The sequence below is a fragment of the Ostrinia furnacalis genome, unplaced genomic scaffold (assembly GCF_004193835.3).
Source record: "Ostrinia furnacalis isolate ACB-3 unplaced genomic scaffold, ASM419383v2 OfSCF4245, whole genome shotgun sequence".
Lineage (NCBI taxonomy): Eukaryota > Metazoa > Arthropoda > Insecta > Lepidoptera > Crambidae > Ostrinia > Ostrinia furnacalis.
The window spans coordinates 1,153,981-1,226,069 of NW_021134484.1; the positions used below are offsets into that span (position 1 = coordinate 1,153,981).

The 72,089-nt window shown below is 36.8% G+C and overlaps 2 protein-coding genes across 2 annotated transcripts in view; one reads left to right on the forward strand and one right to left on the reverse strand.

Annotated features, from left to right (window-relative positions):
- The first annotated feature begins 13,193 nt into the window (after positions 1–13,193).
- On the forward strand, positions 13,194–56,292 carry cac (calcium voltage-gated channel subunit cacophony). Its single transcript, XM_028313485.1, has 39 exons — positions 13,194–13,276; positions 19,514–19,648; positions 24,315–24,447; positions 24,924–25,063; positions 26,356–26,453; positions 27,042–27,197; positions 28,752–28,972; positions 29,540–29,643; positions 30,422–30,537; positions 30,624–30,683; positions 30,769–30,870; positions 32,060–32,257; positions 32,512–32,726; positions 33,129–33,341; positions 33,585–33,758; positions 33,967–34,023; positions 34,248–34,337; positions 35,252–35,355; positions 35,472–35,594; positions 35,823–36,002; positions 36,893–37,159; positions 37,436–37,579; positions 37,957–38,158; positions 38,236–38,400; positions 40,801–40,911; positions 41,564–41,647; positions 43,260–43,442; positions 44,463–44,554; positions 44,908–45,070; positions 45,301–45,428; positions 45,570–45,772; positions 45,854–46,065; positions 46,552–46,587; positions 49,501–49,613; positions 49,958–50,112; positions 51,521–51,601; positions 52,349–52,542; positions 53,172–53,281; positions 54,313–56,292. Exons 1-39 carry the CDS (start codon positions 13,269–13,271, stop codon positions 54,527–54,529), a joined length of 5,487 nt encoding a protein of 1,828 aa, XP_028169286.1. The 5' UTR covers positions 13,194–13,268; the 3' UTR covers positions 54,530–56,292.
- Positions 56,293–59,832: 3,540 nt separating this feature from the next.
- Positions 59,833–72,089, reverse strand: part of Hen1 (Hen1 methyltransferase) — a 19,583-nt gene continuing 7,326 nt past the window's right edge. The window contains exons 10-23 of the mRNA XM_028313465.1: positions 70,099–70,162; positions 69,344–69,619; positions 69,193–69,253; positions 69,068–69,116; positions 68,287–68,844; positions 67,859–68,210; positions 66,783–67,786; positions 66,689–66,711; positions 65,009–66,617; positions 64,759–64,896; positions 64,573–64,689; positions 63,433–63,648; positions 60,703–60,835; positions 59,833–60,092 (exon numbers count right to left, since the gene is read on the reverse strand). Of these exons, the coding sequence (XP_028169266.1) occupies positions 59,953–60,092; positions 60,703–60,835; positions 63,433–63,648; positions 64,573–64,689; positions 64,759–64,896; positions 65,009–66,617; positions 66,689–66,711; positions 66,783–67,786; positions 67,859–68,210; positions 68,287–68,844; positions 69,068–69,116; positions 69,193–69,253; positions 69,344–69,619; positions 70,099–70,162 (4,740 nt within the window). The 3' untranslated portion in view covers positions 59,833–59,952. The remainder of the gene's footprint in view (positions 60,093–60,702; positions 60,836–63,432; positions 63,649–64,572; positions 64,690–64,758; positions 64,897–65,008; positions 66,618–66,688; positions 66,712–66,782; positions 67,787–67,858; positions 68,211–68,286; positions 68,845–69,067; positions 69,117–69,192; positions 69,254–69,343; positions 69,620–70,098; positions 70,163–72,089) is intronic.

The window sequence follows — 72,089 nt, forward strand, 5'->3', positions numbered from 1 at the left end:
TAAGTTTATTGTAAACATAAAAAGCTAATTTGCTGTAATACATTGAAACTGTTTTGTTTTCTGAAACGCGGAAATTTTAGCTACACAGATGCTGATATACTAGTTTTGTTAGTAACGGTCGATTTCAAGCGTTGCATTTTAGTAACTCTTTTTAGAGGGACTTACATGTCTCTTTAACCCTCTGTTAAAGGAAATATTTCTATCAAGTATTATTTTGTACTTAAGTATGACATAGAAAGGAGAATAAGTTTAGCACTACTACGTATACCTGTCACTATCCTTCCTCATATCATTTCGTAGCACTATCATAAGTACTACTGGTACTACGAGCCATCTCGTAGTAGCTTTCGTAGCCCTCCGCTCTCGTAGCATAGAACTGTAGACATCATAGTTTGTTTTCTAAATTCTTCTTATATTATTATTTATTTTGTACTTAAGACTGTCAGGGAAAGCAAAAGCACTACTCTACGTATATGTCACTATCCTTCCTCATATCATTTCGTAGCACTATCATAAGTACGAGCCATCCCGTAGCAGCTTTCGTAGCCCTCCGCTCTCGTAGCATAGAACTATAGACATGATAGTTTACACAACGAGAACGAAAAGTTCCAAAATAAGGTACACAAACACACACTGCCATGGCGTGCCTGAGGGCCGTAACTCGTCCGTAACACCATCCATTCAGTGATGGCGACTGCGTAGAAAACGATTGCGTTCTACCACTGAGATATTACAATACTTATTGAAATTAATTTAGGAGATTAGAGTATTGTGTTATTATTGTATTTTTACTATTTTGTGCGTTTGCTATCTTCAGTTAATAATGCCATCTTTATTATTTTGTGGTGGAAGATACTTTTACTTACATACGAAAGTTTCATGGTTCAATTTTAGTTTATGTATTTAAAGTCTTAATTGCACACGAAAATTGTGGTACAAAAAGCAAACTTAATGTCTTGTGGCATTATCCACTAGTAAACCTTTAGGCCTAACAGAAAGTTTGAGTAGGTGGTGCAAAAATAGTTTAAAGGTTTAGTTAGGCTGATACAGCTAGCCGACAGATTAACTTTTTGGCATTTATAATATCCATATCGTAGTTATTAAAGTTAAGTATTATATGGGAATAGGTACAAAAGTTTTAATAACAACATCTGGACAAATATTTACACTCTGAATCACCTAAATGCATTACCTAAATATAAAGGCATCAAATGCCTTATTAGCATCGATGCATATGCAGTGCTCCGAATATGTTCCACGTAATTATTGAATCCTACACACTATTACTTTTACACATTACCCATAGTAGGCCAAATGAAGTATTTGCAACAGGTTGACAATTTTCCACTTAATCTTTTTTCGCTAAGATAATATTATTACACTAGCGGCCGCCCGCGTCTTCGTACGCGTGGACCTCGTTTTACTCCATTAAGGGTGGAGTTTCGTAAAATCCGCTCTTAGCATCTAGGTATAGCGCATACATTTTAAATTTCAACTCTCTTACTTTAAACACATAGGACTTTCATAATATAAAGTTCCAACCCTCCTTTTATCTCCTTAGCCCCCGTAGTTGATTTCTAATGATACATTTTCAGTATATGTACCACCACCACCACCACCATTTCAGCCATAGGACGTCCACTGCTGAACATAGGCCTCCCCCAATGCTTTCCATGTTGATCGATTGGAAGCGGCCTGCGTCCAGCGCTTCCTTGCTACCTTTACGATGTCGTCGGTCCACCTTGTAGGTGGACGTCCCACGCTGCGTTTTCCGGTACGCGATCTCCATTCCAGAACCTTTCTGCCCCATCTTTTTACCCCTGTAGGTGTTTGAAATGAATATTGAAAATAAAAGATGCATTACTATGCATCTATACTTACTATTCATGTTTGAAGACATAATTATAGTCCAGTCAAATTAGACATGAACCCTGCATTAATTCGCATACAGCTGAAAATTGGTACGCATGTTCGGAGCACCATTATGAATTAACTGTGAAAAGTCCCCATCGATCCGACATGTGCTAAAAAAAAAATTCAAGGTCAAACCTAAAAAATACGGGTTTTTGAGATTTTCAGCTAAACGGTAAGTTTTATCACAAAAATATGTATGACAAGGTTTAAGACCATACAATTATCTATCAAAATTGTCTATACACTTTCTCCTAAGAGTCAGCGTTTCTGAGATTCGATGATCCGAAGAGTCAAAAAAGTGTTTTCTTCATAACGGTCTTACACATAAATCCAATGTGATATCGCCTCGTGCCTTGACTCAGCATTGTATCATGATGTGTTGTCGTCTTTAATTATCGAAAAATGGGTGCAACTTTGACAAAGGACTGCACCGTGAGTTTCTAAGATACGAAGTTTTCGTGTCTATTAGGTTTAAGAGCTCTTATATGCACACGTCACTACTCTACTTGTAACTCTATGGTCACTCTTTTAGCCCGACCAAGTTAGACAGTCCAGGTTATAATAATTCGCATAGAGCTGAAAAATTGTGTAAATGTAGAGAACACCATCCTTAATGAAATGTCAAAAGTCCCCGACGATCCGTCATTTAAAAAAAAAGTTTTCGAAGTCCCAAGTTTTTTGCATTTTTTGGCCAAGTAGTAAACTTATCATAAAAATAGATAAAAAATAATAGTAGATCATAAAATTATGTATTAAAATTATCTTTACCCCTTTTTCCTAAGAGTCACCGATTATGAGGTAGAACGAATCAAAAAGTTAGTTAAGATGTTCTCGTTATATGCACATGTTTCCACAACACCTATGATGGTTATTTGGCGCATTTTTTTTACCAGGTTTCCCCAGTAGGCCTTTTTTAAGATGTATTTGTTATCCTGTTCAATTCAAAACTATTTTAATAGAGTTGAAGTTGTGGACTTGTGGAGTAGTTAACAGAATGCGAATTCTTCAACTTTTTGCATCGTTACCACATAAACAGTGACTCTTAGGAAAAAGGGGCAAAGACACTTTTAATAGATAATTTTATGATCTACTACTATTTCTTATCATTTCTTATGATAAGTTTACTGTTTGGTGGAAAAATGCAAAAAACTTGGACTTCGTAATTTTTTTTTTCAAATGACGGATCGTTGCGGACTTTTGACATTTCATTAAGGATGGTGTTCTCAACATTCACACAAATTTTCAGCTCTATGCGAATTATTATAACCTGGATTTTCTGTCTTGACCGGGCTAAAAGAGTGACCATAAAGTTACAAGTAGAGTAGTTACGTGTGCATATAAGAGCTCTTAAACTTAATAGACACGAAAACTTCGTATCTTAGAAACTCACGGTGCAGTCCTTCGTCAAAGTTGCACCCATTTTTCGATAATTAAAGACGACAGACGACATTGAGGTTGATCATTTTATATTCGACGTCGACAACACATCATGATATGCTGAGTCGAGGCACGAGGCGATATCACATTGGATTTATGTGTAAGACTGTTATGAAGAAAACACTTTTTTGACTCTTCGGATCATCGAATCTCAGAAATGCTGACTCTTAGGAGAAAGTGTATAGACAATTTTGATAGATAATTGTATGGTCTTAAACCTTGTCATACATATTTTTGTGATAAAACTTACCGTTTGGCTGAAAATCTCAAAAACCCGTATTTTTTAACTTTGACACAGAATATTTTTTTTAGCACATGTCGGATCGATGGGGACTTTTCACAGTTAATTCATAATGGTGCTCCGAATATTCGTACCAATTTTCAGCTGTATGCGAATTATTGCAGGGTTCATGTCTAATTTGACTGGACTAATTATAGATAGGTACAATTTGTTTGAGTGAAATTAGTATTTTTCCATAAATGGAATAAATCAATATAAACTTTCTCCCATAAGAATCACTGTAATTTCTATGTAGAGTTTGATCAACAGTTTGACTCTTACGGTCTTGAGTCTTATGACTTTTATAGAAATATCTAAAAGAGCAGAAGTTCGAAGTTTAGTATCGCCTTCGTTTTCCCAGTAGTGGGAAAGAAATATGTTTTGAAAGAACTACGGTAGTTTAAACTCTTAAAAGTATTTAACTTTTTTACTTCCAACTTTTAAAAAGTGTGCAAAGTTTTTAGTATTTATGTAAAATAGTTGGTAACTAGGAATGCAATGTAATGCGTTATTAAATTGAGAGTCATTCAGCGAGTGTTGTCATGGAGGACACTCATAACATAGGGGAAATGAGCTTGGCCCATATTGATCATGAACTTTTATGACACGCAGGAATAATTCTAAGTATGAATGACATATGAGTATGAATTGGTGCGATTGGTAGGTCACATTAATTGTCTTTATAATATTACAAAAAAACATCTTCGAAATGCTGAGTCCTCGTTACTTGAATAAATAATTATTAATATTATAATTATTATTTGTATCTCTCCAGAGTATCTCATTGTTAGTAGACGTATTAATATCAAAACTCCGCATAATAACCAATATTTTTTGATGCAAACTTCACATTTATTTTCTCAAAAATCAAGTCAAAAATAAAATTAGGTCTACCTATCCTTCTTTTTTGTCCACGTTTTCTATACTCCTATCTCTCGATGAAGTTTTCCGATGTTCACTCGGTCAAAAGACTATTATCAAACTACGAGTTACAATGTACTACCAAACTGCGAAACTCGTATAAAATATGAAGTTAAAATGGCGACAAATTACTCGCGTTCACACTAACTTTCAAAATGTCGTCCAAAAGCAACGGCGTAAAATTTAAGTCTCCTTTTGTTACCGTGAAATCTGTAACGACGTTTAAATAAAAGGCAAAATGAAATACCGAGTGAACTCGTGTGATAAGTGTTCCATAAAATAGGTCTTCTCAACTTGTTTACAAACAGCTTAACGAAGTTGGTAAACAAGCGTTTATTTTTAAATACAAATAAAAAGCGTTTATTTGATTCAATGAACGCGCATCTGTAATCCTTTACAAAGTGTTCTCGGTGCAAATATTGAGTGGGCTTGGGATTTGTCTTGTGCTATTTTGTCGTTTGATTTTAGCGTTGATATTTTCATGAGTTGTTTTTGGGAGCTGTTGTTCAGTTTGTATTAATGATATTTATTAAATATGATTTCTCTGTAAATAGTTTCTTCCATGACATAATTTAATTTTATAAAAGTTCTCTACTTCAAACTAGATTTCGCAGTGCAATGTACAAGTTATGTTCTCATTTCGCGTTATGCACATTTTATTAGATTATCCGCTGCATTTGCATAGTCTGTGCCACCATTGTCTTCCACCGCAGTCAATAGCACTGCCATAGTCAAACATAAGAATAAGAAGTATCCAATTTCATGCTAGATCCCTTGCACTTGATGCACGCGAGACGTTATGGGACTTCGCGTAATATGTAGTTGCGTTCGTTCGTACTGTTACACCNATAACAGTACGCGTGATTCTTCAGATAGTTTACTATTTCATTTGACTATGGCACCATGATAGTTCGCTGTGACCTCCGACTATGGTGCTTATTTGAGTATGGCGCCGAACCGGCGACTTATTCGTATCTCGAAGGAGCGAAGGACGCAGCGCTGGCGACAATCCAACCAACTCGGCTGCAGATCCCTTACGTAACTCAAGACAGGTTCATTAACAACTTTGTAAGTTCAAATACTTCTCGGTTGATGCATCGGAACAAACAATTTAACTGGTTATAAAAGAATTCACGAAAATACCCGGCAGTTTAGTTAGTCGTAAACTTGCATACGCATCGCCTTTCGCTGAAACAATCAAAAGTTTTGAGGAATGAGTCAAAATATTTTCAGAAAATGATCGTATCGATGTTGTTTACACTTCGTAGTAAAAAGCTAATGAGCAATTTAGTCAGTTGTTGTGGCTACGATCTACGACAAAAGGGTGTATGAACTATTTGAATTTACAAAGATACATAAGCCTCAAATACGTGTATTTACTTTGATATTACCATGATTTCTGTTATATGGTTCAGCTTTTAAGTGGGTAGAGATGTACATAAATATGACCTACGTAAATAAATAAAAAATCTTTAATAGCCCTTCAAGTAAATAGCAGCGAATCGAGACCGCGGTCTCATACGACCATTGGTTCCCCGAGGTAATTTCTGTAGGCCCTTTTCAGGACACTACGGTCCCAGTACACGTCCCAAATATAGCTTGCCGTACCAACCAAAGATAGCCCGTCACTTGATTTCATTCATGAACTGTCGTAACGAACTACGAGTAAAAAAGTTAGGTAGGTATTTTAAGCCAATTGCACGTGCACGAGTGTGCTACCAGGAATCTTCAGCGAGTATGTACAGCCGATTTATATCGTTTCCAGAATCACCCACCTTTATGCGTCACCCCACCAATCCCCAAGAAGCACGTTATATTTTTTCTCTTGAACTGTCACACGATTTCGGCCTTTAAAGGCATTGAAATAACTTTATGAACCTATGCTAATTAGATTTGAACATTATTAACGTTCTAAAATACATTTGCGTGTATTACATGACAATTAATGTAAATCTCTTTTTAACAGGCGCTCGTTTATTTAGTTGACAAGCCCACTGGCTACATTTTGACATTTATGTATTGTGTTTGTAAATATAACTTAACGTTTGATTTACCAGTGGATTTATCACACTGAATGTGTTCTACGGTCAGGTCATATGAACGCAGCCCGCACCTGTCAGTTTACGTTCTTTGCTTGTGCCCGCATTGTCAGATCGCATCAATGCGAAATGTATAGAGACCAACAGTTGTTCTTAAGAAGTCAACATAGCCCGTGGCGACTGACTCCATTAGCCGTGAAGCTCTAAGTTCAAGTTGTTCATACATGATGCGGACTAGGGATGTTATGGATATGTAGTTTCGGTTATGGATACGGTTACGGATATAGGATTAACATTAAACCGGTTTCGGTTTCGGCTACGGATATTTTTTTATTTCGGATATCCGAAAGTTTCGGTTACGGTTACGGATATCTGTGCTTTAGAATGCAATTTGCAATAGTTGTTCGGTTCATTTATGGCCGCACACTTTACATCGAATAAAAAAAGTGAAAATTGATACTAGATGGAATTATAAAAGTAAAGCAGGCTGTTATGCCTTTAAACAATGCTGTACAAAAAACAATTTAAACTGCCGCCTACATCCGAAACTATCTGAAACTTTTGAATCGGTTACGGTTTCGGATATCCGAAGGTTACGGTTACGATTACGGATATCCATAACATCCCTGATGCGGACTGCGTTCACTTTGACCCGACCGCAGACAAGAGAACGCATCCAGTATGGCAATTCTTGAATCGTTTACGGATTTCCAATCAACCTTTGTTTTGTTTTTCGACCTTCGCCCACTCGACGCAGAACGATGACGGTCTTCCCTGCCGCTTTGTCACGCCTCGTTAGTTGTCTACGATGTGGTCACTGCTTTAAATATCGGCGAACTATGGGCATAATCTGAAGTTTATTTATTTATTTAAGGCGCAGTTACAAAGAACAAACAATAACAATACAATTAACACAACAACATAGCACAATATTAAGTCTGAACTCCGATTAGTGCCCTTTCATTCGTTGTAGTGTATCATTTATTGTATTTGTTTATGGAAACACTTGGTAAATTTCAAATTGTTTTTATTGACACATTGGACACACGTTAATTAATTGTAAAACATTTGGGGTGGAGGTTATAGACTCCAACGTGCAATCCGTCCGATTCTCTCCAATAGAATCGAATGAATGTCAAAAAGGAACGAATGAGTAAGTATGCATGAGTGACTGATGTTTGTATTGAACAATATTCATTCCTTTGTTTTATACAAATGACGTCCACTGCTGGAAAAAGACCTTCCCGAAAGCTTTCCAAACATTTATTTTATGTTTAATGTAATTTGGCTTAATGATAAATCGCAAAGTAGAGCCGATATACATAATTTTTCCTTCAATTTTAAATCAAGTACTTATTATTATTTATGTGGTTAATTGCTAAAATCAAGTGGAATTGGGCGGGGCACATAGCTCGTAGACACGATGGCCGTTGGGGTAGGAAAGTTCTCGAGTGGCGACCACGGGCTGGAAGACGTAGCGTGGGCAGGCCTCCTACTAGGTGGACCGACGATCTGGTAAAGGTCGCGGGAAGAGCCTAGATGCGGGAAGAGCCTGGATGCGGGCAGCGCAGGACCGTTCATTGTGGAAAACCTTGGGGGAGGCCTTTGTCTAGCAGTGGACGTCATTTGGCTGAAACGAACGAACGAACGAACGATGTGGTTAAATGAATCGCTTATTCCAACGATGAGAAAATTAATTATTTATCAATCTCTACATATTCACTTTGTGTGTAGGCACTAAAGTCAGCCTGCCTAGTATCCTCCTACGATGCAATATGTTTAACTATCAACCTACACAGCGTGTAGGCTCATCTAAGGCGAAATGCCGCGACCTTTCAATAATGATTCAACTAAGCCTTTCATTCCTTAATATCCATTAATTTATACAACGTTTAAAGACCTAATAATAAGCATTAATGAAGTGTTTTCTGTTTATTGCCCTCGCAGTAGCCCACGCGACGCTCCCCGTCCTACGTCACGGCTCTGATTGTTGAATCGTTCATATTTTCTATCGTCTGTGACTATAGGTAGGTAGTTTTGTTATGTGCATTGTTTGGTTCTATTTCCAGTGATGGTAACGAGACTTTTCTATCTGAGTACTTCAGACAATATTTAGGTCGATTTTCGTCAGTCAAAATACTTATATTATACATGTCTTGCGAGATGATAGCAAATAGAAGCTAAATGACGACGATTGCTGTTTATACAAAACTAGCAACCTCGAATCTCGACTATATCCATGCAAACTGCAATCATGGAACTTTTTTTATAAGTCCATGACTGCTATATTACCCATTTGTTTGTATTTTTTTATAGCTGTAAATTTTCTACGCCTCCAAGGGAGCTTTATCTACTTAGGTAGGTATTTGACTATTATGACAATACTTTTTATATCCATAAGAATCGACGGATGCTTTTGTTATGAGTCCTAAATGTCAAAGTTTCAGGCATTAAATATTCCAAATTCTTAATGCAGAATAGGTACCTACCTATCCTGACCAACAACTCAAGCTCAACTTACTACCTAAGGTTAACACTCCGCTTTTACAAAAAAAACACCTTTAACACTAGCCTTAAGATTACCAAAAAAGAAACAAGTCTTTATTTTGACACATTTTTAATCAAAACATAATTTTTGACAAGAAATATTGTCTCCAACGTTTCTCGCCTAAGCTATATCCGAGCAAGACAAATCCTGTCATATCCAGCATCAAAGTAGTCATCCATCCTCGGCGTTTTTCTCACGCCCTCGTTAATTATACAGTCAAACATCGCCGGTTGCGTAAGGGGCGCCGGCCGAAAGCGGCGACGCTGCAACGCAGTGCGTCGAGTTGGCGCCGCGCCGTCGCGGCCGCCGGCGCCGACGCGTCTCGTAACGGCGAATCAGGATAGGGCTGTCTTCTTTGATTAGAGACGATCCTGTCTTCATTGACTAGATGAAATCCTTTCTCATAATCTCTTATGCGCTGTGAACGTTAGGTGAAGAGAATCCTAACATCAATAGTCATGCAACGCGAAAGTTTATTTAAGTAACTTTAATGAATACTTAAAGAAAATGAACTGTAAGAAATTCGATGGGTATCAAAAATTACAAATGATTACAGAACGAATTCATTTTTCTTACTTAATCTTAGATACTTACCGGTTTCTGGTGAACAAACATCATTCAAATGAGGTTTTTGAACTTATAACCAATATGTCACCAACAACAAAATGTGTATCTTGTTGAAGTTAATTTTAATAGATAGTTCATACTTTTTATGTCGCGAAAAAGTAAGCATTTAATGTTAAAAAGGCTATAGCAGAAATAAATATAATGGCTAATGCTATCACATAGTGTGGTAGGCCGGTTACTTGTGTCAACCCTACCGCAGATAACCAGGCGCCTTGCTGTTGGAACGATCCCAGCCCCATTTTTTGCTATTGATGTAGGCTTCGAGGTCGCCGCCGCTGTTATGGTAATGGGAAAGCCTATGGTGTAGCCAATGCTACAATTTGTCAGAGCTGACTGGCTACGACAATTCATAAGACAGACGCGAGGCTGAGTATTTCTAGATTTATATTTATATTTACACGCACTAACATGTTTGCGATGAGATGTCTGAAGGATAAACGGTGTCATATTGTGTAGGCAATGTAGGCATGCATGTCAATTTGTGAGAGTGCTCCAATCACGTCTTATTAGGACCCTATTGACGTCAGTCAGCATCACAAGATAGTGTGAATAGTGAGTGCGATACTGATGAGTAAATCTAAGCTAATCAATGTACCTACTATAACTTTTTGTTTGGTACATTTTATTTCACAGCTAAGCAGCTGAACCAATTTTTATGTAAAACATTTTTGTGTAAATTAGGCCTTGGAGGAAATAAGCTTTTTCGAAAAATAACAACTTGGTATAAAATCAGGAATTAATGTTTCTGTAAGAATGAATGAAAATTAAATGTTAACTATCAGCCGAAATCCACGTTAAAAAAACCCTTTTGAACCTTATTCTTTTTTAAGCCATCAATATTTAAACGAATGTTTTCAAACTCATTTTGTAGCCGTTGAACAATGTATCAGTTCAGCATGAACAAAGTAAAACTCATGTTGATGTTGTTTATTGGCAACAACAATATCGGTCACATAAGTAAACAGTTCCAAAATTAACAAAAGCATAGACATAAATCTGCTCGTCTAGCCACAAGGCCAATAAAAGTAAGTAACTAAGTAGATACAGCCTTCAAATATTATGTGCTGCTCATACGTAAATAATCCAATTACATAAAGAGGCCGTAACTAGCAAATAGATAGAAATATTGGACAAAATGGAAAGTGGCCAAGTGGATCACTGCGTACATAGATAAATTATATAGTCTACTGGCATACTTTAATGTAGCCAGATCCAAGTGGGTGATAGTCTACCTATAAGTTAGGTATGAGCAACTTTTCTCGACTAGTCTTTGCCGTTGCTTCTGCTCTCATGGGTTTCGAGATTTCAGATTGGAAGAGATTTGTAACTCGCGAAAACCGTTTATGTAGTTGTCTTATGATGACGTAGTCGTTTACAAAAGCAAATTAGTAACTGAACAAACAATCACACAAATTAAATAAATAGTAAGTATTTATCACCTTTGCCTACGAAATAATTTCACTCTCAGTATTGATTGTGTTTTAATTATGTGCTTGCTGTCATATAGGTACGAACTTTGTTTTCGTATTTATCACTGATATCAAATATATTATATTTTAGCAATTAAAGTTAAACGGTTGCGCGTGCATCAATGTTAGCTGTGTTAAACACTTAAATATTATGTTAATTATTTTCGTTTAAAAAAACAATATTTTTAAACTCACCTCGCAAATACTTACAAGCTACTACTGGATGGTTAGCGATAGTTATCACTTCGACAAAATGGAAGACTCGTCAATAAAATTCTTAAAAGCGTTATCTTCATACAAATTCCGCAGAGAATTTAGTCGTATGTTACTTTTACACCTAAGTAGGTTCATTATTGCCATAACAATAGAAGGGCATCTATTTTTTTCTTTTTAATCTGTCAATTTTAAATTCAGAAGTCGGTAGATACAAAAAAGTAAACATCAAAAAGTTTTCGTGCATTACTCATTCAATTTATTAGTTGCCAGTGTCAGCCACACATTGTTTATCGTTCCTCAGTTAAAATAAACAAACGTTTTAATTTAACTTCCTGAATCAGTGAATGCCAGTGATAATAATAGTCCAGTCAATGAATGCTTTAACGACGGTGTAGAGAGAAATCCATTTAACACAATTTCTGACCTCGGGACTTTATTTAAACTAGTTAGGTGGTGAACATAGCAAAAGTCCCCGCCCTTAGCCCTTAAGCCGGCGGGGAGAGGGGGGTTTAAAGGTACCACTTTTCGGTTTTTCGCTTAATCCTCGGAAACTATGCGTCCTAGTGACATGACTACTATGAACCAAAAAAAGCTTATTCAATTTTCTACAGGTGAGATAGTCAAGTTTTTCTATATCTTGTATAGTTTTCGCGGCATCTGCTCTAGAAGGTCTGTAATATTGGAAATTTTATTTTTGTCTTACATGTTCCCATTAGGAGAAAATCGACTAAATCAACATTGAGCTAATATTCTAGACATGCGGGAGCATGTTAAGCCTAGTTCCAGGGAGGGGACTGCACCGTGAGTATATTTAGACGAACCACTTGGAGCCACTTTCGACTCCTCATCACTCAAAAAGTACTGTGCATTAACACTTCAAATTTGGCTCATGTGTTGAGACTTGCAAGATAAACATCAGCTTTAAATTTCATAAATATACCTCAAACGGTTATTTAGGTATTGACGTTCAAAAATCGACATTTAGGGCACTAAAATCTATCTATCACCTGCGAAATATTAAAATTTACTGATTTTTTATTTGTTCCTTTGTATTTACACAACTACCTATCTGGATGTCAAATTTGAACCTTCAAGGTCATCTGGAAGTGGTTAGAATTTGGTCATAATGGCCATGTAGATTTTTGGACGTCAATACCTAAAGAACCATTTGAGGTATGTTTATGAAATTTGAAGCTGATGTTTATCTTGCAAGTCTCAATAGATGAGCCAAATTTGAAGTGTTAATGCATAGTACTTTTTGAGTGATGAGGAGTCAAAAGTGGCTCTAAGTGGTTCGTCTAAATATATGCACGGTGCAGTCCCCTCCCTGGAACTAGGCTTAACATGCTCCCGCATGTCTAGAATATTAGCTCAATGTTGATTTAGTCGATTTTCTCCTAATGGGAACATGTAAGACAAAAATAAAATTTCCAATATTACAGACCTTCTAGAGCAGATGCCGCGAAAACTATACAAGATATAGAAAAACTTGACTATCTCACCTGTAGAAAATTGAATAAGCTTTTTTTGGTTCATAGTAGTCATGTCACTAGGACGCATAGTTTCCGAGGATTAAGCGAAAAACCGAAAAGTGGTACCTTTAAACTCCCCTCTCTCCGGCGGCTCAAGGGCTAAGGGCGGGGACTTTTGCTATGTTCACCTCCTAACTAGTCTAAATAAAGTCCCGAAGTCAAAAATTGTGTTCCACGGTTTTCCATCTATAATGCTTTATTGACTGGACTATAAAGGGTACGACAGATAAACACTTGATGAATTAATTCTGAAGCGGAAAATTAACAAATGAATGCAGATTGTGTATGGCTGTGTGAGTAGCAATATTGTTGAAAATGCTTTTGTTATTTTAACGCGATTTCATTTAACTTTTATAATGGTAGGCCTGTGACAATTTGATATAAAACATATTTGTTTTATCTTGCATGCAATTATAAATTGTTACCAATTGATTGGTTATATCAAATGAAATATACTTTTTCACTAAGATAGATTTTCTATTAGATTGGAAAATTGGTTATGGTTTGAAAGTGCAATCATTGAAACCAGTAATTTTCTAATGAATATCAGATTAGGGGTTGTTAGCAAGTTATGTAGGTAATATACGCTTTGATGTGAGGTTTTTTATGTGAGGAATTAGGCAACATAAATGTGGTTTACAGATCAATCAGTAAATCTCAATAGAAAAGTTACAAAATAAGCCAGATAATTCAGAATGTAAACGAATCACAACAGGTATTTGGACAGTTAAAAATGAAGTCATTATTGAATGAATAAAAGAGAACTCTTTGATCTTAGCCAAAAGAACGTCTTAGTCTAAGTCTAAGTCACCATTTATCAAGAAGGATATTCTTTTATCATTCAAATGCCAATTCGTATACGAAATCGTACAAATCGTAAGTAAGTGTGTGTATTAATCCCATACTTATACTCGTAGTTTGACGCGAGTTAATTAATTTATCTATGGCACATAATATTGTCACATCACGGTCCGAAATAACGAGGATGCATTGTTTATGCCTAAGCCGACTGTGTCAGCCTCCTTGCAGCATGAATAAAAAAACCCAACCAACAAAAAAACACTTGATCACGTTGAAGACTGTCCCCATTAAAGCAGCAACGAAACCAAGTCCATATTTTCGTTTCTACACCGCACGATGATCCACATAGCTATATTTATAAATCTGAGGTAATGAGGCGAGGGGAGGGCAAGATGCGTCGCGGCCTTCGTAAGGCCGATCACTCGACCCTCCCCCCACCCCCCTCCAAGCCATGCCCCGCAAACCTGGTGAAAGATTTTGGGGGTTCGTTTTAAAATAGATTGGGTTGTGCAACGTTAAAGAAAAAGCCGTCTTTTACGAAATATAATTAAGACTGTTAGATCAGTTATAATTTGGGGAAGCTTCTTTAGAACGTTCGCATTTTTTATCTTATTTCGTAGATTTTAAATTAAATTTTCTTTTAGTCTAAGCTATTTGACGATAACTTTTAAGTTGAGAATATTTTTTTAATTTTTAGACCAAAAAGTTCCATTAATATTTGAATTTTAAGTAGTAAACTTATATTGGGTTAATTGAATCAAAAGGCATAATTTTAACATAGACACTTACACATAAAAAAATATTACAATACACTTTTATGTACAAAAAGCCAAAATTCACCGAATTGTCGTAGCAAACTGCTCAAGTGCTACGAATCTACCGTAGCACGTAGCACAGATCATTTACAATGAAACTTAGATACTTGAGCAATTCAATCGTAGATGCTACGAATAGGGACATTACAAATTCATAAGGCTCCCCCAAATAATCTGACAGGTGTACGACATTAAATATTGGGCTTGAAATAGCTATCATCGTTTTATTTCATGTTATGCATTTATCGAAAACTTATTGAAATACTTTATCGCGAAATGCTCTAAAATCTACCTATACAAATAAAGAGGATTTTTTTTGCTGTATTTTCAATAAACGTAGCATATTTTATTATACGAAATGGACACAGTAACATGAGTTAAATTGATGCTGCTGACCATAACTCATCGGTCAGTGACATGTGGATCAGTAACATGACCTCAAATCAAGAAAGTATAAGGATTCGCCACACTGGGAGCTTTCTGCGGTCAGCAGTCAGTTCAAAGTGGCCGGGCACGAGTAAAGAACGCAAACCGCTGACAGATTACCTTGTCACGTTCGCTGACCGACAAGGTTGTTTATACATTATACAGGCTGCCTCATTTTGACCTGACTGCAGATCGCAGAACGCATCCAGTGTGTCAAATCCTAAAACGTTAATGTAGCCTACATAGTAGAAAAATAAAGTTATGCTTTATATTTATACATTAAAAAGATAAACATTCAACTATACATGTATAATTGAAAGCATTAGAGAAATCTCATTTTCCGTAAAGTGAATAACGCTTTTAAAGTTAATAATCATACTGAGCAATCATTATCATACGAACTGCAGAGAGTTCGTATTATAAACTTACTAATAAAACGCCTCATAGTATTAACTAAATGTTATTTCACAGGGGTCACCCAGTCGCACTGTCTAAAGTGCAAAGTTCTTGCTTTGGTAAGAATATGTTTCGCGTAAAATTATCGGTATAATTCCAAAAGTACAGACGTCTAGCCTCAACTGAACTACGTCATAAATCCACTAATTGTTATCAACCGAAGTCGCATTCCCCCAAATAGGTTCTAGTTATTCTCGTCATAGCCGCTCCGTTGACCTAGATCTAAAAGTGTGGGGTCATTTACATCGTTCGATTCGCCTGTAACACGATTGAAACAGGGATGTTAAGGATATGAAGTTTCGGTTACGGATACGGTTACGGATAATAATATTATACCGGTTACGGTTACTATTAATATGAAATCATTTCGGACTATCCGAAAGTCTCGGATAATTTTGGTTACGGATATAATGTAAAATTCTAATAGCAAGATGCTGCGCGACCCACATAGCCACTTTATATACTATGACGACACCTATGCGCTATGATAAAGTTAAAACAGGCGGGGATATTAGATGTTTAGATGGTGCTAGGGAATGCCAGTCAAGTAACATAATACTATAAAATATTAAGATTTAGACTCCGCCTTTATCAGAAACTATCCGAAACTTTCGAATCGGTTTCGGTTAAGGTTACGGATATTTTTTAATACGGATATCTGATAATTTCGGTTACAGTTAATATCCATAACATCCCTAGATCGAAACAGCAAAAGGCTGCTTTCGTAACGGAATTAATAATGACGATTGAATGTTCTTGCTACGAAATGCTGCACGTGCGAGGGAATTGCCGTATCGAGTTGAATACGGTTACTTTGAATTGTAAGACAATGTAGTTGATCAACGAATCAAGTTTATCACAGCACTTGAGGTCTAATAAATTGTAAATATCATAATAGTCTATTAAAACATGATCTTATTGGCAGCTAATGGTGCAACGAAAGAAATTAAAAACTTTGTCTGGAATGTAGAAAGTTTTGGTTAAGATTTCTTTCAATACTTGCCTAACCTAACATACATGAATAGGTAGTTAGATATCGTCAACAATATTGGGGTCGAAATATACGTAGATATACCTAATCTATTATTAACTCGTTCTGTTTTTTAATTTAAGTAAACGTATTGTATTAAGAACCACTAACCAGTAATTACTGAGTTTCAATATGTTTATGTCAAATAATATGTAATGTCATGGTTTTTCCACAAACTCACTCCGGTATGCGTAATAGTATTACTAATTAAAACACAACCGCACTTACATGACACAAGTACTATGAACATTATATCTGGGGGCACGGCAGTGCCCCCGCCAAGTCGAGCGCGAAGCAAACACTGCCGTACCATCCTTTACTCGAACCATTTCGCCGCATTTTCAGGCCCCTATTTGAGAACCTCTGGATAAGACCAGAACGCAGAAATTTTCGTCATCTAGTAAGCTATAATCACATACTTAAAATCCAAAATTTCAAGTCTGTAGGTCATTTAGTTCCGAAGTTATGCAAAAGCAAAGTTTCGCATTTACGACACTCACTCACTNAGTCTCGATGGAGCTGCTTGTTTATCTCTAAAAAGTAATGAAATCTAGACAAAGTCGTGCCAAGTCTATGGTTCCTTACTGCGATTTCTTTATTATTATAGTTAATGTTGTGTGACTTGGCCGTTGAACAATCTTTATTAAGATAATCATACATAAGTATTATTGAAATACGCAGCTTTATTAAACCTACAATTGAATGGTTATTGTTGAATCAACGTTTTCCAAGTGGCAATTTTCCATCGTCAATGGGTAGCGGTTCTGGCGACAGATTGGTGCAATGGTATCATGGAGCACCTGGTTTTGTACCCTTCAACGGCCAAGTCACACAACATTGACTATAATAATAAAGAAATCGCAGTAAGGAACCATAGACTTGGCACGACTTTGTCTAGATTTCATTACTTTTTAGAGATAAACAAGCAGCTCCATCGAGACTTGGCTAGTTTTTTACAGAATGTTTTTAGTGGGATTTCAATATTTCCGGGAGCATTCGCTTTTGAAAGAAAAAAGAATTATTATTGTGTATTCAGTATCATCGGTGTTTGGTTTGTGAGCATTAGTTGAAGGAGCAACCGTCACCAAAACACATTTGTGTTGTTTTTGTCGGTTGTTTTTCGTAATCTATGCAAGAGTACAAACACTAAGCAATATACTGTTGGGTTCAGTGTCTCTAGAAAAAGCTTAGAGGAAGCTTTTTATACGGGCACTTCTTCGCATTAATCATCCCTTACTGTGTCCCTAAATTGAGAACATTTTTCATTAATTTAAATATTGTGCTTTTTATAAAGTTTATTAGAAATGTATCATGAACAAATTACATTTATCCCTTCAGTAAGCTAAATATGTATATTTGTGTTAGTTTACATACTTTATCAATTCCGAATCTACATATAAAAAATGTCATATTGTATTGTCACTATCGTATAATTGTGCATCATACGACGCGTAAAATTAGCGTGTAACAAACGCGCGAAACAAAAGCTCGCGTACCAAATCGAAAAAATGAACCCCCCTTTAATCCATTACGATCATTAACGTAACTTGCGACATGACGTCCTCATTTAACCGCTCGTATTGCGGAAGAGGGAATGTGAAATTAAAATTGGGGCAGTTTATTTCCCAAGTGACATGCTTTCAAGCATATCATAAAGATAGCAAGCCACGGCCTCTGAGCGCTCGGTCTCACGAGACCTGGTATAACGCTGGGTAAACAAACGTACAGTCGGCCTAGAAAGTATCGTGAATCATCTCATGGTGCAAGAAAATATCAGTAACAGCTACTTATTACAAGCTTTTTATTTAATAATGCCCGATTGAACAAGTTGCAAATTCCAATTCCAATTGAGAGTTATTATACTTGTTTACATTTATTTTAAAACTCGAAAGTATACTGCCTTTGAACCAAAATGGATAATGTCCTTTTGAACACGCTTTTATTAGGTCGTTGTGTTTGTAACTATGTAATGGAATGTAAGAATCTGAATTACACGCACTTCTAATTCTTGTACCATCATGAAACTTGGCAATTATATGTAGATTAGATGACTATATTAAGGTACCATCGAGCTGGTCTGGGACTGGAACTCCTGAACGAAACGGCGGAATCGCATCGAATTTGGGTTCATTGAATTTGTCTTATCGAGCTAATTAAAAGCGTGTTTTTAGATTATAAACTACTACTTTAGTTATTCAGTTGCACGTCCTTGTGCGATTTTAGTCAAATTATTTTTACAGAAAAATAGACTATCAATAGCTATAGAATGTAGGTACTAACAACCATAAGGTTCACATCTAGTTCGACTTTACATAGATGTGCTAAATGCAAATGTTATCAGCGAGAACTTTAATTAATATAATGCATCCCGCATGCCCTTCCCGTGTTGTCACACGATGCCGAGGCACTGACCTACATTTGGCGAGTCTATTCAATTTGTTGTTCATATACAGGGTGTTAGGTAAATGGGTATATGAGCCGACACTAGCCTATGTTAACATGGGCATATAAATGAAATGGTGAAGTCAGAAATTTGATATCATCATTTAATTTTTTTTAATTTTCATACAAAATAAATTTTATAAAATCCGATTTGTATGAAATTTAAAATAATTAAAATGAAGATATCAATTTTCTGACTTCACCGTACCATTTATATGCTCATGTTAACATGGGCTAGTGTCGGCTCATGTACCCATTTACCTAACACCCTGTATACGACCACTTATATGCGCATAAGTTGAGGTCACCCTACTGACGACAATATTGGATTTGCCCTTTATTAATTGCGCTGACGTTGTTATGACGTTATTGCAAATTAGCCGCCACTGTTTTATTATTTCCACTTGTAGTATTATACTTGCCTATCTAGGGTAGGTAGGTATTTCTAAATACTGGTCTGGTCCTCAATGGGTTATAAGGAACATTAATTTTCCACACCTGTCGTCCTAATCTGAACCTTATTGTACACAATAATAACGTGTCATTCCCGGTGTTTGCAGGTTGGCGGCAGCGCAGGAGGCGGCGGGCGCGCAGGCTCGCGCTGCGCCAGCTGATACCATGGGCGGCGCGCACCAGCCCGCTGCTCCGGGGCCCAGCTCGCTGTTCATATTCTCCAACGAAAATCCTATTCGGAGGTGAGCATGTTACTTCATTATATTACAAACATAACCCTTCCATTTGCCTTCGCCAAAGTTGTATAGCTCAAAGAATGCTATTCGTATCGGAAGTGAGCAAGAGTTTTCACTGTACTATACGGCAATTACGCCAACTTTTATCATGGGCAACGCATAGCGGCTCTTCCATTCGGAAGAAAGCTCGTGACTGTAGGTACTGTATTAATGAAAATACGTCAATCATCAGGATAATCAATGTACCGTATGGGCAGTTTACGCTATGGTGTTTTATCTCGCTGCTCTGGGGCCCAGCTCGCTGTTCATATTCTCCAACAAAAATCCTATTCGGAGGTGAGAGATCACTTCACTATACACAATGTAGGTGTGCTTTGGAAACATGAAAGTGACATAATGCATTATTCAATACCTACAACATTACATCTGTTTCCACAATTTATTACACCGATTTTGTTGCGACAAGGAAACATTTCCGTGCTTTTAAGCAATTTTGTGAAAAATATTATTGGCAAGCAGCTAATTGCTCATAAGATTAGCCCCCTTAATTAACTTTCTCCTTGCCTTCACTGGTTGGGTTTTTATTGACGGTCAAGCTGTAGATCCTGGCTACACAGGAGTTGCAGCGGTGGGAATGAGAGGTGTCCCGTATACACAATGTACCATGGACAGTTCGCTCATAACAACCTAAGAGCTCAGAACTTCATTGCACTGTAGGTATAACGTAAATACGCAACTCACAAGGAGCGATAACTGATCGCTGATCTCGTAACAGATTGTTTTATCCCGTTGTTCCGAAACATGGCTCGATCTTCATATTCTTCATCTAAAATCCTATTCGGAGGTGAGCATGTTACTGCACTGTATTATGAAAATATGCATCACATATTTGATATTAGACACAGCTGTTGATAATATTGGACAATTATTTTCGTAAAGTGCAGTTAATAGCTGACAGCTTAATGTTCATAAATGCCCGTATCTGTAAACTTCTATCCCATCAAAAACAATACTTGTCAAAAAAACCAAGTCTCGCAACTCAGTTGTTCTACGGTAAAAAGTTGTGAGATCCATGTAATACCAAGTCCAGGCCAGGAAATCTTTAACGTTTTACATAAAATATTGACTTGGCCATCGCACTAAATAATTTAATTTACACGTGTTTTCATGCGATGGCCAAGTCAATATATTTATGTAAAACGTTAAAGATTTCCTGGCCTGGACTTGGTATTACATGGATCTCACAACTTTTTACCGTAGAACAACTGAGTTGCGAGACTTGGTTTTTTTGACAAGTATTGTTTTTGATGGGATCTCATTTCTTTTTGTATTTTGTAGACAGCAGTTATGTATCTAGAAAACTGGACCGAAATTGAAAAATTTTACTCGACTTGGCGGTTGCACTACCGTGCCCCCAAATATTTTAGTTTTTCCTTGATTCATACACCAAACACTACTTATATTCCAAATTTGAAGCTTCTAGGTCTGCTAGAAGTGCCTTAGAGTTTTGATGATCGGTGAGTCAGTCAGTGAGTCAGTCAGTGAGTCAGTGAGTGACAAAATTAAGTAACTTTGACCCGTTATAATTCTTAAACTACTGGTTCAAATTGAATGAAATTTTAAATATACCGTGTCTTTACAATTCCTGCATAGCTAATGAAAATTCAGCCTTCTAGTTTTATCCACAACGAAGTTACAGGCGGTCGAAAATGGCCTGAATTGCTTCGAGAAAAGGATGGTACGGCCGTGCCGCTTTTTTGCTCGACTTGGTGGGGGCACTGCCGTGCCCCCAGATTCTTTACTTTGCAATGGTATTATGCTACTGATAAAGAGCGGCAGATAATATCATCAGCTCGAGGTTCCATTGCCCAGGAGATCTATACAATAGGTGTATAACTTTCGTTATCACTCTCGATTTGATGAAGCCTTCTCAAAGCCTTGTCCTATCCATCACTGAATTGTCGGAAACACTGTTAAGCTTAGACTACAAATATCCACAATTACTATTGTATTCGCATTCCGCATGCATGTATTCCTAACGACCTTACCAATTTACAGTCTGTTGGCTATGCAGCAAAATTACGAGCGTAAATCATTTCTCTCAACCTCTCCAATGTTTGATAACTACTATCATACGACTGAGTAGGTACGCCCTTTCGACTAGCTCAGTCATCCGGACTACCTAAGACACTAACTACCGCAAAACCGCAAGTCTAGTAAGCCACATGCGTACAGTTTTTATGACAGAATAGTACTGTTGCAACTAAATGCAGTATTTAGCTTGACTTGCTATCGTACCTATGTTACATAGTTTTACACTGTAGAGTAAATAAAGTTTCATAAAAATACGTTCCTAACACAAGTGAGCTTGATATTTAATTAAGTTCATACTAATTACTTACCGTGATTTATTTTAATATCAAAAACATGAAATGGTCAAAGAGTAAATGTAAATTCCAGCCGCATTCGCTAAAAGTGAAGTGGCCATTAAGTATTTAAATGTGGAATAAACCCTTCCAACCCAGATCTCATGCAAATTCCTGAATTCACGACCAGAAATGAAGATGCATTTCTTGCTTGATGCCTCTTAATTATTACGTTTTCATTTGCATCAAGATGATGCATTTGATGCCGTTCTTTTTTATTCATTTGAATAATCATTTCGAGTTAGTGAATTAGTGTGTCGCCTAATTCGAGTAGGTATTATTATTTGAAATAGCTTCTATGAAAAAAATGAAATGAAATGTATTTTAATGTATTTATGATTGTGACTGTGTATCACTGTATTATGGGACCACTAGTTAACAACAATATTTAGATAGGTACACAAATTAATTTTATTTACTTGCAAAGCGGTTTCTAAATGAAAGTCAGCCAATTGGTTTGTAGTAGTAAAACGATTAATTTATTCATACGAGTAGCAGATAAAAGGATAGTTCACATACTTGTTGCCCTGGCACGTCACAACTAAATCGATCTCACCGTGATCGTGAACTCTTAGGTCCGTATTACCACAGAAACGAAGTTTAAAACTATTCTATCGCAATTGATTGAATTTATTGAGGCTTTTGATAAGTCGAATATTTAGATCAATCACGAGACAGAATCGATGATAGAAGTTAAGTCGAATTTTAAGATCTTGATCGTCGTTACGGATTTATACACGAACATACTTTTAAAAATCATTTTTGTCAAACTGTTATTTATTAAAGTGCTACACAAGTATTAAAACGACGCTAATTTTATTTAGTAGGTACTTGTTAACGCCAACAGAACAAACTCCCACTAACAAATGCTATCGATAAACAATAATTGCCAAACGTCAAATACTCGGAATCCGAATAATTCACGTTTAGTCACGGAAGAAATGCGTAATCGGCTAAATTATGTATATAGGACGGGTCAGAGAATATTAACCGAAGAACTGCAACATACCCTCCCTGCAACGGTGGAACGGTGCCAGTTCTTGTAAACTGCGATATTTAGGTGCGTTATAAATATTTGCTTTGAATGCAACGACTTTACGAGATGCTCGTGATTGTGAGATTTTGCGAGAGTATTACATCCTACTTACAGAAAGTTTTTTGTTGGATACTATGGCTGATCTGAAATACTACGCTTTATTTCTTTGTGATTTTGATTGAAAAAAATGTAACTTTACTATTTCTATTTTCATAATAACGGAAACAGTAGAATTTAATTTAATTGACGAGAAACATAAATCCCCCAGGTGATTCTAGATTTCCAGCCTAATATTACGGATTTGTTTTTTGTTAATCAACATACTTTATTATTAATTCTGGCGACTGCCAATAAGTACTATTTACTCTTTGGTTATTTAAAACTAGTTAAATTAGGAGTTTTGGTATTACATTTTGGTGTGTTTAATGTACCTAATTGTGAAATATTGAATCCTACTACACTGAAAAACGACACCCATACTTCCCAATCTCAACTCACAAGCACTAGCTAAAACTACTAAAAAAAAAACTTCGCAAGTGTCAGAACTTTACTTCATCAAGTAATGCCTTTAATGTGCCTATCTTGATGACGTGTTGTATATGCACGTGTCAGACACGATAGCAATTTTCCGATTAATAGACAGTTTAGCACTAAACAGTGTATCAAACGGCACTTATGTCGCTATAACTAATTATCCCCACCGGCGGCGCAATAAGGCTGTAATTAGGTACAAGCGTTTGATAAAAGATTCCACTTTCAACTGTTTAGACAGAATGACAATGGTTTTGTTACAACCGTACATTATCAAATGAAAGTTTTAAAATGAAGCTTTAAAAAATAAACACACTTGATATTTGTCAGCGATGTTCACCAATGAGAGCGACTTTTTTCTGCAAGTAATATGGATATAGAAAGAAGATAAAAAGGGAACCCAAGATTTAGGTCGTAAGGGCAATTAATTTTATCTCGGTTGATGATATACCAGACACTTGGCAATGTTTCAAAAAGCAGTCGTCCATTGTTAATGCATGATTTATTGTACAAGATATCTCATGACTAGACTATACCATACCATGTCCTACATAATAAGATCTAGGTTATTGAATAATCGCGAGCTTGTATGCAGGCAGCGCCATCTCTTGTTCAAAATAAGAACCCTATCATTCCGTTGGTGAAAAGTTTGCTAATCGAATATAACTTCTATTTCCAGGTATACAAAATTCATCATCGAGTGGCCGCCCTTCGAGTACGCGGTGCTGCTTACCATCATCGCCAACTGCGTGGTGCTGGCGCTGGAGGAGCATTTGCCTAACGGCGATAAGACCGTCTTAGCACAGAATTTGGTACGTTAAACATATATTTTTTAAATACTATAATTGCAAATCAAAATCAGATAACCTCTCTGTCTCTGATCTGTTGTACTCTGAAAGCTACCAAGCAAATTTTTGAAGGCCTATTGCGTCCGTATCATGAAAAAGATAAAGATATTTATTTACATAAACATGTGTGAAAACAAATGAAGTAGTAAGTATTACTGGTATTACAAAAACGCTCAAAACTCAATTCAAACTCAGGTAGGGATTAGATGAATGTTATTATTTTGACCCATTACAAGAAGTTCTATAAATGAACCTTTAGCAAAGACCAAAAAAAAATTTAAACGTTGATTGTTTTATTGGTTTTTGGCTTTAGTGTTCTAAAGAGCAATTATTTTAAAACTCAGTCACTTGTAAATCCCTAGAAACAAAGAAAGCATTCTAGTATTGCGAACTGTGTTTTTTGTGTTGATATTAACATTTTTGTTTTCTTTTTGTTGCAGGAAGAGACCGAGACGTACTTTTTAGGAATATTTTGTGTAGAAGCCTCGTTAAAAATCTTAGCCTTAGGTTTTGTTTTACACAGGGGATCGTACCTTAGGAACGTTTGGAACATCATGGATTTTTTCGTTGTAGTAACTGGGTGAGTATTGCATTTTATTACTAGTGTTTTATCTTAGATGTGTTTGTTAAAAACTTTTCATTATTAGGATTGTGGATTGAACTAATCATAAAGAACAATCCAATTCAAAAACTATTTACTATGCCATCAATGTTGTTCTTTACAATGTTCATGCGAATATGCATTTTGTATGAATGAATCTTTGAATATGTTGGCATGCCTTATCAATGTGCATTTTATCGGTCTTCTTTCATAAACTGTATTAGTATCTCTTCATAAGTTAAAATTACTATTTGTAAGAAATATTATTACGCTTGTAAAATGTGTGCTTGGTTTTAGTTTTGATCAAATAAAGACTGTAATGCCAAAATATTGAAAGACTCAGAAATTCATACGACCAATCAGTTGTGATCAATCAGGCCACCAATTGGTTTAAATTGTCAGTCAAAAGTTCGCCAAAAATCTTAGTCAGGTGCCACAGAGTGTGTTTACCTTACTGAACGAATAATGACAAAAACTAGGTCGATGACGATATTCGCCGAATACAACGTGGACGTTGACCTGCGGATGCTGCGCTCATTCAGAGTGCTTCGCCCGCTCAAGCTCGTCTCGCGGATACCAAGTAATTCACAGTAATTGGCGAACCGTTCACATAATACCTACCTTATTTGTATAGAACGTTCTCGCTAGATATTTTCGAATTTCGAATTTTCCAACGTAGACGTCGCTAGTGTTTTTTGAAAATAGAACTTTTCAATTCTTAGTAAAAACGTAGCGTCGAACTCTCGGCACACTTTATGAGACGTTTCGTTACAGCTTAGACAATGTGTGATACTTATTTTATTGATTAATGGAAAATGTTTAAATGTTATTTGGATCAGCTACGTGTTGCATAATAGTAACGATTTGCTATAATTGTGTATTGCGTAGGTAAAATATAAAAGTTTAATATGTAAGAAATTAGATAAAGAAATGATACTAGGTGTGAATAAATATGGTGTATTTAGATTAAAATGCGTAATAAACGTGTGATTAGTTTATAATAATCTGACTAATTAGATACACGATATTTAGATGGTAGAAATTAAGCTAGACGATTCATTTTAAAATATTTTCATAATTAATAAACAAGGTCTGTGCTTTTACTTTAAATGAAACTCATTACTGTAACTCTTTTACAACGCCATTTTCATGACAAAAAAATACAAACTTATTAAAAAAGAACCCCAAAAAGCACAGACTTACGTAGAGGTTTTATTCCTAAGCTAGCTGCTAGTTTCAAGCTATAGTACCGAGTGATATGTGTTTGGCAGTATCATCACGCAGCTGCCGGTCGCGCCCGACGTCGACTTCAGGACCTTGCGTGCCATTAGGGTGCTGAGGCCCCTTAAATTAGTATCGGGCGTTCCTAGTGAGTTTTAGAACATTACTAGCTACACGTAGCAACATTAGCACTGGCTGTTGCATAACTTCTACAAGGACAACGAAACAAAATTAAAAATAAATCAATTCAGCTTGCAAACTCTTTCGATAGTATCGATTGTGTTACAAGCTGGCTGGAAATGACACCAGAAAAAATACGCCGTTCGATAAATTGAAAAAAGAACACCTGTCTTTTGTTTTCGAGCGAAGTTATGCAACAGCGCTCCCCATTATTCTTGTGCACGTTAACTAAACGTTTTCATTTGTTTTACCATTTTTATCATCTCCATAGCGTTAATCTTTCTTTCGTCTTATCTAGTATTGTATCGCTAGTTTGAATAGTTACCTTTGCCAATATACTTTAACCTGATCATCTCTGAATTGAACCTTTAAACTGATACCCTTGCCAAATAGCTTCAGTAATTCAATTTTCCAAACTAAAATTACAGTAAAATGACAGTCAATTAATGCTTTTCAATCTGTTCCGTAAAGTCCTTTCCTTCATTCTCATTCAAGCAATCGAAAATTACAATTTAAGCTTTCTTGGCATTATAATAAAGTTTGATTTCTCGTGTAGGTCTGCAAGTGGTCTTGAAGTCCATCATCAAGGCTATGGCCCCGTTGCTTCAGATCGGGCTGTTGGTGCTTTTCGCTATAGTCATCTTCGCCATTATAGGCCTCGAGTTCTACTCTGGGGCACTCCATAAGACTTGTTATACTTTAGAAGATATTAGTAAGTACTTAATTTTGTTATTATCCAAACCATAATACGTACACAGCCTACCACAAAATGTCTCTAATGGATTGTAAAATTTGTCCCAAAGGCGTTAACGATTCGAGGTCAAAATTTGGCAGATTTGAATAGATCTCTCATAATTTTATACGTTAGTTCCATGTTACGTTACGCGTAAGTCAGAAACTGGTGCCGGTTGATAAAAACATTTTACAGGACACCAAATAAAAAACCTAACTAATTCATGATCAACATACTCGTACTATCACTAGACGTATTTTCATAGTAACAGTCAAAACAATCAGTTTTTGCTGTCGAATTCAAATTTCAATAAATCACTATCCTCTGCTTCACATGTTGATGCAACTTTTACAATCAACAAACGCTTTCCAATTGAATGTTTTGTTTGTGTTGTATTTTAACTTCACCGCTACAAACAGATGCGCGTATTTCTGTTTCGGTTTTGTTTAACTGCGGTTTCATATTTATGGAACTGACATGAAAATAAATCGCAACTAGGACAGTAACTTTGATTTATTATTTTTGTGTCAAATTGGTTATGAAATCAGATAACTACACTCGCTAGTAAATGTATGGAGTCACCCTATTTGTCCCAAGCTATCTAAAGATCTAAATTACTAATGAAGATTAATATGGAATCATTTGAAATTTTGAAAGGTTAAGTTATAAACTTTAAATTGATACCATAGACACATCATCATCAGTCTTTTACTTAACTCTTTATAAGATCACTCGAACAAAACATAAGAGGTGTTTCGATACTTTTGCTTGCGAATAGGATAGTAAAGACCTCGTTGTCTAAAGTCATTCTCCACCTAATTATACAATCCACAAGCATACGATGAATTTCACAAAGTCTTATTTACTTTCCTTCTGAAGACTACATTAAAACACCAAAGAGGATTAGTGCCCTACATACAACGACCTAGCAACTGCAAGCAGCGTTAATGCTCACAAAAGATCGACCCAGTTTCATTAATTAACTAATTAATTACATCGCGAAACTTTGTCGAATGCACGCGAGAGCATTGCGAATCGGAAACTTTGTGCATATATTTTCTTGTTACTGGTAATGCACCACTATTTCCTGGGGTAAAATAAAAGTGCGATTGCGGGTAAAATATGGTTAATCATATGGGGCCAATTTTTCAATCGCTAAGGTAACTTTAGTTTTCATCATTATTAACAATTTAAGCCCTGAACGCGCGAAAACTTTTACATCATTTTTGGGCTCATTTTCGATCACAATGCTATGGCAACTTTTTTGCCACTGCCATATAAATTCTTTCGATTCATCGGGAATAAAAAGTTCTAAGTTCACCCACTTTATCTTTTAGAGTTAGACGTTTAACATATTGTTGACATTTCTGTAGGTTTGTTGTTACCAAATGTTTGATTTTGTTCTCTTGACTTTTGTCCTCTTTATGCCTAATTTTTGGGCTATGAGGCATAACTTTTATTCCTAATTTAATGGACAGATGTAAGCCATTATCAAATGTGTGCTATGTACTAAAACCCTTGTTCTACCAACAGATGAAATAATGAATGATGGCGACAATCCAACGCCTTGTAACGCGGACAACGTGTCGCTGGCGCCGTACGGGGCGCACGTGTGTGAGTACGATAAGAGCACGTGCCTCGAAAAGTGGGAGGGGCCGAACAAGGGCATCACGTCCTTCGACAACATCGGCTTTGCCATGCTCACTGTCTTCCAGTGCATCACCATGGAGGGCTGGACCGCCATCCTCTATTGGGTAAGTCACTTTCACACAAGTCATCAACCGTCAGCAAGTTCAGATACGTCTGATCATAATATTATCATCTATTAAGTCCTGTGTAGTTTTGGTTCGTTTCATTCAAATTCCCTCCACTGCCGCCCAAAGATTTTCACAACGACTGCTCTTGCGCTGACCGCATCCAGGCGCTTCCCACGACCTTCACCAGATCTCTTGGAAGTTCGTTTCAAACTTTCAACAACAATCATTAAAAGCTTCAACTACGTTTAATCGTTTTCCATGGCATTGTAATTGTGACCGGAATGTTTTCAGTGGATATCTGTTTAACGGTACTCGTCAATAGCTTGGTCAGATACCATCTGTTGACATAATCTTGGAGGAGTGGATTGCCATGTAATTAAGACAGTATTTTTCTTCATATCTTCACATTATTTGTAAACATCAACTTGACCACACTTAATAATATTCCAATGCATCAGGAAGCTGCACTATTAAGCGATAAAGCATCGAGCGAGAATTTACTAGCTTCTTCCCCAATCAATTAAATAACTTGTATCAAACTGCCACTAATTTGTTTTGTTTCAGACAAATGACGCGTTAGGTAGTGCGTTCAACTGGGTTTACTTTGTGCCTCTCATAGTATTGGGTTCATTCTTTATGCTCAACTTAGTTCTCGGTGTCCTTAGCGGGTGAGTCTTCAAACACTTCACTTTTATTGCACTCATCATATCATTCAATGTCATAATACTCAACTGATGTTAACTTTTCGTTTCTGTTATCAAATGTGTTGCTTAACTTACTTTTATGTTTTGGTAATTGACAAATTCCGTCAAATTATGTATGCATCATTGTTATTTCCTATATTTCGCAGAAATAATTTGACATAAAGATGGTTAAGCCTGTTTAAATTAAATTGATGTTTTAACCAAGATGAAATTTCTTTTAAAATATAATAATGATACTTGCTTTACGCTTGGCCAAAACCAGAGAATTCTCTAATGAGAGGGGGCGCGTTGAGAGACGAGCTCAGTTCCAGAAGGAAAGAGCTCGACAGATGTTCAACCAGGACTTCAGCGCGTACCTAAACTGGATCACAGAAGCAGGTCTGACTTGAGATCTGACTTGAGACCGTGTGACGCAGCTTGATATCTATCGTATTACCAGTAAACCTTGGTCTATGACCTGCTTGAACTAACAAAGTTTATGCTCTGTGTCTTTTTTAGTTAAATCTTGATTTTGGTTCACTCTTATTTGTATCATCTCATATTTACATTACGCTATTATAAGCTTCATCCTGTATCTATAAGTAATCTCAATTATTTAAGTAAGTACTGATAGACTTTACTATCGACTATTTTGTATCATCACCTATGTAATACAAGGCTAGATTTATCGAAAAAATAAATGATTATGACACATTTTTGAGTATTGCTAGAATTCATTTCACATCTTATGCTATATTTACAGTGAATTTGCTAAAGAAAGAGAGAAAGTAGAAAATAGACAAGAATTTCTTAAGTTAAGAAGGCAGCAGCAGCTAGAGAGAGAACTCAACGGTTATGTTGAGTGGATATGTAAAGCCGGTAAGTTACTTGAAAACAACAACAAAAAAAAACAAATCAAAGCCACTATAGTTAAACTTGAAGTTGTTAAAATGTTTTTATTTCAGAGGAAGTAATATTAGCAGAAGAAAGAACAACAGAAGAAGAAAAAATGCACATAATAGAAGGTAAATATGTCACCCGCTCAAAAGACAATACTAATGGGAAATACGAGAGCTTGTGAAAATATTAAAACTTATTTTATGCCAACAGCTCGGAGAAGAGCAGCAGCTAAGAAAAAGTTAAAAAACTTAGGCAAAAGTAAAAGCACAGACACAGAAGAAGAAGAGCAAGACGAAGACTGCGGGGATGACGGTTAGTACATCGAACCTCTTGTTCAATTCATGTTTGTCCCCGTCGTGTTGAGTGTTAATGTTTTTACGATTAATCTTTTCATTTTTATCGCCCCGTTGTGTTCGTTAATATTTATTTTAGACTATAGCTACATTAATTGCGAAAGCATGTGTTTTATTAGCAGCATGTTGATTTATATTTGATTTTACAAACCTTTAAAGAGTTTGATGGTTTTAAATATTTAAACTTTTCATTTCTCTTTCCACGTTGTGATGTAAATTTTCAAATCGTGGTTAATTATTGCAATATATCTGTTTTAGTACAAATTGATATCGATAATCAAAAGAATTTAATGAATGTTGCATGTTAATGTTGTGTTCTCTTGTAAACCTATACACTCGTTTTCATCCACTTCCATTAAGTATTCGTACTCTATTTGTGTGTTGGTTGTTTACAGTTCCAAAGAAAAAGCAAGGTATGGGATCAAGCGTGATGCTGGTAGAATATTCCTTTTCATCTTCTTTGTAGTTGAGAACTAGTATAGTCATAGATTTAGGCATAGTTACTCCTTTTTCCAACCCGACTATAACGTCCGTACGTTTATGTATGATATTTACGTATTTGAACAAAAAAGCGTCACTTTTATATCAATTTCCCATGCCTTTTTAAATCGTAACTGATTAATTTTATTATAAAAACTGAACTGTGCTGTATTGATAACTTAACAATTAATAACTTTTTAAACGTTCGGGCGTCTAAACTATCTTCTAAACTCTTGCTATTCTTACTTCTCTTCCACCTTCTTCCCCAGCGTTGAATATAAAATAAAAATCGCTTTAACCTACTTTAAGGTTACCTTAAAGCGTGACTGAAAAAACTAGGGATAACAGAACAACTGCCCCCAGGGAGGGTCGTTAGAAATTTATACGGCTCTAGTGTCGAGTAGCGACCTCGATCGTATTCCGACACCGCTCTAAGTCCTGTCCAATTACGCGTTCTAATATGAACCTCCAACATCCAGCTTATTATGTCCCGAAAGCTAAAAGTGCTGATAAGTAAGCTATATGTGCGTATATGCTAGTAACATTAGCTGAATGTTCCCTTTAGTAATAGTTACTGTTGATTTCACGAACTCGAGTGACGTTTGTTAGATCAACAGCTTTTGGTTCTTGAGAAATATGTTTTACTAATACGTTTTTGTTTACGACAGGTTTTCTGAAAAGCAAGTCGAGATCTGTGGGCAAATGCGCGGACTTCTGGCGCGCCGAGAAAAGGTTCCGGTTTTGGATCCGACACACAGTGAAAACCCAGTGGTTTTATTGGTTCGTCATCGTCTTGGTGTTCTTCAATACGATATGTGTCGCTGTTGAGCACTATAAGCAACCTAAGTGGCTAACTTCGTTTTTATGTAAGTGTAAGAGTGATATGTAAAATAGAAATAATTTTACGAATTTAAAAACGGTAAACGTATAAATTTTCCGTATTTTAAGACATAACTAAACTACATGAAGTTGTGAAACACACACCCTTCAGGCGACTCCCAATTCGCAATCTTTTAGATAGTAATAAGAAATCAAAAATTTCAAATATAAAAACATTTTAATCCAACTAATTGCCAGATATAAAGTGTCAAAAAGTATAACTCACCGTCATTTGTTTCAGATTACGCCGAATTTGTGTTCTTGGGTTTGTTCATGATGGAGATGTGGGTGAAGATGTATGCGTTGGGACCGCGGATATACTTCGAGTCCTCGTTCAACCGGTTCGACTGCGTGGTCATCTCGGGCTCCATCTTCGAAGTGGTCTGGTCGGAGGTTAAGGGGGGCTCCTTTGGCCTCTCTGTCCTTAGAGCTTTAAGACTGTTGAGAATATTTAAGGTAATTATTATTTAGCTGCTTTTTGATACTTGTTTAAGATATTTTTACAAGTTTACTTGATAAACGTATAGTAGCGGACAAAAGGTAGTGTGAGAAATAAAATGCTCCCTTAATAATTACAGTTTTATCTGTCTTATTATTTACACGAGCTATCGACACGAGCTACATACTTGTAGATCGTGCAAATATTAGGCTCAAGATAATAGGTTTTATGTTGATTTTTGTGATTTGTGAATAACATTTTAATATAGATCTTTAACTTGTCTAATACTTGTAACTAATAACTAGGTAGGTATTAACTTTAAAATAGGGGAATCTTATGTAGCAAAATCATTGAAAAGTGACACATAATAATCTGGGATTAAACTTGCAGACCTCAAAAACAAAACTTTTATATTTCAGGTCACAAAATACTGGTCATCACTCCGAAACCTAGTGATATCTCTCCTGAACTCGATGAGATCCATCATCTCTCTGCTGTTCCTTCTCTTCCTGTTCATCCTTATCTTCGCCCTGCTCGGCATGCAGCTGTTCGGAGGGCAGTTCAACTTCGAAGACGGCACGCCACCTACCAACTTCAACACTTTCCCCATTGCGTTGCTTACTGTCTTCCAGGTAACTATCCTTTTTGATACCATTGTTAATTTAGCCTCTTTTCTTGAAAAGTATCGATAGAGTTTAATTGACCGCGTCTTACGATTATGTGATATTCTCCTATATCACTGCCTTCAATGTATCATCATTAATCAGCGTCATTTTACTCTCTGTCTCTCTGACGTCATCAAGTACTAGTTCAAAAGTTTTAAAAAGTTGGTTAAAATTAGAATCTGTATTTAAAACTTTCTATCTGTATTTCAGATCCTAACAGGAGAAGATTGGAACGAAGTGATGTATGACGGCATCAAGTCTCAGGGCGGGATACAGAGGGGCATGCTTTACTCTCTGTACTTCGTCATCCTGGTGCTGTTTGGCAACTACACCCTGCTAAACGTGTTCCTTGCCATCGCTGTCGACAACTTGGCTAACGCCCAAGTAAGTGCCAATACAACGTAACTCGGTGTTGCTCTGGATGATCCGTCTGTAAACACTATAAGAGTAGTAGCATCTATGTTTCAAAGATCATCAAAATAGGCTAAGTGTTCAAGCGCAGAAATTGCAAGACGATGTTGTGTGTCAACGTCTACGCTCACTTGTAAATCTGACGCCGCTTCTCGTGTAAATGTTGCATTTGTCTTTCCAGGAATTGACAGCGGCAGAAGAGGAACAAGTCGAGGAGGACAAAGAGAAGCAACAACAAGTAAGTCTGCTTCGAAACGTCCATCACGCTGTACATTAGAATGTTAAATTCATTCTCTGATGCTTTGAACTTTAGTTGATAGAATCACGATATCAATACCATAGCATGTTCAACCACTCTTCCACGAGCATTTACTATCGAGCGGTTGTTGTATGGAAGATTGGAACTATTTAGGTGTATCGAAATTTCTATTTCATACGACAACCTCTGTTTCGGCTAATTAGGAATTGGAGAAAGAGATGGGTGCGTTACATGCGGTGGATGGGACTCCACCTCGAGTAGACTTAAGTCCCTCTTCGCCGGCGAGTAGGAAGGTAACGCCGTATGGCCGTGATGCTAAGCTCGCTTCATCGTATGCATTCATGTCAGCCGGTTAAAATATTGTGGATGTTTTTTCATTTAATCCTCTGTCATCTTTTTCATTTCTCCATTCCTGGTCATTGCACGTCTCTTGCACGCCATAATTTCTTTTGAGAATGTTCTTCTCATTACTGAATTTTCCTACTCATCATGCTTGCGAAAATCAACAATATTTTAACTGTGGCAGTATCATGACGGCTCAATGTCGCTTTTGTGGGCAGAATGTACAATAGGTGTTATTTTAATTCAACATTTATATCTACCTAGCTGGCTAAATGTGGTCAATAGAAATCAAAATGTTTATATTAATTTCTCTGAACTAAAAATATCGCTAGGAAAAGTCATTCACAAAAATTTTCTAGGTGTATTAATTTCAAAATTTGTTTTCTTTGGCTTAAAATTTAATATGAGTTCATTGGAATACTTCAATACCATTGATTTTAATTGTATTTTCTTACGCATGTTTTGAACTTAAGCAAAGTAGTTAGCTTATGTATTTGAATATTAAGGTAATTTTTATGGTTTTCATTTACAAAAGAGACTTAATTTGTGTTCAATATGTAACAGTTTAGATAAAAATATTGTGTTAAGACAAAATAGTTTGGATAAAGTAAAAATGCTGCCTAATTATAATAGAAAAGTATTTTAGCTCATTGCTACATTTTATAACAAGAATTAGACATTGATAGTCAAACATAAGTTTTATTAAAACCGCTACTTTTAGTAGTAGAATTTTAACTACAAAGCTAATAAATCTTGCTAGTACTTACTCATTAAAGCAATTTGTAAAAGCCAGAAGTAAAGCAGCAGATACTTCTATCAGACTATAACATTTCCGATCATTGTAAGGATTTGTGTAATATTCCAGAAAAAGAAAGAAGAGGCCAAAAAAGAAGACGAGGAGGAGATACCAGATGGACCAAAACCAATGCTGCCATATTCGTCCATGTTTATTTTGTCACCTACTAATCCGTAAGTTAACTGTTGTTGATATGACTTTACTGCTTTCGGCTACAACTAATGTTTAGGTTTAAGAAGACTTGATTTTCATCGAGAATATTTACTACTGTTCGTTTTGTTTGTTACAGAATTAGGCGAGGCGCACACTGGGTTGTAAATTTAAGATATTTTGATTTTTTTATTATGATAGTTATATGCTTGAGTTCTGCGGCTTTAGCAGCTGAAGACCCAGTCTTTGAAGGGAGTGAGCGGTAAGACTTTTTGGTTCTGTTAAGGTATGAATTGGATACCGTCGGCATTCGGCTGCTGCAGGCACTATATTTTACCACATCTTTGTCAAATCTAATTAACAGAAACTAGACTGCCTTTGCCTTAGTACCTATTATTATCAGCGTTAGCCATCTGCCGACAGCTTCCAAGTCACACTTCCAAAGTTACAAGTTTATAACTTGGTTACTTAACTATTTGTTCTTTTCCAGGAACAAAGTGCTAAACTGGTTCGACTACGCGTTCACGGGCGTGTTCACCGTGGAGATGCTGTTGAAGATAGTCGACCTGGGCATACTGTTCCACCCTGGCGCGTATCTGCGCGATCTGTGGAACATTATGGACGCCACGGTCGTCATCTGTGCCCTCGTCAGCTTCGGTTTCGAGATCGGGTGAGTTCGGATTCTTCTTTCTTTCAAATTCTTCGTTAAACTTATCGCTGGTTAAGCTATAGGGGAGAGGGGGGCAGCTTTGGACAGGGGCAGCTTAGAACAAATGATTTTAAAAATCACTGGTTTAGGCTACAATGGTATAAATCATAATTTATATTGCCAGCACTGATGCGCATAGCCGTCACATCTCATTTTTAATATCCAACTGTAGGTTAACCGGCAAAAGTGTTTTTTTGGTTTTGACTGCCANGTAATTTGGCAATGTTCACTGGGATGAACACTCGACTTTGACCTGGTATAAAATGGCTTATTTATTAAATGAGCATTGTAAATCAATCAAGTTATTAAGCATAAACACTATGCCATACGTTAAAACCACTGTCATTACTCAATTATAATAAAAAACATGTAAAGCTTGAATAAACACCTTGACACTAAAGCCTGGTCTTCGCTATGGCCGGCATTTTGGCTAAAATTAACACTTTCAGACTGTGACTAGCACATAAAAATATTTTTCTACCAAAACTTAAGTATATTTTCTAGTGAAAAAAAAAACTTACCAGAAATTAAGACGTATGCACTCGGCATATTATTTTTTTCAATTGAATGTTCATCCCAGTGAACAAAATCAAATGAAGGGTTAACACCGCCGAGCAACGCCTAAAAATATTTCGGTCGTGTAAGCCACAGTGCAAAATTGATGACTGAAAACATAGAGGAATTGACTGAAAAGGTTGCTAGACGAATAAGGTGTTGTTTAATCTCAGCTTTCTTTTTAGCCCAATTGATGCGTCTTGTTTTTCTAACATTTTACGTTTTATTATTAAGAAATATTTAGTGTGATAAACAGTTTGGAATGTATGTTAATATTGTCTTTTTCTTTGTTACAGAGGTGTCAAAAAGGGGGCGGGACAAAACTTGTCCACAATAAAATCGTTAAGAGTGTTAAGAGTGCTCAGACCATTGAAAACTATAAAACGTGTTCCAAAGTTAAAAGCAGTGTTTGACTGTGTTGTGAACTCTTTGAAAAATGTCATCAACATTCTCATTGTGTACATATTGTTTCAATTCATATTCGCTGTAATTGCAGTTCAACTTTTTAATGGTAAATTTTTTCACTGCAACGATATCAGTAAGAATACATTTGAAGACTGCCAGTGAGTATTATCTTTTATTATTCTTATTTAATTTTCTGTCTCTGTAACTATCTATAAACTTGTAATTTAATACTTATCTTCCTTGTTAAATTTTGAATTTGTTATCAGTATCTATAAAATAACAATTGACGATGTAGCTTTCCAAAAAAGAATGTGTAGATTCGATTTCTTTTTAAAATTGTCAACCTGTCATTGTTTCTTATTTTTCATTTTCATTTGTTTTACCTTCCACTGCCTAAGTTTTATCGCGACACTAATCCTTATCTCCATCCGCAGAGGGTCGTATTTCTTGTACGATCAGAACAGCCTACTGCCGCGCGTGTGCCCGCGCCAGTGGATGACGCAGAGCTTCCACTACGACAATGTCGCGTCCGCGATGCTAACGCTGTTCGCGGTGCAGACGGGCGAGGGGTGGCCACAGTGAGTAGTTTGACTCTTACTCATTACCAAAAAAAAAGAAACAATGTTTAAAGAATCAAACCCCTAGATTAATGTAGCCAATGGGTTAACAACACCGCGTTGCTAATGTGGGAAAATTTGCGCGGAATCACTCCTTTTTCAAATTTTGAATTTTTCTAATCAGCTCTTATGTCGATGTGTGGTCACTTTTTCTTACATTCCAGAATTTGTCATTATTTTGAGTTCAGTATTTTTAATTCATCGCAGCTCCGGCTGCTCGTTTAATTATGTAGATGCTTTTTTGTTTTGCTGACTGCGAAATTAGTAATGTCTAAATGTCAATCAACATTTATTTGTCACTTTGTTTATACTTAATTCGATTATTTTTCTCTTTCCAGAGTGTTACAAAACTCAATGGCCGCCACGTACGAAGACAGGGGACCCATACAAAATTTTCGAATAGAAATGTCCATATTTTATATCGTTTACTTTGTGGTGTTTCCATTCTTCTTTGTTAACATATTCGTAGCTCTGATTATTATCACATTTCAAGAGCAGGGTGAAGCTGAACTGCAAGACGGTGAAATTGATAAGAATCAGGTGAATATTAATGATAAAGTGTAAAAAATGATTTCAGTTTAAAGAACTGGAAGCCAACCATTAATGTTTGTCCACAGAAATCATGTATAGACTTCACGATAGAAGCCCGACCTCTCGAGAGGTATATGCCAAGCAAAAGAGCGAGTTTTAAGTACAAAGTGTGGAGAATAGTTGTCTCTACGCCTTTCGAGTACTTCATCATGACTCTCATCGTACTCAACACATTGTTGCTCATGATGAAGGTATGTATTTAAATATCGTTTATGTGTTAGAATAATATTAACTATAAGATTTCTAGTTTATCTTGATAGGTTAGAACAGTGAAACAATTGACGACACTCCTTTCAAAGTAACAGAGAACATACATACAAAACAATTGAAGCACCATAAATGTGGAAAGTAGAATTTTAGGTAGTTGCTGAGAGAGCTAGCCTAAATCACAGGGCACGAAGAGACGACCTAGATTAGTGGAAGGGTCTCCGACACGAAAGCTTGCACCGATCTTCACTAGAGAGTGTAAACCTACGTGCGAAATATTTGGTCCAATCCACTGAATCTCTCTCTACCTTGGCCAATATAAGTACAATGTAGGGACGTTATTCTGTCGTATGTGTATTTTATGTGTAAGCACTTAGCCCTATCCTAAATCTAGTAGTAATTAAAACACATTTATGTTACTGAAATGAGAGTCAGACTTATACTAATGTTAATCATGTGGTCATTTACAACAACAAATTGGCAAACATTAGTACTGCCTATGACGCAACATCAACACACACACACATTAAACACTAACACAAACAACATTCGGCGTCATACATCACATCGGAATGCGTACAACAACAGAGCCTATCCCGTCAAGTGTACCGTCGAACTATTTATTTAATCCTGTGTTTTGTTGAGTAATCCTTTCGTGAGTCCTTGCTTGCTGTTATTCATTACATGTGATTGTGTATCAGTGTTTACTGCACGGTATACCTATCCTTCCTACACATTTACGGCACAAGAAACACCAAAATTTTACTCGGTTATTCGTGCTTGAGAATGCACTACATCTCCGAGACCAGTTAGGTTGTTGTAGCATGGGCCATCTATGTTGTTCGTGTTGCATGACCTTATTTAAGATCTAATCTTAATCGTCTTTATGTGAACAATCTGCATGCTTGGTGGAATGGCCTACTGCCAGGCGTGTCTATTGGTGGCTAATAGCTGCTTTGTGTTTTTATTGGGATTCCAAATTGTAAAGCCTAGTAATTTGATACCTAAAACTTTAAGTATCTAATGTACCAGTTTGTTATTCTTCAAGTCGTACCTAACCAATAGCCCATACTTTCTTATATCTATTTGTACTGGGAAAATTATTACTGTGCTCTCAAATATTGGCAAAAATCTTCATTTCACTGTGTCCCTGTCTGTTTTTGTTTTTTCCTTCTGTACGGTTTAGCACTAATCCCCTTACCGAGTCCAATATCACTATCCTTTTCTTCTATAACTCCTTTAAATCGTAAGAGCTAATTGTATTCAGAATGTTAGCACTGAACTGATCTACGAACCGACATCATTTCTATACAAATCCATTCTTTACATCACAACAATACTTTCTTATTTTCGATACCTATGTATGAAATAACAAATATGTATTTTCATTGCCATGGGTTTATCCAATACGCCTGGCACATCATCTCAAAATGGCAGTACTATAATCAAAATGACGTCTACGCGGATGTCCTCAAGTATTCGAATATGGGGTTTACTGGAATGTTTTCTGTGGAAACGGTGTTGAAAATCATCGCTTACGGTGTCAAAGTAAGTACACAAACACAGTTTGGACTGACACTACAGTGTTCAACAGCGAATACCAAATGTGTATCTAGGTACAAATGTACTCTTTCTGTTACTAACATGATTATTTTGTCTATTTACATGACTGTATGGGAATATTTCCAGTCGAGTAAATATCATCCCTTCCCAAGTATCCGATACTGATTTCTCTCTTATATTGTTGTTGATAATATGAATTTATTTGCGAATAATTGTTAAGCATGGCTTTTTACTCCCGCTGCATGTAGCACCTGTATATTTCACGCCTATGATGAATAATCTACTTCCTTTTTCATTGCACTATGTTAAAGACAGCTATCAAAGTGATATTGTGAGGAGATTCAAGGTAAGTTGTCTTATGCTGCAGGCTATCTAAGCAATAAGGTAAGTGAACTTCTTTCTTAACCTGACAAATTGGATGATTAACTAATTGTCGTGATCCAATGCATGATTGTGAATCTGATGCATGCAGCACGTGCACTTGTTGCCACTGAACGAATATACATGATCACACAAATGTTATCTGGGCTCATAACGGAGACAATGAACAAGACACACACACAGGCCGCTACACTCATCGTTACATGATAAATGATATAAATAAATAAGTTGTCTGTATACATATTAGAAATTGATAGGATTTGATTTTTTAGATTAAACAAAGCTAAATGCTAGAGTAGTTTTTTTGCAAGTACAAGTAGAACTTTATGACAATAGCATTCTTTAGTTCACATTAAAGATTGACATCTGGCATTTAGTTTTCATAAAATTTGTAATATTTAACATTAAGGCTAAACAAATTGGTATTGGTTTTGTGGTAGTTCCACGAGGCTCCACCAGAACTCATGGACCCGTTAATATTCATGAACCTCGTCTTTACGTTCTTCTTCTTTCTCGAGACCGTTTTGAAGCTGATTGCCTTCGGATGTACGGTAAGGATGAACACGTTAAATATTTTGAATATCGATAAATAAATTTTAATTTGAGTTATTTTAGTAAATGCGGTTCGTCACTATGATGAACTCGCACTGCCTTCATTCATTTTTTGTATGTGCCGTCAATGCAAACTTTCATCCGCTCAAAGTAATTTAAAATTATCTAAGACAGAATTTTCCATTTTCGCTTATTTTTGATAATTACACGTTCACAATTATTAGTAATATTTTATTTTGAGGGATTGTTATGTTTGCTTTCAGTACATACGATACACTTTCATTTTTTACCAATTTTAACTTAGATTTATTAGCTTATAATATTCAATATGGACTTGAATATATTAAACGCTAGAAATCATTTCATAGGAAGTTTATGAAATAACGCTTTGTTTTGAATATGAAATAGGTGAATAGTTTTTATAGCATTAAAGTTTATAGATTCATAAGCCAGATATTTTTTGATATTTGAATAGATTTGAATTTTTGAGAGAAATATCCTGATTCCTATCCTGATTCAATGATTCCTCATAAATTAAAGAGTTTAAAATAGAAAGTGTACATTTGTATACAATTTTTTGATTTGCAATAATGAAATTTGATATATTAGACATTGTACATATTCGACAACTAATTCATATTTTTATTCCAGAATTTTTTCAAAGATCCGTGGAATACATTTGATTTCATAACGGTCATTGGAAGTATAATTGACGCCCTCATTATGGAGTTTGGCGTGAGTATTCGTCATATTTTTACATTTACTTCCTGTTCCTCTAATGTTGCAACCTCACCAAAAGCATTCGTGATTATTTGTATTTACAATTATGTGTATATTGCAAATGACTCGTTGCCATCTAAATATTGACTAAATAAGGAAATATGGATTCAGCACTTTCGTGTTGAACAAAAATGATAAATAGTTGAAAAGTCACTATAGGCAACTATAATAATATATGTAGTAAAGAACACTTCATTCAATAATTGTTGCGGTATTTGTCGAATAAGCAAATGAAATAGTTAATCACAATTAAACTTCACTGGACAGTTACGTGCCTGAAAATAATGCTATTCTTAATTAGCGACTTATACGAGTAAGTGTTTATCTAAACTTTTCTAGTTGTTTTTTCTATTGTGTTTGTAAGATGCGTGTTTGCGTGTGCTCCTGGTGAGGTGACAATTATTTTTATTTATTTTTCACCCATGTTACTTCTATGACTGTTTCCCCGCTGGCGTTTTCTTTGACATTATGAACATGGGTATATCCTGATTGCAGACTGACCTTGCTGAAAACTGTGCTGACATATCCTGTCAGCAGGTAACGAATTCAATATTTGATTGCTAGGAAAATTAGACTTGTAACTGGACGATAATTGAATTTAGACAATGTGTACATATTTGAAATAATAACTAATGTAGTTTTAGATTTTTTTAGATATTAGGGTTTTCTAGATTCTCGTAGTGGTGTAAATTTTATTGTTTGCTAGGGAATTCCCTATTTGTTTTGGGGTTGTTTAGATATTATGACAAAGTTTTTAATGTCGTTGTTAATATGTCCAGAAATTCGGTACTTGTTGCTAGCGATTTAGGTTAAGTGTTATTAAAATTCGTTAATTAAAGTGTGGTCTCAAATTCTAGATAGATTTACAATACAGTAGAACAGACCAAATTATTCTTTAACTTTTTCATTTCGTACTTACTCATACTTCATATTGTTTCTTTTCTATAATATTTAAATTATTGGTTTCAATTTTATAATCTTACCTAGGTAATTTTATTACTATTATATTTCATTAGAATATACCTAAAGACGTATTTTAGCTATACTAAAGTTTGTCTAGATAAGTCTACAAAGCTTTATGTAATGGTGCTAAAAAGTATTAAGTATTGTATCTGTTTTACCAAATGTGTGGCTTTGCAAGAGTTTTTGTAGAAATCTACAGGATTTTATTGTGATTTGAATTTTGATTTGATTAAATTATTAGCTTGTGCCGTTGTCGAAGGAAAACTGCAAGTTCTGTAGGAATTTGTAGTCTAGGAAAGCAATCAAAATAAAAAGTAAGAAGCATAATAATATTACAGAACGAAGATTAAAATTCGATTCAGTTTAAGAATAAATCGAGGGTTTGATTTGTGAATATCATTATTTCAACCAATCGCAGCACAGAATCTATGACTATGATTGAGCATTTTATACGGACTTAAGACCACGAGTAATAAGAAGTAAATGAGATCCAGTTAGTCCACTCGCGACGGCACAAGCTAAATTAATAAGACTTCACTGAAAAGTTTCTCATAAAGATCCACATTACCATAGATTTGACTAATAAAATCCTTACCATTTTTAGGAAAACACGTTCAACGTCGGTTTCCTCCGCCTGTTCCGAGCCGCGCGACTGATCAAGCTGCTTAGACAGGGGTACACCATTCGGATACTGCTCTGGACATTCGTGCAGAGTTTTAAAGCCTTACCCTACGTGTGCCTTCTCATCGCGATGCTATTCTTCATCTATGCCATCATCGGGATGCAGGTCTGTTTTGTTTTCTCCCGTCACGACACTTTAATTTGCAATAATTTTAGATCTTAGTTCAATAATGGGCTCTCGAAATTTGGGGGATGTTTTAGACTAAGTAGTACGTAATTCTCACTACATCTCAGATAGAATCTTAGCAGAAAGTTAATAGTCTCCGATGTAAAATATAGGTTTATGTTAACCTCAACTTATTCCTTCTCTAGATTCCTGATTTTAGTATTGACTCTATCTTGCGAATGTCTTATAATTATGTCCTGCCTACTTTGCCACATCTGATAATCACACAAACATCAAATTAAATATCATCAACACATCTATATCAAATTCATCAAAACTTTTGTCTGTTTCTCGGGCAAATGGGTGATGGAAAAGAGATGTCAGTGATTAATAATAATCAAATGGTACAGGCACTGATATGTTTCTAATGGCAGGTATTTGGAAACATCCAATACGATCCAGACAGTGCCGTGAACAGGCATAACAACTTCCGATCTTTCGTGGGGGCTATCTTACTACTATTTCGGTGAGAAGTACGCGTAGTAATACCGACCCTGACTCACAAGTCCGCTGCGGCGGCGTAGCCACAAGCATAGGGCGCAAACGCGAGAGAATAGAACGCATGGCACAACCTGGTCAGATATTGCATCTTGGTACTTGAATCATGCGGTCACAGCCGAAAATCTATATCAAATATAAATTCTACATGTGTACCTACACTTTTATCATCAAGCATAAAAACAATATCACCAAAAGTAACAGTATCATCACAAGATTACAAAGTAGCCTTAGTCGAACCTTAGAAGTAATCGTTGATTTATTGGTTATCCCTTGAAAAGTCGTATAAGTTTGTATTTTATAATGAGTCGAAAATTTGCTTCTTAACCCTAGTTGTTTAGTCACATAATTGAGGTAGAATAGTGTGTAAAATGCATTGGGGCGATGAGCTTAGGATGTTTAGGTGACACGTATGACCTGCACACAATGCTGACTTTCTGTGTTGTATCTGCTTGAACACAGGTGTTTGGCAATATAGAGTTATCATCCGAGTCAGATTTGAACAGACACAACAATTTTCAAAGCTTCATTCAAGCACTCATGCTACTGTTCAGGTAAGCATATTTTAAACTTTTTGTTCAACGAATTTTAATCCTAATGTAGTAATTTATTTTGCCCACCACATTAGTGAAGTATCTGATGAAGAATCTTTGAGTAATAAAATGATTATGCTGAATAATGCTTTATGATTTAGAATGCTATCACAGCATGCAAATCACGGTTTGGTTCTGTCACGTAGAAATGTTATTGAAATTGAAGGTAAACTTATCAAAGATGATGAAAATCGCATCAATATCTACGATGATAAAAAAAAAACAAATAATTCCAAACTTCGTGCATGCGCTAATTTTGAAATTTTGATTTTTATGAATGTGAAGCCATTCGCTGTGAGCCACTTTATGTTTAGATGCGCGACGGGCGAGTCGTGGCCCAACATCATGCTGGCATGCCTGAAGCCCACCAAGTGCGCCAAGACCCCGGACCCGCAGGGCTCCAAGTCCAACGAGGTCTGCGGGAGCACGCTCGCCTACGCCTACTTCGTTTCCTTCATCTTCTTCTGTTCCTTTCTTGTGAGTATTTGAATCCGTATGCTTTATGAAATCTTTATTGTTCTATTACCTTGTTATTTTATCTTACAAAAGTATATCTTCATTAAACTCTAATAAAAATTATTGCCATTTTTACAACATGATTGTGTGATTCATCGGTTATCTGGTTATCTTGTGCCCAAAACTGGGGTTTGCTCTTATTTCCAATATCCATTTAATATTTTAATTTCAACAATTTCTATTACTTCCAGATGTTGAACTTGTTTGTTGCCGTCATTATGGATAACTTCGACTATCTAACAAGAGACTCGTCCATTCTCGGCGCGCATCATCTTGATGAATTTGTTAGAATATGGGCAGAATATGACCCAAACGCCACGTAAGTAATGATTGCAAATATTATAAGTTGTTTCATCGTTGCTGCATCTACATTATAATGTTTTATTTATCTAAAACAATTTCATCTAGACACTTACAAAGTTTTACATGGATACTTAAAGCATAATTTATTTGATTTCAGGGGGAAGATTCATTATACAGAAATGTACGATATGTTGAAAAATATGGATCCACCTCTGGGGTTTGGTAATAAGTGTCCAAATAGACTAGCGTATAAGAAATTAATTAGAATGAATATGCCGCTAGATGAAGAGGGGAAAGTTAATTTTACAACAACACTATTTGCCTTAATTCGGGAAAACCTGAACATCAAGATGAGATCAGGTAAGATTAATTAAAATATAATTAAAAAAGTATAACAAATGACAAATGAGAGTAACTATATTGTTTAACATTGCATTTCAGCCGAAGAAATGGACCAAGCAGATGCAGAACTAAGAGAAACGATAACACAAATATGGCCACTCCAAGCAAAGAAGATGTTAGACTTGTTGGTGCCTCGAAACGACGTACTCAATGCAGGGAAATTGACCGTAGGAAAGATCTACGCGGGATTGCTCATTTTAGAGAGCTGGAGATCTACTAGGTTTGGCCAAACCGCACCACAGGGCGTTCCGGTAAGTGATTACCTTCTATCCCCTGCACTGACTGTACATTTTAAGTTACAAGCAAAATTTCTTATGAAAACCTATGTAGTATATCAATGAAGCCAGAGTAAATCCGTGTGGCTTTTGCCTAATGTATATACTCGTACGTAAAATACCTGTAATTTTGAGCCAAATGTAACTACTTATTATGTGGGTAGGTAATAACTACACGTTTAAAGTAGTGTTTGTTGATGGCCCCTTATAATTTACCCCCACACTAGATTACAATTTGAAACATCATAGTTAGTAAATAGAGTTGGTTGTGTTGTCTATCTGTGGATGTATTGTTGTGTTCATTGACGATCTATCTAACATTCTAAATTCTCACGTTTTTAAACGTTGTCGTCAAAGAGACAGATTGGCTCAGTGATATGGATTACCAATAACAACAATACAGAGTCACTTTAGTCAATTCGACTCTTAACGAGTCGTCTACATTGGTGGTTTACTTTTCAGGCATTCAACGAGAATAGCCCTACGGCCATTCAGCCGGTAGTATTATAATATTTTACGGATCGAACTTTGACTACTTTTTACTTGCACTGTTCTAGATATTTTTTGTTTTATCATAAAATTCTTCTCGCATCGTGTTTGAATAAACTTAATATTAAATAAAGAATGATAAATAAATCGCGATGACCGAAAGAATGACATGATGGTCAATTAAAGAAACTTTCTTAAATTGATCAAATTAAACCAAGTAGTTTAGATGATATAAACAGAGAATTAGTTTTAGTTGATAATGACGCACTTGATGTTTTATTAGCTTAGGCAAACTTGTGCGCGTCTTGCACACTTTTGTCAATCAAGTGACCGTCAGGGCTTCGTAAACCACAATATAGTGACCTGTCCTATAGTTGCAAAATAGTACTTAGACAAGTGTGTCTGTATTGAGAAGTTGATAATTTGTCTGTAGTGTTAGAAGTTTGTCCTTATCGTAGATTTGTTTGTCTTCCCAATTGTGTCGTCCGATCTTACATTACTCGCTCGCTGTCTTTAGCGATACCCTAGCAACACTATGCATCTAATTTTCTTTTACGATATTTTACCATATTCATACTGTTTTAGGATTGTGCATGAGTTTTTCTGACATGGTTTTCTTCTACGAAATAACAGTGATTTTGTTTGTTCTTTGGCTTAACTTATTGTGTCTTTCATATTTGGTTTTGATTAGGTACATTTTGGCTCAATAAAAATACCATTTTAGTGGCCAGATAATAAAATAATATCAGAATGCTTTCTTGCTACGCTCTTATTTGCCTTTCTTGTAATTATTATTGTAATATAGCATAACAATTTACAAAATGAAATTTTTATTCGCAAATCTGCGCATGCTGGAGAACATATTATAATCCTGTGCCTTTGGAAGTGAACGCACTACGGTGATGACGCTAACGAGATGACTTGCCTCTGGCTTCAGTCTTGCACATGAATTTTATTAAATAGCACTTGTTTTTAAACTTTATAAAAATGCTTTGTAATTTACAGCTCTTATACATATCTGAATACATAAGGTTCTACCAACATGTACGACGTGAACATATCCTCCACTGACATGCTACAACTAATTTGTGACAGTATTATTTTCTCAGATAGCCGCATTCATATTCACTATAACAACACTGATACATCCTTGCTTTTATTGTGTCCATCGGTTGGATTTCTGACACTTTACAAACACACACAAACACAGAGAACTCCAGCATGGACATGATGTGTGGGATGTTTGCGCAAACTCATGTAGGCTTTAGCCGTTAGTTGGTCCTTACGGGCCTGTGTGTGACATGAGCGTGCGCATCGCGAGTATGGGTGGGTGACCTCGTGCGTGGTGCAGAAGGCGTCGTTGTTTAACTGCCTAATGGACGTGGCGGCGGGACTGGGGCCCGGGTCGCGCGCCGGCTCCCTCAGCCATGAGGGTCCTCCCATCGGCGCTACTGAAGGACACCCAGAAGACCCACACACGCTAGCGAACCTCGCCCGCAGAAACACCAGAAAATCACTCAAGTGAGTACAAATACTTCGCTATTATTAGTTCCATAAAAATGAAAAGTGATATTAGCTGCAATAACGCAAGCATACAACTAGAAAAAGACTTGTTTTAACAAGGTTAAAAGGATAATCACATGATTATAATTTAACTTAGAACTAGTTGTTATTCTGTGACTGAAGAGGAAAACATTTTCAATTTAAATATAAAATGTTAAGCGAGATGATCCAGTATAAAACCGTAATCTTGAGAAATTGATGTCATTTAAATGACAATGTAGCCGAGACCAGCAAGAAAACTTACAATACTCTGATCAATGACTAACAATGATTTTCTTTTGTTACAGGAATAACAAAAAGGTGAATACCTTTTGATAGGGTGAAGTTGAGTCGATCCTAAATGTCGTACTCCCTTGTCAGTCAGACGCTCCGATACTAGCTATTGTCAAGTGCAATCGATGTTACCACCAATATCACTAGACAACCAAGCAAAATTCTGTAGATTCCATTTTAAGATGAATAGAATGCAATTGGAAAACACTTTACGATACAAATACGTGATGTTGAGGGTCCAAATGTTGTTAATGTATGGCTAAATGGGTGTTCCTTTAGAAAAGCCACATCGATGCATTTACATCTGTCATAGATATAGTCGATGTTGTACATTTTATGTTCAGAGCTTTGTTTGAGTGTTTTGAGAATAACACAACATAGGCTATTGATATTATTCGTTGTTAACATTAGATTCTAAATGATATTAATAGGTAACTAATGTGGTTTAACGTATTTTAGGGCCTTAGGCTCTTTAGTGTTTAATTTGATTGTGCTGTAACATATTAATGGTAAATATTTTGAAGTTTACAGATGGTTGTTGATGTTTAGGTAAACGATTTCAGTAAATTAGGTTTGATTTTTAACTCGTAGAACAAAATGTTAGATTTTTGTGTACTAATTGATATCTCGAGATATGATTAGTGAATGTTATTCGGATTAATGTTATATGGGTGGTTTCCTAACATTCTTCTTTCTTAAATACTTAGACATAGCACCATCACAATCAATACATTGACATACCAACATACCTCCAGTCATAATATCTAACATGACACCAAAACAATATTTATACAACAACATAAAACTTGCATGCCGAGGTAAATCAAATAAAGCATGTTATTATAATATCTGCGATGTAGATAGCAATGACGTTTGGGTAAGTAAAACACCCTTAAATGTTACTATATGGCACTGGCACGATTTGTTGCATGAATTGCAATTTAAAGTAGCATTCACTTGTGTGCATGTGTTATGTCCTCAAAATTTTGTAAATATGGGACAGTAATAAACATTGTTTATCAATTCTGTAAATGAAAAGTCCAAAGCAAGGCCAATGATGGGAATATTAACACGATATACTTGTAGGTATTGGAGCTGCAAGGATCGCAACATGCGTCTATGGAGTCCTTGGACGATGGGCGGTTACAAGCAGCTCATACATACCAAAATGGTCACCATGGAAGATCTTCTAGTTTAAGGTAACAATAAATCACGTTATTTTACCTTTGTTCGCATTATCATTTGGTTTTGTTATTTCCTTTTTATTTTGTTTTGTAGTGTCATCGAAGAAGAGATTGATCTCAAAGTATTGGTAGTGAAAAATGGTATGTTCACCATGCACGCGTTATTACAACCGTAACCCTACCTTGTACTAACCATTTTTCTAATCAACAGTTAACAGCTGACTTGGACCCTATCTTTCCAGTTTCTACCTACCTATAAATGTGTTGTCTAATGTTGCATGTACCCTAACATGCATGGTGACGGTGGTATTGTTTAGGGAAATATTTAAACGTGTTAAAGTGTATGCTTTATTGTTCAGACGAACGCCAAGTCCGAGACGACGAGGGCACTACGGAGGTTACCATCACGATATCGGTTTCTCCGACACCGTCAGCAACGTCGTCGAGATAGTTAAGCATGAACATCAAAGGCACGGGCGAACGCACCGTGCGCCACACCACTATCACCCACATGGTAGGTGCACCTTTTATCCCATTACTTAGCTATACCAAATACTACGAACAATTATATAACATTTTGAACAGAAGCAAGTAAGTCTAAAGTGAAATGTAAATCTGACAAAACCCTAGACCCATACCTAGATCATCTATGTAAATAGCGAATTCGATAATAATGGCATCATCTAGCATTCATTTGTATGAAAAGAATGCAGATTTACCATTCACTGGCTTAATGCTAATGCAAACTCGAACATAACCGTGTTTGACCGTGTTCTTAAACCATTAAATGATATCACGTTCGAATTTGTTAAGCTTCCTTATGAGCTATTTGCCTCTAACCATTATTATATTATTTTAGTCCTGTAGTTATATTCTTACCGTAACATCAACCGTCAACATACCTACTGTTTTATTTAGCTTGAATTCAGAGAATTCTAAACAGTTTTGCAAACATTTTTCTTCTCATGAAGGTACTCTGAAAGTTTTGTGAGAAGATGGGAAGTCTAGCTTACAAGTAGTTGTAGATACTCATGTTTCGTAGATGTAGTTTTAAGATACAGCGAAAGCCAATCAGTTAAGCTATAATAATAACTGAGGCTCGTGATTTAGATAAATAGATTGTAAATCCTAGCCATACTAAACATTTTCACAAAGCTAGTTTTGTAACATTATACCTAGTAGCTACTTAGCTATGATTTAAACTGCTCATCATACATACGTAATAATGCTCATGTTTGAAATTGTTAGTAATGTCATAATAATTATACCATCAGGCCACACATTTTAGATATAAGCGAATAACATATTGGCATTTGATACCAAATTGCAAATGCTATTGAAATGAAATTGGAATTAATTGGCCTCTACAATGTGTAATTAATGAAATTCACGTTTTACAACGAGATAAATGAATTTGCCTGCTGCATGCTAAAATATGATGCCCATTTGAAAACGGTTTTGCTCTTATTTGCACATATTTAATCGCTTTATTCATGGGCTCCTCAGAAACAGGGGTGCCGCGCATGCACTTAAACAATCTCACTTAAAATATCATGCAGCATGCAAAAGCTTGATGATTTGACTATATTTTAATTTCTATATTTTCTGCAGTAGACAGCGGTAGCCATATAAAATCGACATAATATTGTAATCGAACAATTAGACTTATTACTGTATCAAAATGTTCTATTGGGTTAGCTAAATTATGTTCATACAATGTAGTCACTGGACACACTTTCCAAACCGAGTTCGATACCCAGTCCCGTTTGCCCCATTCCGTGTCCATACAACCCGTACTTAACCACGTTAACAGACACCCAAAACTTTTAGAGTCACCTTTGTGGGTAGGAAATAAGGTCGGTAGTACGACGGGCTTAGGGTTTAGCGTGGTGGAAGGTACATGAAGGTATTCCTGACAGCAGGGAAGGAGTGGAGGGCGCCGCACCCCACAACCAGCCTGAGCCAGCCCTCGCGATCGCCCAGCCCGCCACACCACACCTACGGTGAGATCCCCTCGCCACTACACTACGGGCCACTCACAGTTCTAAATAAGCCGCGGATAACAGTTCCTAAGTATAAGAGAAGGCACTGAACGTCACCTGGACAGTTCTGAACACGTACTTTAAATTACAAACATGAGAATGACTTTCAGTTCTTACTCTTCCCTAACATTACTCATAAGCATTCAAACATCCACTTTCAAACATTTAAAGTTCAATAATACATTTGAATATAGGCGGTCATTACCACACGATTCAGCTTAGGGCATACAATGTGAATACGTTTAAATTTTCAAATTAAGTTACAATTGTAAAGCAAAGGGTCTGAAATCTCTTGACTAACAAAATTATATTTCTTGTTTATGAACAAAATCTTGAGACCCTTTGCTGCCCATGGCTATGTTAGATGTTCAATGTACGCGAAGATTGTAAGAGAATGAGCGCGGTGAGTCAACAATGAGAAAATTGTTTGCACATCTGTTCAACTTACATTAATTTGTATAGTTCCATCACAACCCTGTTGATTTTATTGTTTTACTTTTGATCATTCGATGTTTCTTATTTTCAAGTAAATCGGTAACCAAACGACAATCAAAATCGCGGAATCAATAGACACTTGTTTGGGAAAGCTTTTTGAAAGGTTCTTATGACGATCGTCTTGAAACCCTTTTCAAAGCTTTTCCAGAATAGTTCTCTCGCGTTTGAGAGCTAATTTCCGCGAATGGAACTAGCAAATGATTCAAAGATCAGTTTGGGCACCGATAGGTGGCGACCGGGAACGGGAGCGGGAAAGGGAATGGCGGGAATGGCGCGACCGCTCGTACGAGCGAGAGGGCACGCGCCGCGGCCGCGGCCGGCAGCTGCCTCCCACGCCCACTAAACCGTCCACGCTACAGGTCAAGCCGCAGCCGCCGTTCACAAGAATCAGCCACAGCCCATCACACGTGAGTATAGCGTAAACCCACATTTAATTACAACAACCGTTAAATGAAAATGACGCGATTACGCCCAGTTCTCTCAATTCGGAACCTAAACCGAAGAGACATTTCGCAAAAAAATACTTTGATCGTAGCAACTACGCAGAAAAAACGTAGCACGTAGCCGCAACTTGATTGCGTTGCGTCTTAGTTGACTACGAGCTACGATGCGACACATCTTCTGTAGCATCGTAGCTCGTAGTCAACTACGACGCCTTCCTTACAAAATGGAATAATTTATTTTCAAGGTTATTCCATGCAAAGCTACAAGAGGTCATTTAATTACGTGATACCACATTGGCAGTTGTTAGACAGCCTTCACTTTCAGTGGTTTAAGATTGTTTTCACCTGTAACTAGCTGTTCCCGAAATCTCGTGGAACGGGTACAAAATATCTGTTACTGACTAAGGGAAAATTAACTTGTTCTGTTCCAAACATTGAAAACATTTGATTCCAAGATTGAGAATAAACAAATTCTATCCCCATTAAGGTAGCACTATTCCTATACTGACGCTTGGCTCACGGTCGGACTTCGGCATTTGGGCTTGGTCAAATTCTATACTTCTGAAAACTCATTTATTTTTGTTCTATTTCAGTTATCATTGAGGCATACGGTGAGAGAACCCGTAGAGCCTGTACATGATGAGTATGAGTATGGCCGAGAAGTTGAAAGACTGATACACCGAGATTATAGATCTAGAGAGAGGTAAGTTGATAATTTATTTGATTTGATTACTAGAGATTTATACTACTTGATTGAAAAAAACAAAGCTCTTTTTTAGTTGGACAAATGAATGACTAGAGAGGTTAATATATCAAAGGCACTATAAAATCTCAGAGGAAAAAGCAATAAGAGTAAACTTTCTTGCTGAAGACTAAGTAATTGTGATGAAAATTAAAATAATGGCTTTATTTCCCCTTTGTGTAAGATATTTAACTTTTTTAGTTATTAAGTTAATTAATACAAAACTTTCAGCTCTGTTTGCCTACAGTAGTGTTTATGCAAGTAAGTGTCAATTAGGTATCACTCGTGGCTCTACTATCGACCGCGTCAAGACTTTGGAAATCTTGTGAAAAAGATACGATAAAAAATCCATCAGACTGAATAAACAAGTTTCCAGCGATTTCTAGATACCTAGCTGTTTCAGAAAGATACGTTTATGTCGATAACATGCATAATAGGAAGACATATTTTGGTTTGGTAAATGAACACACGATAGTAAATATTGGTGAAAGAATCAGGTACTTCGTTGACTCTACCCTTTCAGGGCATTCTCAAAACGCTCTAGTTCACGACCCACAAATTTTTACGTCACGTCGATTTAGTTTGCATCAAACGCAAATCATATCTTTAGATATTCTCGTATACTAACTCCTAGTTATGACGTCACGTTTTAGTACTTTGTACGAAAGGAATGTGTTCGGATGATCACATTCTTGGATTCCTTCCTATAAACTACCGCCTAGTTATGACGTCACGTTTTAGTACTTTGTTTGTACGAAAGGAATGTGTTCGGATGATCACATTCTTGGATTCCTTCCTATAAACTACCGCCTAGTTATGACGTCACGTTTTAGTACTTTGTACGAAAGGAATGTGTTCGGATGATCACATTCTTGGATTCCTTCCTATAAACTACCGCCTAGTTATGACGTCACGTCTTTGTCTTTGCAAGAGTTTTTTTTCGAATTCTGTTGACGCGGACTAATCATACACCACTAATTTGGGTTTCGCAGACGCGGACGAGGCTACGACCTGGAGCGCGGGGGCGGCGGGGGCGGGGGCGGTGCGCGCGCTTACGAGGCGCCGCTGAGTTACGAGGCGGCGCTGGCGCTGGGCCGCGGTGGCGGCTCGCGCGCGCTCCCGTCGCCCGCCGGCGGCGCGCCGCGGCTGCCCAACGGGTACAAGCCGCGCGCGCGCCACTCCGACTCCGACGAGGACGACTGGTGCTAGCGGCGCGGCCGCGCGCGCTCCCAGCGGGACGTGCGCGCGCGCGCCGGCCCGCACCCCGCGCCCGCGCACTCCCTCTGACCCCCCGCACGCGCACTTTTTATTAGTGATGGCCCAACTCGGGAAAAACAAAACTCGATTTAACCCGAGTTAAAATCCACGTAACTCGAGTTAACTGGATGGACAAGTCAGTTTTTTTTTCTTATTTTTACCAGTTCATTCCCTCAGATCCGTATAAACATTTAAAAACATATCATTTATAATGTATTGGGAGAATCATACTAACTAAATTAAGAAAGAAAAAATTATTGTTTGAAATATAATAATTTATTCATGGATTTTTGGCTTGAATTTTAATTTTAAAAAATATTTATATTTATTATCACTTGGCATTTTTAAAAAACAGAACATAAAACACGAGAATCTACAACAATAACCGGCAGTTTAAAGTTAACTTCAAATGAACGTCATAGTCTCAATCTCAACACTCAAATGATCGGCAATCTTCGTTCCATGTCGGATCCATTCGGTTTATGATACGAACTCGAGTCTGAGAGAATTCAACTCGAGTGGGTTCGAGTTACGCCCAACTCGAGTTAACTCGAGTTACTTACTTGAGTTGACCATCACTACTTTTTATACCAACCGTGTAAAACGACTCTCGTTGCTCAGCCGTTTGGACGTCCCTCCCGGAGCGGGCCGCCCCGCCCGACAACCCTCGACGGGCCTCCGCGAGCTATATCCAAATTCTAGTGTTTACAAAGTTTTGGAAAATTTAATTTTTAATTCGCTAAAATTTTACTCCTTGATTTACTAAGGTTAAGGTGGCGTAAGACGGTGCCGGACGACTCGTTTGCGCTAGGATTTTTACATGAAATTATTAGTCCGTATCGTAAAGTAATCGTTTCTATATAAATTTGCACCGCGCACGCGGCGCCGAGGGCGGGGCCGGCCCGACACCGTTTCACGCCCGTTAGACGTTGGAGGAACACTAGCGATTCATCGTCGAACAAATTAATACTAGTATTGTATAAAATATTTACATAGCGAATAATTTTTACTTAGTTAATATACTAAATAAATAATTAAACATTTTTTATTGAATTTGCTGTCCTTCCCCCAAGTGCTTTATACCTACGTTATTTAAATACGATTAAAACTAAATAAATATGAATTGTATGTAACTTTGAAGATATATTTCAGCATTAAAGGATTACCTAAATTGTTAAATCGTGTACTGATATTGTTTATAGAGATTTTGCCGCCTGGTTTACTGCATAATGTGTGTACGATTATTCGTTTAGTATTACCGACTAACAAGATGCATTAGATGTAAGAATCGACGTCCTTGTAAAAGTATCTGGGTTATTGCTCGATAAAATCTTATTATAGATCGGTTTGTAGAGGTTACTTTGAATAGTACTAAGCCAAAAGGTCAGCAACAACCAATTAAATCCCAATTTAGTTGTTTGTTTAGTAAAACCCATAAATAAATGACACAGATACTCTTAGACCGATGTCTCGCTGCAATATGGCGTGTTCTCATCGACATAAGTATGTTTGTTTATCTATAACAAAAAAATTATTACTGTTTAGAAGTTGTGAAAACACAAGAGAAAATATTTACGTGTGTAACATAAAATTATGAATTCTAGCAATTGTTACTAAAATACCTTACAACGAAATATAAAATTTCTAATGCAATAAAATATAATTATTTTCATAGTATGTCGATGAGGCGTTTAACATAGAAAAAACAAAGCAATCACCAGGCACAAAATCTAAGGATTTTATGTACAGTCAAAAGCAGAATCGGTTTGCGACTTATTATATTGATGTTTTAAAAATTGTTTCGAATAAGCCATTGTTGAAATTGTAATATTTGAATTATTCTTAAAAATAAAAAGGCGGCCGACCGAATCTGACGTTGACTTCTCGATTAAGAATCCGTTAACAATCGTCCTACTCCCATTGAACTCGGTATGTTACGCCATCGTCATTTTAGTCACCTGTTAGCTATCGCCTTCGACGCGACTGTTGTACTGTAAATACAACTTTTCTAATTCGCCATTATTATTAAATATTATCAAAATATCTATAAACGCAACAATATAAATAGTACCTTGATGCTAGTGAATTATTATAACAGTTATAAATATCGTCNCATCATTGAAGAATATTGATTTAATAAAGGTAAATTTGCTGTATAAAATATCAAAAGACCGACAGTAAAATATTTTTACCCTTAAAAGTTATCGCCATTTTTAACGAAAAAAATCACAAAAACGTGAATATCTCGCAACTTTGGTTTTGTCAGTTATTTAATTCTGCCACGACGGTGACGATATAATCGATTGGAACTTTTTAGAATACTTTCTTTCAATTCACTAAGAGTCAAAATATAAATATAATCTATATTTTATAAAAGAGAAAACTAATTCATTAATAATATGATAGCTCGTATTAAATATTAAGTATAACAGTTGTCGTTTAAGGCGAAATCGTTCAACACCATCAACATTTGTTGCAAGGCATGTGGTAGGTTACGTACGACACTTTAGTACGACAAAATTGTAAATACATGATTTTCTGTGATAACATGTGGAAATATGAGAATATTATTATTAGAACTGTGTGATTGCCTAGGGAAGCTGTTCATTTTTCTAAGAGACTCCGTGCTTTTGGGAAACGATTGTTTACGACTTTGTTCGCGCTCTATGTAAAATGTCAGTAAAATAATTTTAATTTAAGTTGTTCTCGTTTTTCGCTAGTGAACATTTTGATACTGAAGTAAATCGGGTATTATAAAAGTATATACGTAAATTAATAGTACATACAAACACAAAGTCTGGCGACTAATTGTGATTCCTAGAAGCGCGGAAAAATAGTAGAACCTTTAGTCAAATTGGATATTAACTCTTGTCATATTTTGATTGTTGTTGCTCGTTGCGAAGGGCGGGAGCTGGTTGTATAGCTTTTATATTTTACCTCTGTTATAGTTACTAGTACAAATTATCTACGCTGCGAGGGACGAAGGCATTTTTGTGCAGAACTGTCCGCGTTACAAAATACACCTTATGTTCATTGTAAAAAATATAAAATCCGTTTATTGTATGTTTGTGAAGTGATAGTTTCGAACAACTGATATTATTAAAGTTAATTACATACAATGCTAATCTAGTTGTAATTTCAAATTATATTGTTTTCAAGTGTTCGCGAAGGAATGCAGGTCCCAAAATGTAACTTGTTGCCCTCGATCTCAGAGTGTTAGATTTCTTCTATTGTAGGTTTATTATTTATCGATATTGATTCATGGAGAATATTTATATACTATTATTGTTAAATTGTAATGTTTCGTTCTGTCATTTGTAATTGGGGTGTTAGGATGATACAATAAGCCGATGGACTTTCGATGACTGGAATAGACTTACTGAGTGCGTCCCGCTGTAGTTCGTGTCCCCGCGAAAGATACGGTGTTTCACTAACATACGTGTATAAGACGTGTAAATATTGTAAAATATTACGCGACCGTTGTGTAGAGGTCGCCTGTGAAAATGTCTAGTGATATGTTACTAGTTATCTTAATGTTAGCTAGGTAATCTCGTCCCCAACTGTCCTTGAATTTAAGTTGGGTGTTTCACTGCCTTAAAGTAATAAAGAATCGATGTAACCGTTACCTTAACTAATACAGATAAGTGGCATTTCAATTATTCTTATACGTTTTTATCATTCGACACACGTCACTAAATTCGAAATCACTTAGGATTTTTGTTCTTGTTCTACATTTTTTTTTTTTTTTTGTTTTTTATCCACAACGAGGAAGCTCTTGGCCTGTATCGTCATTATATAATATTTATATCGTCATGATAATAATATGGACACTTTTTCACTAAAACGACAGCAGCATTTAAAATAAATTAATGAAAATTGTTAAATATTATTAATAATGTGAACTCTCTTAGCTCACTTCCTGGTTTTTGAGAAGTTGTGACCGCAGAAGGGTTTGAAGCAACAATCTAAAGCTGCGTTTACACTGTGGCGCAGTTGGGTGGAATAGAACGGGCTTTTCATACATTTGAAAAAGAAATGTATGGATATACCGCTCCGTTCCAAGTCCCTCCCAGTAGAGACGCAGCCTAATAAAGACACACTTGCACAATCTAGGATTAATCTTACTCAAAATTTAGATCATGATTCCATAGCTGTCAGTTGTTTGAAGTTGATAGAGGCGGAATTATGCTAACATCGGAGTTGAGCCTTGAATTCACTAAGAGACAAATGTAACGTGACTTGTGGCTCGTAGTATCGTGCAAACTCAGGCGCATTGTGCGACAAACATCTTGTCTGGCGACCATTTTCATACGCCTTGACGTTGTCATACGTGTCGCGAGATGTTGCCCGATGTTGCACGACATTATTTGCTACAAGTGTACTTAGTGTGCCCTAGTAATCAAAGGTTTATGAGTTATCCTAGATTGTCAAATGTGCCTTGGTGTTGCCAGAAACCTTTCTCGGCAGCGATAGCTCTAGTTCGTTGTACGATCGTTGTCAAATTTAAAATAATAATAATACTGAAGTGAGATGGGAAAGTCTGAGCCCAATAATGTCATGCCTGCCTTGTATCTATGTAATCGCTTCGGACGATCATATTTTATATTAAAAGTTATTATTATTGTATATTTAGCATAGAAAGTTCATCGGCATCGAGAGAGCACCATAGTATGTTTTTGGTACGTTCCAATAACTTTACAGGATAGTGCAATCCTATTGATATTGTATTAATAAAGAACCAAACTTAAAATTAGTATTTAAGTAATTTATTATCCTAAAACTAAAAACTATACGCATGTTTTCACTATACTGGTAAAAATGGTTATGTACAATACGAAAGAGCTACTGTTTTATATATGAATTCTTGCTCGCCTGTAAAATTTTGCAGAATGAATCATATTATAAGATTGTACAATATGAATAAATGCAAAAAAGACATTTCCTCGATATTGTGTGCTCATTTGAAACGTTTCCCAATATTCTTGGCAAGTCGGTATTAAATATCTCAATGTAAGTCAATAACCAAATATCAATCAATGAAATCAATAACCTAATTTAGTATGAACGTGTAAGATAAATATGGAGTTATCCGAATCGCATAGTACGTGCAGTCTCTTTTGCAATACAAACACGTTTTAATGCAGCATCGATACAGTCGTAAATTAAATTTAAACATTCTGTATGTGGTGAATGACACGAACAGGACCTAAACTAATCAATAAAAACCGTTGTAAACGAACAATAATTTAATCGAATTCAAACTCAAACGGTAAATCACCGAAAACAAAACTATTCACTAATAATTTAAACGCACACAATCACATTTGGCACCATAAACAATCACGTCATCGAGTAAAGAGTCCACGTACTTCAGATCAGTTGTCAGACGAGTCAGGTACATCAGTGTCAGTTGAGCTGACGTCAGCATCCGCATCGCTCGCTGCGAGCAAAGAGGCGGTAGCTCGCTCGCAACCTTCGCCGCTCGAGTTTAGAATGTCGTTGGTTCGTGCTGTATCTGTAAAGAAAAATACAACAATAACAATAGTGACTGAGTTTCTTGCGCTGCTTCTTAGCACTGGCCCATGTATTGTCCTGAAGCAGTGGTAGGGTTAATACTGGGACGTGTAAAAGTGCTTTTTTTAAGCCTATTTACAGAAATAAATGATTTTTTTTTTTTCATATTCTGTGGTTATCAGGCATTATTTTATTACTTGGCGTAACAGACACAATAGGATTAGCAAGCTGAAGTGGCAATGGGCAGGGAACATAGTACGCAGAACTGACGGCTGATGGGGCAGCAAGGTTCTGGAGTGGAGGCCGCATACCGGAAAACGCAGCGTAGGATGTCCACCCACAAGGTGGACCGACGACATCTTTAAAGGTAGCAGGAAGGCGCTGAACGCGGGCCGCTACCAATCGATCAACATGGAAATCATTGGGGAGGCCTATGTTCAGCATCATTTCAGCCATAGGACGTCCCCTATGGCTGAAATGATGACTATGATGATGATGAACAGTCCCTTTGCTATTGTTCAACTAGCAATCGGTTTCTAAGATCTGTAATAAGCATGCGGGGCTCAGGTGTGGTTATTTCAAGTAGGATGCTAAAATTAAAGTGCACATACCATCAGCAGTCATATAAGACGTGTCCGGGGACTCCAGAGGCAGCGGTATCGGCATGATGACAGAGCTGCTGACGGGTTCGCGCGTCAGGTCGTAATGAGCCGTGAACGCTGACGGGTCGATCAGAATCGCCATCTGCAATAAAAGAACAATAAAATTACACGGAGGAACAAAGCATACCAGTTAATGTTTCAGAATAGAAACTGGAAGTAAATGTTATTTATTCTACCACTGCAGGACTCATAATAATATGGCATCAACCCAAATATGGAGTACGTGTGCAACAGTGTGTCAAACAAATGGCTAAGCTTACTGTCAGACATTATCAAAATCGAGTCTGATTCAAGTCAGCGTTTTGAGCGTCAATCTATACTAATATTATAAATGCGAAAGTAACTCTGTCTGTCTGTCTTGCTTTCACGCCTAAACCACTGAACCGATTTTGATGAAATTTGGCATAGAGATAGTATGAGTCCCGGGAAAGGACATAGGATACTTTTATCCCGGTTTTTGATACAGGGACACGCGCGATAAAGTTTTTCTGTGACAGATAAAATTCCACGCGGGCGAAGCCGCGGGCCGAAAGCTAGTTGACAATAAGGCTTACTTCGCTTTGCGGCCCCGACGACGTAGCACTAGAGCTCAATGATGTCCCGCGTCCCGAGCTGTCTTGCGAGTGGTCGCTGTGAATCCCGCGGCTGTCTCCCGCACCCGCCTCTAATACGTTGCCGTTCACATCGTACATTGGCTCAAAAAGAGCAACTATTTCACAATGATATAAAAACAAGTGAGTAAACGCACTTCACTCTGTGGCCCAGACGACGTAGCACTAGAGCTCAGCGAGGTCCCACGTCCCGAGCTATCTTGCGAGTGGTCGCTGTGAATCCCGCGGCTGTCTCCTGCACGCGCCCCCGGGCCCGCCTCTAATACATTCCCGTTAACATCGTACATTGGCGCCAAAAGAGCAACTATTTCACAATGATATAAAAACAAGTGTATACTAAGTAAACGTACTTCACTCTGCGGCCCAGACGACGTAGCACTAGAGCTCAGCGAGGTCCCACGTCCCGAGCTGTCTTGCGAGTGGTCGCTGTGAATCCCGCGGCTGTCTCCCGCACCCGCCTCTAATACGTTGCCGTTCACATCGTACATTGGCTCCAAAAGAGCAACTATTTCACAATGATATAAAAACAAGTGTATACTATAGTCTTTTTCACGTAAGATGATCCGTATGACACTTCAAGGTTATCCATATTACGCATACTACATATGCAGAATATTTTTGAAAAAATATTTATATTTTATTAGCAATATAATAAAAAAAATTAACTACTTGTCTTGAAATATATAGTAAAATCTGAGTCTATTGATTATATTTTAATTAAATACGATGTAAAAATATTTTTTATTTATGAAACGGAATGTGTGAAACGGAATAGATTTAGTGCTGGGGTATTTCTTGTATAATAAAATCGATTATTTCCGCGGTTCATTAATCGATTGCAGTGAATACTTAGTTATTAAAAACATCACAAAAATCAACTATATTTTTCGATTATTGACTTTAATAAACGCATTGAAAATAAATTATTAGTTTTTAATTTAAAGAAACAGAACCAGTACTTTTTAGGAATAGTTTTTTTGAACACGAACCATGAAATTTGAATATTATCAATAAAAAATTGTTAAAACAATATCTGTAATTAAAAAAAATATGTTTTTTGTTAAATAACACCTATACAAAATATTTCTCTAAAAGTAGGTTTTACTAACTCTTCGAAAAAAATCGATAGATAAATCGCTATGGTTTAGTTATGTGACATCTCTAAATCTTTCAAACTCGAAACGTCATACGGATCATCTTAGGTGAAAAAGACTATAGTTAAACGTACTTCACTCTGCGGCCCAGACGACGTAGCGCTAGAGCTCAACGATGTCCCACGTCCCGAGCTGTCTTGCGAGTGGTCGCTGTGAATCCCGCGGCTGTCTCCCGCACCCGCCTCTAATACGTTGCCGTTCACATCGTACATTGGCTCCAAAAGAGCAACTATTTCACAATGATATAAAAACAAGTGTATACTAAGTAAACGTACTTCACTCTGTGGCCCAGATGAGGTAGCACTAGAGCTCAACGATGTCCCACGTCCCGAGCTGTCTTGCGAGTGGTCGCTGTGAATCCCGCGGCCGTCGCCCGCAACCGCCTCTAATACGTTGCCGTTGACATCGTACATTGGCTCCAAAAGAGCAACTATTTCACAACGATAATGATATAAAAACAAGTATGTACTAAGTACACGTACTTCACTCTGCGGCCCAAACGATGTGGCACTAGAGCTCAACGATGTCCCACGTCCCGAGCTGTCTTGCGAGTGGTCGCTGTGAATCCCGCGGCCGTCGCCCGCCACCGCCCCGGGGCCCGCCTCTAATAAGTTGCCGTTCACATTGTACATTGGCGCCAAAAGAGCAACTATTTCACAATGATATAAAAACAAGTGTATACTAAGTAAACGTACTTCACTCTGTGGCCCAGACGACGTAGCACTAGAGCTCAGCGAGGTCCCACGTCCCGAGCTGTCTTGCGAGTGGTCGCTGTGAATCCCGCGGCCGTCGCCCGCACCCGCCCCCGGGCCCGCCTCTAATACGTTGCCGTTGACATCGTACATTGGCTCCAAAAGAGCAACTATTGCACAACGATAATGCTATAAAAACAAGTGTATACTAAGTACACGTACTTCGCTCTGCGGCCCAGACGACGTAGCACTAGAGCTCAACGATGTCCCACGTCCCGAGCTGTCTTGCGAGTGGTCGCTGTGAATCCCGCGGCCGTCGCCCGCACCCGCCCCCGGGCCCGCCTCTAATACATTCCCGTTAACATCGTACATCGGCTCTGGGAGAGGCACTGGTATAGGCAGTAACTCTTCTGGCTCATCTTCTTCCTCTTCGTCGACCTAGAATAAGAGAGTCAAGGATCAATAGGTGCTTACACTTGTCGCAAGGAGTTCAATAGCATTGTAGGTGGAAAAGATCAGGTAAGTCACTGTTACTCATATGAAAGTTAATGTCTCAATTATGTGAATAGAGAATAAGTTGTTTCTTTAGATCACCAAAAGAAAAAAAATGTTACTAAAAAAAGTTGTTTTTCAGCGTAGTCAGTGTCAAATACACTCAACATCAAATAAACCGCACCTTCCGCGACGCGAACTTTGAAGATTTTCTTCTGACACAATCATGGTACCCCAACAATATTGGTGTTATTTGAAAGCCCAATAAATATCCTTAAAGAAAAATACATTTCATTTCTAAATAAATGATTAACATTTACCATAAATGTGACTTGAAAATAGACCTCACTTTGGGCTCACCTCTGGGATCAATTAGACCAATTTTGATGGTTATAAAACCAAATAAAGATCTCACGTGTCCTCTTTAACGGATGGATAGCGATTAATCCCAACTTAACAGTTTTATAGTCATAAAAAATGGCTATAGCGTAACTACCTATTTTTGAAGAAGTGACTCTGGATCCTTGTAAAGACACATTTTTGGGGTAAAAACCTTTCCTTTAATGAAATGAAGTTTAGAACTAGGCTTTCAAATGGTACCAATGTTGGTGGGAAGTGGGGATGCATACGTTTGATAAGTGCTTGTCGCGGGAGGTGCGATTTATTTGATGCCGAGTGTAGTTCCTGACACTCTAAGAGGCCAAAAAATGATAATACCACCTTAATCCAATTGTAACAAAACATGTTTCGAATTTTTGGGCTACTTTAGGTGTCACGAACTATTTGACGCTGAGGCGAACTATTGTACAAGTACAATACAATACAATAGTATTGTACGTCAAAACAATTATTGGAAAGCTCATTATTTACCGACTGCTGCTGACTTATAATCTGGAACAGCCAGTATGGTACTACAGTATCATCATCGATGAGACAAGATTCATAACTGGATGACGATCTTCCTGATATGAACACTTCTTCAGACGTCTGCGAAACAAAGATGTCATTAACATTATAGTCTCTAATTGAATTCCATTAAGATATAATTTCACTTACAGCTTGTCTAGTGAACTCCAGAGCCAAGCTACCAGTTTCAGAATCGATGATGTTGATATGATCGGGTTGGTCGCCAGCTACTGGCTCAATATTCATTGAAAAACCACTAAAAGCTTGTACAGCCAGGGCTCCTGGATTCTGCAAATTAGCTGGGGTTGCATTATCTTCTATTGTAAGTGCTGTAACATCTTAAAGCACAATAATGCTATTGATTTATTACAAAAGAGCTTGTATTTACTTGCTATCATACCTGTACAGTAAGTTGCTTTCTTCTCTCGAATAAATCCCGAAGAGAACCGGTCACAGGAATCCTTGTATTTTGCAAGGATTCAGTTATGTTATTTAGAGAACTCTCCGCCAAGAAATATTCAGATATCTTAGAAGCAGATGTGAGAGACTTAAACGAGAGTAAATCAAGATCAGTGGTCGTGCGTCTCGAATCGGTTAAACTTACAATAGATTCATTGCCCAAAACGGAATCAAGAGTATTGTTAACTATGTTCTGTATGTCGTTGATATCTACACTGTTTAAATCATCTTCTTTCGCAATAACAGTTCCAAAACTATTGTTTAGCGAAGAACTGTCATGGAAACTTGTTGATGCGCTGACTGAAAGACTTTCAAGCTGATCTTCACTCAAAACTACAGTTTTGGAGTCAACTTCTAAGCAATTATCTGATAGTCGTTCAATAAAGTCTAACCGTTCTTCAACTAGTTGTCTCATAGCAGCTAATATGTTGCTTGTGTGACTTTCTATCACACTTTTGTAGGTAGAATTCATCCATTCTGATAATAAACTATTATCGACAATATTCATCGTAACGTCTTCATTTGAAGGATTAAGTAAATTTTGTGGTGGAGAACCTAACGATGTTAAATCCGATTTATTTAAATTTCTATCACTTTTATTTTCGGAATGCAAAGACGTGCGTGATTTTGGTAAGCTTTTTTTGGAAACTGAAGGTCTTGAGGAAGTGCTGCTTGCTGGTTTCTCACTAGAGCACGGAACTGTAGGTATTCTCACATTGGATTTATTAGCTGTTTGTGGTCTGTGTCTGGACAAAGTAGATGCAGTTTGTGGAGAACATTCTGCCGTTACATGCGCTCTAAATACGTTTTTGTTTCTCATAAAAGCTGTCTTAGGTGGACTTCTCTCAGATTCTTTGCTTTTTCTTGAAGATTCCGGGACGTTTTCTTTATTGTCATATTCTTTTTCTTGTGGTTTTTTATTGGTTTTAGCTCTTTTCGTAAACTTTTTAGTTTTAACTGGCGTAGTTTCGGATGCACTGTTGCTTAGATTACTTTTATTAGATGAAGTAGAAAAACGTCGATCAGGGGTATTCTTTGATGCTGGTCGTGCTTTTACAGTAGCAATACTATTAGGTGATGAGCATGCAGAACTATTTTGCGACTGAGGACTAGGCGATCTTTTATCTGTATTATCCCTACGCCTTAAACATTCCCTAGGAGGTAAAGAACTTTCAGGTACAGGGGTACTTTTGTTAGTCTCAATTTCATTTCTAAAAATAACGTAGCTGACGTTTTCTCTTGGCTCAAACTCAAAGTCTACGGCGTCCAATAATTCTTTCTTATTATCGTCGTTTATAATAGACTCAACGACGTCAGGAAGTTGGACAATTGGTTTTGTTTCAGTGATAGTATTAGACGATTCACTTTGTTGAATCAAATTATTGTTGTTATTTTTAATTGCCAACTTTCGTTTTAAATAAACTGGCAAATAACTTTTCTTACAGCATCTTATTGGTTTTTCGCCATCTTTCTTAACGACGCATGTTGCTGATGTCATAGAAGGTTTTTTCGTCACAAAAGAAGGTTTATTAGGCTTTGTCAATACAGAACTGCAATTAAAAGAATAATATATCAGGATTGCTGTTATGCAATAAATTAAATACACATCAATAAGACATACCTTGCCACCAACTTAGTTGATACCTGGAATAATTTGTACATTATGAAACATTAAATACAGCTATAATTAGTTGAAGTTTTATACGATTTGTTACCTTTGTTACATTCCTATTGAATTTAACAGTTTTTGGACATTCATGCGATCTTGTCGATTTCTTATCTTCTTGTTTTGGTGCATCGTCTTTGATGATTTTCTTCAGGTTGGCGTTGCGAATTGGCAGCCGTTTATTGAACTGGTGCAATTTAATATCTTTGTTGACGTCTATGTTTTCTTTACAATTCACTTTGGATTTCTTACTAGCTAGTTCGTTAACTTTTTTAGCGACTACAGAGTTAATAGGTTTTCTTTTAACTAGAGATTTGGGTCTGTAACGCTGCCACTCCCCTTGATAGACCACATCCTCACTAGTTTGTCTATCTTTGTAACTATGCACATGAACACCACCGCAGCACAATTTAGGACGAATATATTTACTCGAAAATTTTCGTTCTATTCCAACATCTTTACTCACCGAAACCGAATTCATTTGGGAATCGCTAGTGTTTTTCGACAAATTGGCGAAAGGATATTGACTTTTCCGAAAGCTTCCCACGCTTTCGCAAAACTCGGAACCAGAATCTTCCATCTTGATTCGACTGGAAACGGGTTTCAGCAGTCGGGTCTCTGTTGCCGAATCAAAACTGTGTGGAATAGAAGCGGCAGCATGTGAAATTTCGTTTTCGAGAGTCATAGTTCCACTTTCAACTCTTTCCCTAATATTAGTGTCAGAATCTTTGATTCTAATACCAACTGACTTAGTCCTAGGAGATATGGTTTTAAAGGCGTTGGTGCATTCATTAGTCGAAGTGCCAAAGTCGTTGCAATTTTTTTCACTATGCTGTATGTCCTTCGTCAGGCAGGGGACGTCTTTCGGTTTAAAAGGATGTTGAATGTCAGATATTGAGTCTCCAATTTTAATGCCAGTATTGAATATTTTGGGTAGTTTGGTAAACGATGTAGTTGCAGATAGCATGGCAGACATGTTTGTAGCATCGGGACCACATTGGACATCCATGCTCACGTGTCGAACGCCTTTAGATGTGCTTGGTTCATTAATATCTGTAAGTGATTAATTAGTTTATCAGTGCCTAATTGAACCGGTTTTAACTTAGAAGAGGAACACAATATTACCGTAAATGAATATATTTTGCGAATGCACATTCTCAGTTTCGTGTTTGTCATAAAAGCTGTCAGCTTTCATAATATTGGTTAAGCTTCCTAGGATTGTCTCCTGCTCAAAAAGCACTGTTTCGTCATCGGCATCAGTCCCTATAGTACGGCGTAGGGCAATCGTTTCTTCTCTGTCATCCATCACTATGTCAATCAAAAGGCTTTCCTCAGTATTTGCAATATTCGACTCAAAATTCACTTCTCCGATAGAATCGACATCTTGAAAGTTATCGCGTCTTAGAACATCAATATCTTGAGTTTTGTTCTCTATACATGTATCCATGTTGATAATATCCATCAAAATCTCAGGAATCTACAAAAACCTTACAATAGTTATCATACGCAATTAAAGTCTAATAAATTAAAACTAAAACTATAATTTTAATTACCGGTTTAGATGCTGACGGTTGCATAACATTTGGCTTTAAATTTCTCTTGGATTTTACAATATTCCCAAAGTTCGCCGTTGAAACTTTTGTGCTGCAACTCTTAATCAAAATATTATAGCTGGATTTCTTCTTAGCAACTTTCTTTATCAGGCGTGTTTTGCTGGTTTTATCTTTGTTTTTGTTCTTATCAACATTCTTTGACTTATGTTTATCATAAGAAGTTTTGCTTGCAGATCTCTTGCGTCGCTTAACGTCCAAGTCTGCTTCTTTCACATCAGCTGATATTTTGTGTTTTCTATGACTCTTTTTATTTTTGAAACGGACAACGTTGTTCACACTATGATCTGTGTCACCAGAACTGATTCCGTGAGCGCTATGTTTGGGATATCTAACTACTTTTACATCTTCTTCAAGCCATGCTTGCGTTCTGGATAGCGGAGTATCATTTCTGCCATATGAGACCTTTCTTGGTTTTATGGGGTGATCGGGAACTGGTTCTATGTCTACCAGGGATGGTGAGCGTATAATGTCTTCGAAATCTAGAATGAAACATATTGTCTTCTAACTGTCTCTCTAAGTTTTAATATTCACGTAAAATAATAAAGTACGTACTTAAATCGCTGGATATTTCATCTTTGATAAACTCTTTACTACTTTTATGGCTAATATCATCGTAGTACTGATATTTTTGCATATCTTCTGAAGTGGTGTTACCTGTGTATGATAACAAAATTGTAAGACTAATTCAAAGTTAAAATTACATATAATTTAAAGCACAAACTTTACCTGACGATCGAACTAAATGTCGGTACTTATGCACAATTTCGTTCCTAGAACAATACAATCAATATCTTTTACATGTTCAATCATTGTTAAATTCAAACTAAGCACCAGATTATTTCTTACGCTGTCTCATCTTCTTTTATCTTGCTGAGATTAAATTCTTCTTGTTTTGCAATTTGGTCATCTAAAGTTGCAAAATATATGAATTAACAAGTAAATAAGCGAACCCTCGTGCCACAAAATCAAAAGTACAAAATTCAATAAATCAACTTACCATAACAAATAGCTTTCAACGGATACGTCTCCACATAATGCTTTTTCTTCTTCTCTATCGCCTTTTCTGTCAGATTCAGCAAATCCAGCATCTTGCATTGCATCCACTTCATAGGTAACGGCGACTGGCGCCGCCTGGTGGTTCTAAGTGCCAACTTCATGAGCCGGCAGACCACTCGGTCCAGTTCAGTTGTTATATCTTCATCAGCTGACAGCATTGATCGTAGCTTCTTCACTTTACGGTCCAGAGCTCGGTGAAGACAACGGCTTGGTAATGCTGAAATACTCGTGAACGTTTACAATATGCGTCACTGCTAATGTCAGCTAGAACCAACTGCCTGTAACTGGCACAAGTTGCGAACGAAATTTTTCGTGGGTAGTGTCGATAACACATCAAGATGCTTGGTGCTGCATGCCTACCAGTGAGAACAGAGCAGTGATATCAGTGCTATAACGGAACTTACCCTTTGACATTTTACGGGCTCCTAATAGAGTGAATGTGGCAACCAACATGTGTTGATGTGCTATTGACTGTACACTTGTCACTTGTACGCGACTTGCTACCTTTTACTATGTAATTTAACTAATTAAATTTTGAGCTTATCGAAAATATCGTGTGGCGATCAATAATAACCTAATGCACCATAAATGGTCCATAATTACGCCATCTTTTGTCCTGTTTTGAAAGTGATTCTGCTACTAATAGAAAAAGTAAACAATCAAAAACTAAAAATAAGAATAGCAAAAATATTTAACCGTGATAGTCTGGCACGATAGTGCTTCCATCGGAAAACGAAGTGGAATGAACGTCAGTATCCCACTGTAAAGAGCAATACGAGTTAAACTTTAGAATTTTAATTTTTTATGTTCTTTGTAGGTACTAAAATAATTCTAAGAGCGTCAAGTATTTAAAAGGATAGGGGTTTATTTTTGGAAGAATATAAAATTTATTTATAAAAACATTTCTTTAATTCCTTAAAACACAATATTAACTTTCTTAAATTAAAACAAACTTTTTGAATAGCTTATAGGTCTAGGAATAATGGCACATATTTTAACCGTTAACTTAATGTTGCCATACAACTAACATTAAAATGCAACAAAAACGTTATTCCTTACATGAATAGTAATGGGGAGAAATATTTAACTAACATAAATAGCAAAACTTTTTAAAAACATTAAGATAAAAGATGTGATGCATGCATGACCTTCGTCTGATGGTCTTGACCGAACGTATAACAAATCATGGTGATTAGAGATTGCAAAATCCGGATTTTTCTTAAATCCGGTTTTCCGGATTTGTGTTACGTACAAATCCGGATTATCCGGATTTTTCGAATATTGGGTAAATTTTTTAAACCACCAATTTAATTTAAATAAAACGTAGTTTTTTTTTCAAAAAGATGTAAGTAGGTATTTGAAGAAAAGCGTTTTATTTTATTATCCCGCATGGAATTTATTCCTCTTTTTTTCGGTTTGCGCTACAAGCTTTCGAAATTATTTGAACTTTGCATTATTTTTTTCGTTTTAGTACAAATGCATTTCAGAATAAAAACTTGCTTGTACCTATAAAATATTTTTTTTACTCTTCTTCTTGTCGTGTCGACTCGACAACAAACCTACACAGCGTCAGCCCAAAACTCCGCCACAAGAATGGCGTTGTCAGTAGCCTTCATTAAATCTTCCTGCGAGCAGTTGTTTGGGCACGCAGGGCACGACATCATGTGCTTCGTCGACTGGGGAACAAAACCACACTTGCACTCCAAGTTTGATCCATCTAAGTATCCCTACCTGACACCTGAACAGATTGTCCTTACTACGGCAGACCTGTCTGAAGTCTATAAAGATTTCCAGGTAGGCCAGGGGAGCTCATTTTTTTATTGTAATTTTATTTTACACTTTTAAGTTGAATTTCAATCTCAGGGCCCTGGTCATTATTTACGGCCAAAGTGCTCGGGAAGACCAATCCAACGAACTCAAACTCTATAAGTTTCTGCCGTTTCGGTTAGGAGTTCCTATGGCCACCTCCTGATTCATCATCAGAACCCTGAACATCATCTAGCACTTAAGTGCTTGAAAAGACAAATCCAACAAACCCAAATTCGATGAGTTTCCACCGTTTCGTTTGGGAGTTCCTATGGCCACCTCCCGAATCCATCATCAGGACCCTGGGCATCATCTAGCACTAAAGTGCTCGAAAAGACAAATCTAACGAACCCAAGTTCGATGCGATTCCGCCGTTTCGTTTAAGAGTTCCTATGGTCACCTCTTGACTCCATCATCAACCCAGCTAAACGGTTGGCGGTATATCCAACAACCTGTTTAGAACTCTTTTAAGGACTTCTCCACAGACACTCCCATTCTCATACAATAACATTTCGAGATGAATTAATGTAAGCAAATCGAATCCGCTGGGTGAACTTGATGGGCGAGGTTGAAGATCTCTACTTACACTTGGCCTGCGGATGAATATGGAGAAAACAAAGCTTATGTCCAATGTCCATGTTGCGCCCTACCCAGTTTCGGTTGGAAGCTCAATTCTCGAGATTGTTGACAAGTATGTCTACCTCGGACAAACGATTCAGCTGGGAAGGTCCAATTTCGAGAAAGAGGCCAATCGTCGAATCCAACTCGGCTGGGCAGCGTTTGGTAAACGACGCAACATCTTTTCGTCCAAAATACCTCAGTGCCTGAAGACTAAGGTCTACAGCCAATGTGTGTTACCAGTGATGACTTATGGTTCGGAA

Coding starts and splice junctions, on each gene's coding strand:
- cac (XM_028313485.1), top strand. Junction 30,871..32,059: donor CGAAGACTGCGGGGATGACG/GTTAGTACATCG, acceptor TGTTTACGACAG/GTTTTCTGAAAAGCAAGTCG. Junction 51,602..52,348: donor CCCGCCACACCACACCTACG/GTGAGATCCCCT, acceptor TTCAAAGATCAG/TTTGGGCACCGATAGGTGGC.